Genomic DNA, 72,089 nt, shown 5'->3' with positions numbered 1-72,089 from the left:
TTCAACCTGTATAGCATAACCAAACACTTTTCTATCTTTGATTTGTGAATCTTGAAGATTCATAGCTTCATCTGCAGAACCCCAATCCTCATGTAGAGAATCTGCATCTGTCATTCCTTCCTCTACCATGGAATTGTGAAAGCTTGCTGCATCTAGCTCTAAATAAGGCACAATTTCATGAGTCATCTGCATCACATCTGCTACTTTATATATACAAGACATACATATTACTCTGTCAATGCACTCCTCTTCTTCCACCTCGTCTAGCTGAGTTACTTCACAATCCACAATGCTACTAGCAGAGCTATACCCACAAAGGAAGAGATTTTCAGTCACCCCCTCTAAATTAGCACTTTTGCAGCTAGGCATATCCATTTGGGTAGTACCACATGCATCAAACTCGCATAGGAAAGCATTGATAATGGCTTCTTCATCCTGGTATATGTCTTCAATATAGGCATCCAGCTCTTCTAAACTTGGTAAAAGTTCCTGGATCTTCTAAAAAGTAGATTGTATCACATCACTAATATAGCCGTCTTCCACCTGTTTTCCCTTCACATCCTCTGTCAAAACCATATCATCCTCATCCTTGTATATACACTCATGTGAATCTTCAAACGAATCAAAAGGAGCGTCCAAATCATCTATCATAGCCGACGAGTTTGCATCATCCTCTAAGTCGCTTTGAGCTGTTTCAGGCGCTTGGATAGCATCATGAGATTCATTATCTTGAGATATGAAGGTTACAAGACCCAAACGTGCATAAATAGCTTCCACTATGTTTACTTCATCTGCATACAATAAATTTGCATCTTGCAAAGGATATGCATCTATTACTGCTTCTAAATTGGCCTGTATGGATGTGTTGACACTTGCATGGCTTACAGGAGACACCAACTCTAGCTTGTCACATCCACTTCCACTCTGCTCTATCTCTTGGTCTTGATGTTCCAAGCATGCCTGTGTTATAGCTGTAGAAAACTCAACCCAGTTGCTTGCATATACACTTGCATAGTCTTGAACTTGGTGCATGAAATCATCCAAGCTTCTGGAATTGCTTGAAGCCTCATCTCTATCACATAGCACTCAAGATATCCTTCTGGATCATAGCCTTCGAATATATTAAGCTCATTATATACGGATTGCATAGCGCTTTCAATTGCTTTTTGAATCCGGTCTTCTTCTTCAAGCCATTTGCATCTGTCTTCAAGCTCTTTCATTTCAGCATATAGCTGCTCCACTTTGCTACCATCTTTATGTACTCTCACCCCGGCTTGTTCGCGTCGGCTTCACCAAAAATATGTCGAGAAATTAGTTGTCTTTCCGGGAAAGCACCAGGCTTATGGCTGTGAGAGTTTGTGAGAGAACTCAACAAAAACTATATGAAGGAATAAAACCATAGATGCCATGAAGACTAGGGTTTGGAAAGAAGTGCAATCAAAGAAGACCCACTCTTTCTCTCTTGCACTCACACACACAAAGAAAGAACACAAAAGAGAGTGTCAAAACAACACAAAGATGAAAACATCAAGGGTATGGTCATATCGTATCATGGGTAATATGAAAGGGTTAATAGATGAGTTAATGGCATTCAATCTTGGCTGACCAAATAGGCTACGAATTGTTCTTTGGAATTGTAGTTTTGTGCTTACCATAATATATATATTTTGTCTAGTGATTGGGATTAATTGTGTGTACAAATCCTCTTGGTTCGTAGCAAGATAACTACGCTTACATCAAAAGAAAAGTTATAGGCTATGAGAGGTAGTATGATGGGATCTAGTGATAGAAGTATTTCATTGAGCCTTTCTGTGCCAAAGCGAAGCACTATATGTTGTTGGAAGTGTATTTTACGGCTTATCCATACGTTAAAGTTCTAATAGATCGTACAGAGTGAAAGCGATATAAATGATCATCATGTGGGTTATTCATCTAGGATAGTATGTGAGAAATGTAGATATGAGAGAAGTGAAGAGATGAGAAGTTTCCCTCTCAAGCCCTATTCTTGCCCGTAGGCAATAAGGATACTGCGGGGAGAGATGTACCTGTAGCAAATAGAACCTAGAGAGGATGAATGAATGAGAGAGATAGGTTTGGTTAAGGAGATGAGATTAGATACATATATATATGTTGGATTAGAGATGAAATTGAAAACAACAAGAAATCAAGAAAACATCAATGTAGAACACATCTTACTTGAAACCCTTCGTCACCATTATTGATGGGAGAGAGACGAAGAGGGGAGAATTCAACGTTGATTGATACGCCTAGTACAAAACCTTCTTTGATTAGAGTTGATCTTCCAAGGATAGCGTATAAGAATCGCTAGTCTTCCTCTAGGAGAAAGTGTAGGCTTGGGCTTATGTTAATGGGGCTAAGTACAATTAGGCATTACTACTCACTCCCTCAAGAATTCCTCTCATCAATGGCTTGAATGCTTGAGTTTTTTTTTTTCAAGGAAGAAGAGGTCCCCTTTTAAAGGTGAAGGGAACCCCCAAGGGTTTACACAAGAAGAGAGGAGCCAGTGTGAATAGGAATTGGAAAAGTTGAAAATGAGGGTCCCTGCATGATGTGGGCAGACTGGGGTCTAGTATTTTGATCATATCTCGTCAACCGTGGCTCCAAATAAAAAAGTAAAAGTATGGGCAAAAAATTCAGCTCATTAGCTACGATTTTCATTTTAAAATTGTTTTCCAATTCGGATTGGAACCTTGTGTAAAAAATTCATCAAAATAGGGTCCATTTCTAGCAGCAAAAGTCTTCATGTGGTCCCATTAGCCTAGACTTTCATTTGATTCCAAAGGACACCTCATGCCACATGAAAGCATGACATTGCTCCTTGACAAAGTTTTGTAATCATGCTTGCAATAATGCATTAAAATAAGTGTATCTTTGAAATCATGCCACCTAGTGTCCCACTGGGATATGATTCCCTCCTAGTAGCTATTTAAAAAGAAATATAAGAAAAATATGAAAAATACATAGAATATATATATATTGGAGTTTACCCTAGGTATAGGATCTAGCTAGGGTGTGAGATGATAATGAGATAGTAGAAATAAAGAATCAATGCTTTTTGCCGAAGTTAAAGAGGCGGAGCTATTGACGCTTTTTCCATAGTATTTTCTGATGGTAAAGTAAGAATAGGTTACCCTTTAGAAAAATAATAGGATGAGATAGAGGGCTTATTATTATACTGAAATGTGCATATGTACATTATAGGAAATATAACTATGTATCTAAAAAGTTATAAGATAACTCTTGTAGCATGCGTTCCCACTATGTACGTGTCACAGCACGACAACGTAGTACCTCTCCCTGGTTAGTCTGTCGATCAATCACCTCCGGAACATTAGTTTGATGGAACACCCAATATAGAATCTCATGATCTTCTTTCTTTACCTGCAACACAAAATAAATGAGACTTAAGTAGATGTGAACATTTGAGCTTAGCTGAGAATCTCGTTTACCTCAAACGCACCAAGCCACCATACGTTAGATTCTGATTGAACACTAAAATACAAAGGATCATCATTGGGACACTTTGAGAGGTCTCTATTCATTAAAGTAATAGTAACATGCTCTAGCTTTTTCTCTTTAACAAGCTCACACTCATCCAGTTTTAACACAAAATGTATTACCCCTCGTGACTGTTCAAATGTGATGTTGTAAAACTCCACCATTCTCTTTTGCAACATCTGCAGGTCCATAAAAATATTATTGAACTCATCATATGTCATGTTTTCTCCATGGCCACTGTACGTTTCTTTAATATGAAAGGGTTGTCCAAGATATTCTCCTTGTGCGTCGTTAAGCTGAAGCCTCTCTTTCCAAACACTTTAGGTTGATGGTAAAAGTTTGGATTTTATACCCTTCTTAACAAAGATGGATGAGACAGATTTTTGTATAGCCGAATATCCTCTTTTGCTTACACCAAGTGAATCAACAGTGCCTTGTATCTCTTTTGCTGGCACTGAGCTCTCTGAAATAAAGAGGTCCACTACATTTTGTTGTACGACCTTAAACTTCTTGTCATGTACTATATCTGCTGCAAGGATTCTACTTATAAGTGGCTTAAATCTCTTTCCTATATTGGCTTTGGGGTCAATGTTTTCCTTGTCAGGATAGATTGAATCTCTACATGAAGACAATGCATAAGCAAATAACAAAAAATTTACTTCACTAACACTATTTAGGCACATGAAACAATGCATAACAAGAAAAAACAAAAAATTACTTAACTAAGACAATTTATGCTCGGATTCTTTTCTTGAGACCTTCGGATGCAACCTGCAATGTTTCAAGATTGCTCAATTTCTTCTTTCGGATACGACCACCCAAGATGGTGTCCTTCATTTGACAACTTCGTACCTTTCCTTTCAGTTCCTGTACCTCTGTTTTGTGTTGCAAAATGGTAACCTGATCTCTATAATGTAAATGTGACATTGTTGAGCTTGGAGAATGCCCTTATAAGTTTCAACTTCCCTTGTAAGAGATTTACAATAACCCAGCAAGCCCTTTTCTCCATCACTAGCAAACGTCAATAAGCTTGTAGGATTAACAAACGATGGAGATGCATTAGTCATTGGATTGTTAGGATAGAGAGAGCCTCTCATCCAGATATCTATGTGTTTAGTTTCATGAGCTCTGAGCGTGTCTATGGATACGGGAGGTATATGTGTGTTTTCTTTACTATGCTTAATCAATGGTTGGTACTCATTGTCCAAATCAATGTGAAGGTGATATTTGTCTTGTTTCTGTATAACATTTGTGCCATTTGAGGAGTGCGCCATTTGCCAAATGTGCAGGTTTAATGGAAAGTGAATAGGCGAAGGCGCAGCTGCCTTCGTCCCTCCATGTTAGCCTCATTTCCTATATGTTGACGAGGTTCATTCAATGCAAATGAAAAGAAGATTATTCCGTAATCATTACGAACGAATGTTCAGAAGAGTAAAGAATCTACATAAAGTACACTTTTTGAACTTTTACAATGAAAGACCCACCTCTATTATTCGCCATATTTTCTAGAGAGAGAGTGCGAAAAATACATTTTCTTCGAAGGCCCTCCAAATGACCTCCGAAATTTCCTAATGCATCACATTAAGTTGAAGGAAGGGGTAAAGCTAGTTGTGCAAAAACTATGACGGCTGGGGGTCATACAAAAAAAGGTGCTCCTTGATGAGGTAAGGAAGCTAGTGGAAGCAGGGTTCATTTACCCGGTGGAAAACTCAGAGTGGGTGTCACTCGTAGTGGTGATGCCTTATAAGAATGGTAAGTGGAGGACCTGTGCTGACTACAAACCACTAAATGTAGCCATAGAGAGGGACCATTTCCCTCTCCCTTTCTTGGATGAAATCCTAAATGAAGTTGCTGGTTTTGAATGTTACACAATGTGTGACTGGTATTCCGGCTATTTTCAAATACGCATAGCCTTTGAAGATCAACTAAAAACCACTTTCATTACACCATGGGCTGTTTTACCTATAGAGTTATGCCATTTGGTCTCACAAATGCACCTGCCACATTCTAGAGATATGTCACACATGTCTTTCAACAATTCTTTGGAACATACAGAAGAGTGTTCATTGATGATTTTTGTATGTATAGCCTTTGCATCTCACACTTAGAAAAAGTGACTGCGGGTCTAGCAAGGCTGCAAAGCCTAGGAGGGCACAAAGTGCCACATTGGGGAAAGTAGAGTCATTGTCTAAGGCCATGAAATTTCAGCTAAAGGTATCAATGCCGATCCAAGTAAGGTGTCTGCACTCATCGCACTACCTTCACCAACAACCACACTTCACCTAGTCTCTTTTTTAAAGAAGGTGAGATACTTGAGTAGATTCATACATCTACTATCACAACCTGTTCTACCACTACAAAAACTCACACAATGATCAACTTTCACATGGGATGAGAAGAGCGAGCATCACTATAACAAGGTAAAGGAGGAATTAGTCACCCTACCTACTATCTCACCGCCTACGTTGGACAAAAATTTATATGTCACCTCAAGTGTGGATGATGACTCCTTGGGGTAGTGCTACTCAAAAGGATGCAACGACATCTTTCATGATGCCAATCTACTTCTCTAGTCTCATGATGACAGTAACAGAGAAAGGTTTCACCCATGTGGAGCACCTAGTCCTAGCTATTAGACTTGCAATTACAAAGTTTCAATCATATTTTTTGCCTAGGAAATTTGTAATCTTAACCATGGATGAAATGTTTCCCTGTGTTGTACAACACATGGATGTTTCTGCTAGACTCTACTTAATGGCTAGTTCATCTACAAGAGTTTGACTACACAATACAAGTGAAGAGCATGACAAGGGAAAGCTTGGGGGGACTCATGACCTACCAACACTTTAAGGAAAAGGTAAAGCAATCTATAGGGGAGGGAATTCAACCACTTCAAGAGACACCGGTGGTAGAAAGAGTACACTCTCTCTACTTTGATGGAGCCTACAAGTGAGCATCCAACAAAGGACTTGCAAGTATAGTGGTCTTTGATGAGAAAGGTATCAAGGTATTTTCGCTTGGCCATTTGTAGAATCACATTCTAACAATGAAGCTGAGTACGCAACACTGACAAAGGGGATGCTCTAATTTTGGTAAGGCAAGTAAACGGAGCATGGACATGTAAGAACCCTAGCTTGAGGACTCACTTAAGCCATGTAAAAACTTTGTTGGGTAAGTTTGAAGCAATTCAATAACATACCATTCCAAGGGCTCAAAGCCATGAAGCCGACACCTTAGCAAGTGAAAGACTGCAGGAAATGGTAGTTGGGGCTATAAAGCTAAAGCTCCCTCTATTGCAAGGAAGTGATGCCTTACACGACGTAATGCATTTCTTAGAAACAAGGGAATGTCCACCAGATCTGACAAAAGGGAAAAAGTAATGGCTCACCAGAAAGGCAATAAGGTATTGACTTATCAATGACATTTTGTACTATAAGGGTAAGGACCAAGTACTCAAGAAGGTCTCTCTCTCCCTAATGAAATTACTGGGATAATTACTAATTGTCATGATGGTGTTTGTGGTGGTCACTTTGTCCTTGATATAGCAAACAGGAAAATCTTGCAAGCTGGTTTTGTATGTCCTAGCCTCAATTATGATGTAGACCATTGGTGTAAGACATGTAAGTTATGTAAAAAGGCCGGCACCAGGTCACTCATGTCCGAACAACAAACACCTATTCTGTCATATGGGCCATTTGGGAAATGGGGTATAGATGCCATAGGACCATTGCCTGGGGTCAACTCTACAAAGTTCTATATCATCATGGGAGTCGACTAGATGGTCAGAAGCTACAGCCTCACAACTAGGATCACAGCTATGGAGGTAGCCAAGTTTGTCTATGAGCACATATGTTGTAGGTTTGTCACACCATTAAAAATCATCTCTAATAGAGGGCCAGGTTTTCGAGCAGACTTGGTAGGGGAGTTAATGCAGAAATTAGACATTACAAGGAGGCAGTCCACACCATATTACCCTCAATGTAATGGCCTAGTTGAAAAAGTGAATGGAATGATTTATAAACTTATCACAAAGTAGGTTAACAATCATCCTGGGGATTGGGATAAGTATCTACTTTCCGCTTTATGGGCCTACAGAACCTCATTCCGAACATCTTTGGGGCTCACCCCATATCATTTGGTATTTGGTAAGGAGGCTATCTTACATGTTGAATTACAACTAGCAAGTCATAGAATAATGGCAAGCCAGTTTCAACAACCCAACATGCATTTGAAAGATCACATCCTTGACTTGGAACAACTAGAGTTGGACAAAGAGGAGGAAATCCCTCCCTTGGCACCACCCTCCCCCCTCTCCTCCATTATTGCCACCCCTCCCTCTCTCTCTCTCTTTTGTTTGTAAGCCGCCAAATATTCTCTCTCTTACCCAAGGGGCCACCATAATTTAGCTATCTCTCTCTCCCTCATCCATTATTCAGCTCTCTCTCTCTTCCTCACACTCTCTCTTCCCCAAGGGACCGCCATTATTTAGCTATCTCTCTCTCATCCATTAATCAGCTCTCTCCCTTTCTCACCCTCTCTCTTCCCCAACTCTCACCTCCTCACTCACGCTCTCCCTCCCTCTTGTTTCCTGTGTCACCAAGCTGCCAGTATAGGGGGCATAAATATATATATATATATATATATATATATATATATATATATATATATATATATATATATAGATATATATATCTGTCTCCCTCGTCTTCAATTTGGATGGGGGGCCACTAGTAAAGGGTATTCTCTCGGTCTCTCTCTCCCCACCCTCTCCATCTCTCTCCCTCACCCACTTCCTCTCTCCTCTCTCGCTCCCGTTAACTGTCTTGCTCTCTCTCTCCAGCTCTTGTCGACAGCCCGCAGGCCAACAATAATATCTCTCTCTCTCTCTCTTAACACCTGCCACACACACACAATTACACAAACTCTCTCACATCCACTCTCCCCTTCCCCTCTCCCCACAGCTCACTCACGCTCTCTCTCCCACTCTCATTCTCTATAGAGAAGGCATACCCCGAGCCAACCATGTAGAGTATAAATACATACATATATATATATATATATATATATATATATATATATATATATATATATATATATATATATATCTCCCTTATACTCCCGTTCCCACACACACTTGCTGACACAATTTTTCCATATACATACACACACTATCTTGTTCTCTCTCTCTCTCTCACCCACATACTATACACACACACATTCCACATGATTTTCACAAACACAACATCACTTACACGCATAAAAATGCACCTACTTACACACTCACACACACAACACATACATACATGCATGCATAAGCACATATGCATAAACAAGTAAAGCAAACAATAAAAAAATGCCACACCATTGGAAAAAGGAGACAGACAACCAAAAGCACGCAAAAGAAACAACTGGACGGAGATTCACACGGAAGGCATGCCCCGACCAGCCCCGAAAGTGATGAACGCATGGCATCGTGGCATCAGCAAAACACCAGCGACGGCCAAAGTATACTCCATCCCTCTTCTACGACTCTCCTCCATTGGAAACACCCTTGTAAAGTCCCTAAGATAAGTTACCCTAAGTCTAGCTATGGCTAGCACTTGTAAATTCACCTACCCCTATCCCACTCCCTATCTCTACTCTCTTCACCTTCTCTTTCCTACTCAATAGAATAAGAAGAGGCTCCATTGTAGCACATCCCGCAATCACATGGCACACTCACTCTCTCTATCTCCCCACTTGTAAGAGACATCATCACTCCCAAAATCCTATATAAGGAGGGTGAGTTCTCCACTCAGACAACCGGGGAAGAACACCAATATTGCAGAGAAGCACAACATCATCATAGCCATGACATTACGCACGCACTACACAAGCATGATAGACAAGTGGTAGTTTTCGGAAGGTTTCCACTCTAAGCACTTGATGATAGCACCATGGAATATGGGTTTAGGCACACATCTTATTCATGAGAAATCTCTTGATAGTCGAAGCGGCATCTTGAAGCTCAAGTAGCTTGTAATCTTGCTGTGTAACTACATCAATAGTTAAAGGACCTCTTTGCCATCAAGACCTATGTATTTGTATTGCATCGTATGGTAGAAGTTGGGTGTAAGCATCCACCCCCTTTGGTAATAGCTTCTTCTTTATGGAAGCTCTTGGGTCTGGTTTCCTATCTAACCTTTCATGACAACGGTCCAGAAAATCCAACGATCATGACTCAATGCTACTCCCAGGTGTGGGTTGTATGTTTGTGTATCCATTTGGGACTTCTCATAGTAGGGAATGATAAGAAAAGGGTACTCTCTCTCTCTCTCTCTCTCTCTCTCTCTCTCTTCCCCCCCCCCCCCCCCCACACACTCTCTCTCTCATAGTCCGGATCTAGAAGAATGTGGTTTGGGTGTGTTGTGCTAGAGTGACAAGTCTGAATCTATGATGCGCGCCTAGCTGCACTTATGCTAGGTGGTGCCCCCTTAGAGTTATGGGATAGCACACCTTAGGTGCCAGCTCCCTGAAGATGATTCTTGGGGATTTCAGGCTATATGTGGTGTAGAGGCCACCCCACCTAGCATGTCATTTTCGACTATCATTTGGAGCTTGATTCCATTGAGGCAACACAACCTTGAGCTTTGATTTTACTTTTTTCTCTCCTATGAAAGAAGGTAGGGCGTTTAACGTTTTTTATTTACTCTCTATAGATATGTCTATCCCTACATCACCATACAATGACTATATATCCTTAGGATAAAACTCATGATTCAGGGTGATTTTAGGAAAAGGTGGTGATTTAAAAGTTGCACTACCATCTTCTTTTGTTTCCCAGAAGGCTTCAGGATATGGCTCTTCCACTTCTAGAATTGGCATCATTCCTTGTGACTTGAAATCATCAATCGTGTTTGCTACTACCCTTGTATCCAATTGTGTTTCATTTTCAGGTCTCATTAGACCCAGTATTTTATCTTCCTTGTGCTCGCTTTCCCTTTGAGGAACCGTCACTTCCTTGTTAGGAATGTTCTCCATTTCTGGCTGCATTATAGCTTGAGCAGTCTCTACAAGACATTTACACATTTTAAATCTTCTCAATTCAATTTCTAGATTCAAATACATCAATCATCTTTGATCTAAGTTTGGTTCTTCTTCAGTCTTGTGTCATAGGCTTGCAACAGAGCATCTAAAGGCTCCATTACTATTTCTACCAAAATTGACCACTCGATAGAGTTTTGGATGTCTCCATTCCTAGAACATTTCCTTTGTTTTCTTTCTCACATGTGTTAATCTCTCTTGTTCATTACAATCCATGTTTCTTGACCAAATAGGATGAAATTTCCTAGATTGTTTCTTGTGATTTTAGTGATCCCCTTTTGCACCAAAACTTTGGGCTTTGATCAGCTTTTAAGCTTTCACCATCAAATTTTTCTATGGTCTCTTTTGAAAAAATATGGTTTATGATAGGTTTTTCCTTGAAATTCTAGGCCAAATTTGATGGTAGTAGTTTTGTCACGTGACACATCCAACTCTATGTGTCCGTGGACAAGCTACAGCATTTCAGTTCAGTCAATTCAGTCTAGAATAGGAAGTGATCTGGCACTTTTGTGAGTCTGTTCGTAGAACGTGGATGACCAATCACTTAGATTAGTTGCATATCCTCTAGTTGCACACAACATGACCGTAAAATTCCAGTCAGATCCCATCAGTAGCATTTTTACAGTGCATAGATCCTTTTTTCCTATTTTTGACATTTTTCACTTATTATTTTTAAGTGACCTTTGTTGAGAATTAGGTAGGACAATTTTGCTAATGAAATATATAAGGAAACCAGAGCTAGCACTTTCTGGCAGAAGAGGCAGTAGGAGCACCTTGCTCAACAGGCAACTTCTCAGCAAGACTGACCCCCGTGACAACTCTAATGTTTTCAGCATTGCAGAAGGCCTAGAGTTGTTGCATCAAATCAGCCAGTGTTTTTGCACTTGTAGATTCACAGTGACCATAGATAGTAGATCAGCCCTAGCGTTAGCAGATTCCCCCACAAGAGCAGATCAACCCTAGCATTAGCAGATTTCCACCGCAGAACCCCAAATCAGCCTAGCGTTTTTGGATCACTTAGAGACCTAGCGTTTTTGTAGATCTTCACGATAGAAGTAGCAGCAGCACCAGCTTTTTCAGTTTTAAGCAATGAGAATCAACATTAGAACCCCCAAACCTCACAGATATCACCTTCTCCGAGCAGATCCTTCCCGCATGGTCAGATCCAGCAAAGTTTACTGTTTCAACCCAAAAAATGGAGATTTCAGTATAGCTACATTTTCAGGGCATCGTCATCGTACCGTCGTCATTGACATCGTCACAGACTTAGAGTCACAATTCAGCAGCTAAAGATTTACAGATTTCAGCCCATCTCATTGTTGTCCTCATCGTCCTCGACATCGTCGGCAAGTCCAATCATTGTAGAGATTTGTGCAATCATAAGTAGACCACTCTCTCCATAGAGAGTGGGGCCTTAGGAGGAGGGTTTAACAACATTCTGGTGTTGTATTCTTCTCTCTCTATCTCTGAGTCTCATACACCTTCACGCATAGTGTCCTTCACTTTGTTTGTCCATTTCACTCTCTCATTAAAGAACGGAAGGTTCTATCTTCCCTAAGTAAAAGGAACCTTTAGCACAGTTTGGATTGAGAGCGGACCGTGCTCTTAACGGCCGGCCAATCGACGTGAGGTGGGAAAAAGCAACCTTGGTGTGAGCGCAAGGCCGCCAAGAGGTGCTGGTTCTCAATGAGTGATGAACTTTTCTCAAGATGAGTTCTTTGAACTGTGCTCAAGGTTCCTTTTACATATGGAAGGGAGAGCCTTCCGTTCTTAATGAGAGAGTGCAATGAACACAAGAAAAGTGAATGGACACTATGCGTGAAGGTGCATGAGACTGAGAGATAGAGAGAGAAGAGAATTCGACACCAGAGATGTTTGTAAACCCTCCTCCGAAGGCCCCACTCTCCTTGGCGAGAGTGGTCTACTATTGATTGCACAATCTGGTACAAAAATAGATGGATGATAACTGATGCAAATTTAGGGCTATGTTAATGTCGACGACATGGATGACGAGACCGACTTGATGGCCGAAAGTTTGCGTGCTTGCTCTGCTGTGCACAAATGCGAATGAGGCTGAAAATTGATGATGCAAAGTGCTCGTTTTAGGCTATCCAAAAATGGTGGTTTTAGGCTGAGATCTGCTTGCTGAAATTGCGAGTTATAAGCGTTGCACTAGGGCTAAAAAATGTTGCAAGCTGAGGCTTAAAATGCTAATTTTCTTGTGGTGTAAAATGCTGATTTGATGTGGGGTATGGTGATGCCATTGAGTACTGAAAACACCAGGGCTCTGGCGATGATGTTGATGCTGAAAGCGCTAGGGTGTTGGCTATGAGGCTGATGCTAAATCTGATGAAAACCTTAGGCAAATTGAAAACAATGATTGGTACGGGTGTTTTTGCTTGAAGGAAAATGATGGTGTTTTTGAGGGCCTACTGCAAGGTTTCCTTGTGCTCTCTTGGTTTCTTCTACCAATTAGTGCTAGCCTAGGTTTTATTATATATTATCTTACCCAAATTGCCCTACTCAGTTCCCAATAGAAGTCACTTAAAATAATAAGTGAAAAAATGGCAAAAATAGGGAAAATAGGTTTAATGCACTGGAAAATGATCCTCATGGATTCTGTTGGATTTTGATGGTAATTTGATGATCATGAGGTGTGCAACAAAGGATATGCATTTACTCTAAGTGCCTGGGCATGCAAGGTCTGTGAATAGACTCACAAAAGTGCTAGAAACACTTCCTAAGCTAGACTGCCTTGACTAACTAAACCCTACTCATGTTGTAGCTTGTCCATGGATACAAAGGGTTGGATGTGTCACGTGACATCCCCTTCTTTTCAATGTGAGTTAATGATACCAAATTGTATGGCGTCGAGAGAGATCTCCAATAGAATTCAGAATCCTGGAAGGGACTCTTCGCTGGCCTACTCTGATGTGTGGGTCGTGCAGTACTTGAACTTCATAAAGGTCTCCAAAGCTTGCTTCTTTTTACCATGTCACAACCGATGCAACAACACTTGCTCCGGCTCCATGACTTCAGCTTCATCAATGATCTCCGGTTCTTCTTCTTCCAAAATGTCCTTTGGAGGTGTTCCCTGAAACACTTTCAACCAAGAAACATGAAAAACGTTGTGCATTGACCATGAGTTAGGCATTTGCAATTTCATTGAAACCTCATTTATCTTTTTAATGACTGGAAATGGACCATACATACAAAAACACAACTTCAGACACTTCTTTCCAACTTGCTTAAGACGTTGCTTCATGATTCTTAAATACACACAATCCCCTTCCTTGATCGAAACATCCTGACGATGCTTATTAGCCTGGCGTGAATAAGATTCTTGAGCCTTGCTTAGCCGAAGCTTCACACTCTCAAAGATCTCATCCAATGACTGACTTTTAGCATTGGCATCAGGCATTTGACTGATCGAGTGAGTCAAAAGTGACTGGGACGGACGGAAAAAAACTGCCTCATATGGAGTTCGACCAATGGAAGAAGAAAAAGAGTCCTTCAAAATAGCCTGAACCAATGTGAGATAAAGCTCCCACTAAGACTGCTGATGATGCACATATGACTTTAAAACATCAAAAGCCAATTGATTGTAAATTTTTGTATAACCATCTAACTGTGGATGAAAAGCCGATGAAAAATTTAACTTAGTGTCAAAATTTTCAAAGAGTATGCGCCAAAGATTGGACGTGAACTTAACATCCCTATCTGAAACAATTGATTTTGGCAAACCAAAGAGGGGGTACCAATGCTTAATGAACAGCCGTGCTACATCTTATGCAGTGACTGTGGCTTTACAAGGAATCAATATGCAAAATTTGCCAAAACGATGGATAATCATCAAACATAAAGTGTTCCTTGAATGCAAACTTGGTGGAAGGTTAGTCACTAAATCCATGGAAATATCTTGTAAAGGTCCATCGAGAATAGGCGGCGGAAGCAAGAGGCCTTGCTGCTTACCCTGACGAGCTTTAGTGCATTGTGTGACATAACAAAACACATCCTTTCGCATTTTAGGCCAATAACTGAATCTTTCTATGTTTTCCAAAGTGATGTTCATTCCCCTGTGCCCACCCGTGAGAGAATCATGTGCATCATGCAATATGGTTGGCCCGAGAGAGGGCCATAGACATAAACGTTGACAAAAATTCAACAAACCATCATAAATGAGATAGATGCTTGGCCCTTGGGAAGCAAGAGCCTGCAATGAATGCTTACAAAAATCGAAATCTGCATACTGATTCTTCATGCTGTCGAAAGACACATCCTGAATAGAAAATGTGGATCTTGACTCAAGAGCCTAAATCTGTCCTTTGCTACTCAACACATCTGCAGCAGGGTTAGCTTTTCCAGGCACATATTCAATAAAACCTCCAAATTTCTCAAAAAATTGTGACCACTGTGCTTGGCGATCACTCCAATGTGCACTAGGCATAGACTGGAGCCACTTGAGGGTTTGATGATCTGTACAAATTGTAAACTATCTACCATAAAGAAAATGCTTCTAATGCTTAAGAGAGTGAATGACAAACAAAAGTTCTTTATCATAAATTGAATAATTATTTTCTGCACTCTTGAGCTTCCGACTAAGGAAAGCTACAGGACGACCATGCTGCTGAAGCACAACACCTATGGCGGCATTGCTCGCATCCGTCCATACCCCAAAGGGATAATCCCAAGAGGCAATAGATAAGACACGGTGCTTCTGTCATCGCAACCTTGACAGTTGCGAAAGCCTCAATGGATGCTTCGGGTAAGTCTACCTACTGAGGGTAAGTCTTAACCCATTTCAAAACACCAGTCATAGGTGCAACAATGCGTGCAAAATTCTCTATGTGCGAACTATATGCTTGACATAAACCAAGAAAAGAATGCACATCATATGCAGTTCTAGGCAAATTGCAATTATGAACCTGTTCCACCTTCATGGGATCTAGCTTGACGCCTTCTGCAGAAATAATATAGCCTAGATAAGTGACTTCAGTAAGAAAAAAATCAGACTTCTTAGAGCTGCAATGTATAGCTGACACTCATCCAAACGGGTTAGTACCCTTTCGACATCCCTTTCATGTTGTTCCCCATGATGCATAAAAAATGAGAATATCATCAAGGAAGATGAACATGCATACACCAACCATAGCACCGAAATAGCCTACCATGAGACGATTAAATGTACCGACGGCACCTGTCAATCACGCATAACAATATACTCCCATTTCCCTTGCTCGATGCAAAAATCGGTCTTGAAGATGTCGCCTTTGAATACCCTAATGGTATCCACTCTTGAAATCGACCTTGCTGAAAACCTTTGCTCCATTGAGCCTATCTAGGATATACTCAATGCAAGGTATCAAAAACTTGTTCTTGACGGTTATCTTGTTCAATGTCCTCTAATCAACACACAAATGAGACGAACCATCCTTCTTGCGAACAAACAAAATAGGAGTAGCAAAAGGATATACACTAGGATGTATGAATCCTCTAGCCACCAACTCCCTAAGTTGTCGCTCTAACTCTTGTTCTTGTGTCTTGTTCAAATGGTAGGGAGCTTTACTGACAGGCTGTGCCCCTCCCGTAAGCTCGATGCGATGGTCCACTGGCCGCTCGGGTGGGAGACGGTGTGGAAGATCGTCCTGCAAAAAGAGATTTTTAAACTTGGTAAACAAATATGAACTAATTGAGAGTGAATCATGCACTTAGCTGCCGGCTAATCAACATGAGGTGGGAAAAAGCAACCTTGGTGTGAGCGCAAGGCCTCCATGGGGTGCGCCCTTGGAAAAGAGCAAAACTCGGGTGAAGAGAAGATCCTTCTTTAACACAGATTGCAAGCAAAACAAGAACCTCAAGAACCTCAAGAACTCAAGACCCCCAAGAGCCAAGAACCCAAGAACCACAAGAACCCAAGTTCCTCGTGAACTTCAGAACGCAAGACTTCAGATGGTCAGCACTCAAAGCGGAATGGATACTTTTCTTGGAGATGATGAGCATGGGAGTGAAGAAGAAGAGTTTTCCTCACCAGGAGGTTTTCTTGACCCTTCGCCATCTATACCAAGGATTGCACCAGATCCTATGGAGGCTTGGTGCAAGATGATGATGGACATGATGACAACGTGGCAGAAGCAAGAATGGCAGCCATGGAGCGTGAGTGCGAGCAATTACGCTTGGAAGCCAAATAATTTGATCGCAAGTACGCAAAAATAAAAATAGAATTGGATCGCAAGCAAGTTGTTCATTCTCCATCTCCCATTTCTAATGTGCAAGCGAAGATTGAAAAGATTCAAGAAAAGGAGACTCTCTCAGTCTCTTCTTCTCCAAAGCATGACACAAAAGATTTGCATGATTATGATAAGCATGATGATTTGGATAATAATGACAAGCATGATGAATTGCATGACAATGACGAGCATGATGATTTGTATGACCGCGATGTGATTGTTCACAAGAATGATGGGTTTGTTGATACTTTTTCTAGAGAAGCTAACCTCATTGCAGATTCGATCAATCATGAAGAACCGATCTTGGCTCTCGAGTCGAGGTCTACGGACCCCCCTCTGGAAGAAATGATCTTGGCACTCAAGCCTAGGTCCAACGAACCCTCACACGAAGTATTATGTGCTCGCATGATTAGTCAGCATGCATTGATAGAGTGTTTCATTCGTGATCGTTTCCTGTATTTTAGTCACCGTCCTTAAGTGATCCCTTTCCATAGGCATGACACATTGTATGCTGAACACGTTTTACTCATGAATGAGCACGGATGTATGCAGATTTTTCATGGAAAACTAAAAAGTATGCATTCAAGGAAGTCACATTCCATGTCTCTTCCTTGGCATGACACATTCGTAGAAAGAGCACAAGAAAGTGTGAGCACCAAGCATGGGCATTTCTGTTGTGAATTGCCATAGTTGATTGATTTAGATCAGAAAGAAAATATTTGATCTCATTGTTTGCAAGTCTTGGATGAATGGGTTGGTACTCCGTCTATTTGTTCAAAGCAAGCGTTGCAGACCATTATGAAGTTCAAGTATCGCACAACCCACACCTTAGAGTGGGCAGGCAAAGAGTTCTTTCGAGGATTTCGGATGTTGTTGGCAATCTCCCTCGATGGCATACAGTTTGGTACGAGTACCTCACTTTGGAAAGTAGGGGATGTCACATGACACATCCAACCCTATGTGTCCATGGACAAGCTACAACGTGACCAGGGTTTTGTTCAATCAATTTAGTCTAGAATAGGAAGTGATCTAGCACTTTTGTGAGTCTGTTCGTAGATAGTGCATGAACAATCACTTAGATTATATGCATATCCGTTGGTTGCACGCAGCATGACCGTCAAATTCTAGTTAGATCCCATCAGTAGAATTTTTATAGTGTATAGACCTATTTTCCCTATTTTTGGCATTTTTCACTTATTATTTTTAAGTGACTTTTGTTGGAAACTAGGTAGGGCAATTTCTCTAATGAAATATATAAGGAAACCAGAGCTAGCACTTTCTGACAAGAGAGGTAGCAGGAGCACCTTGCTCAACAAGCAACTTCTCAGCAAGACCGACCCCTACAAAAACTCTCGCGTTGTCGAGAAATTTGCGGTCTTGCCAGGAAAGCACCGGGCTTATGGCTGTGAGAGTTTGTGAGAGAACTCAACAAAAACTATATGAAGGAGTTAAACCATAGATGCCATGAAGACTAGGGTTTGGAAAGAAATTCAACCAAAAAAGACTCACTCTTTCTCTCTTGCATTCACACACACAAAGGAAGAACGCAAAAGAGAATGTCAAAACAATACGAAGATGAAAACATCCAGGCTATGGTCATAGCGTATCATGGGTAATATGAAAGGGTTAATGGATGAGTTAATGGCATTCAATCTTGGCTGACCAAATAGGCTACGAATTGTTCTTTGGAATTGTAGTTTTGTGCTTACCATAATATATATATTTTGTCTAGTGATTGGGATTAATTGTGTGTACAAATCCTCTTGGTTCATAGCAAGATAACTACTCTTACATCAAAAGAAAAGTTATAGTCTATGAGAGGTAGTATGATGGGATTCGGTGATAGAAGTATTTCATTGAGCCTTTCAGGGCCGAAGAGAAACACTATACGTTGTTGAAAGTGTATTTTACGGCTAATCCATACGTTAATTCTAATAGATCGTACAGAGTGAAAGCGATAGAAATGATCATCATGTGGGTTATTCATCTAGGATAGTATGTGAGAAATGTAGATATGAGAGAAGTGAAGAGATGAGAAGTTTCCCTCCCAAGCCCTATTCTTGCCCGTAGGCAATAAGGATACTGCGGGGAGAGATGTACCTGTAGCAAAGAGAACCTAGAGAGGATGAATGAATGAGAGAGATAGGTTTGGTTAAGGAGATGAGATTAGATACATATATATATGTTGGATTAGAGATGAAAATGAAAACAACAAGAAATCAAGAAAACATCAATGTAGAACACATCTTACTTGAAACCCTTCGGCACCATTATTGATGGAGAGAGAAGAAGAGTGGATAATTCCACTTTGATTGATACGCCAAGTACAACAACTTCTTTGATTAGAGGTGATCCTCCAAGGATGGCGTACAAGAATGGCTAGTTTTCCTCTAGGAGAAAGTGTAGGCTTGGGCTTATGTTAATGGGGCTAAGTACAATTAGGCATTACTACTCACTCCCTCAAGAATTCCTCTCATCAATGGCTTGAATGCTTCAGTTCCTTCCAAGGAAGAAGAGGTCCCCTTTTATAGGTGAAGGGAACCCACAAGGGTTTACACAAGAAGAGAGGAGCCAGTGTGAACAGGAATTGGAAAAGTTGGAAATGAGCTGTCCTTGCATGATGTGGGCAGACTGGGGTCCAGTATTTTGATCATATCTCCTCAACCGTAGCTTCAAATAAAAAAGTAAAAATATGGGCAGAAACTTCAGCTCATTAGCTACGATTTTTATTTTTAAATCATTTTCCAATTCGGATTGGAACCTTGTGTAAAAAATTCATCAAAATAGGATCCATTTATGGCAGCAAAAGTCTTCATGTGGTCTCCTTAGCGTTGACTTTCATTTAATTCCAAAGGACACCTCATGCCATATGAAAGCATGACATTGCTCCTTCACAAAGTTTTGTATTCATGCTTGCAATAATGCATTAAAATAAGTGTATCTTTGAAATCATGCCACCTAGTGTCCCACTAGGATATGATTCCCTCCTAGTAGCTATTTAAAAAGAAATATAAGAAAAATATGAAAAATACATAGAATATATATATATTGGAGTTTACCCTAGATATAGGATCTAGCTAGGGTGTGAGATGATAATGAGATAGTAGAAATAAAGAATCAATGCTTTTTGCCCCAAGTTAAAGAGGCGGAGCTATTGATGCTTTTCCCATAGTATTTTTTGATGGTAAAGTAAGAATAGGTTACCCTTGAGAAAAATAATAGGATGAGATAGAAAGCTTATTATTATACTTAAATATGCATATGTACATTATAGGAAAGATAATTATGTATCTAAAAAATTACAAGATAACTCTTGTAGCATGCGTTCCCACTATGTACATGTCACAGCACGACAGCGTTTTCAACATTGAAGAAGGCCTAGCGTTTTTGCATCAGATCAGTCAGCATTTTTGCACTTGCAGATTCACAGCGATATTAGACAACAAATTATCCCTAGCCTTAGCAAATTCCCCCACAACAGCAGATCATCCCTAGCGTTAGCAGATTTCCACCACAAAACCCCAAATCAGCCTAGCATTTTTGGCTTAGCCAGAGACCTAGCAATTTTGCGGATCTTCATGACAGAAGCAGCAGTAGCACTAGTGTTATCAGCAGATTTCAGCTATCAAAATTACCCTAATAGCAAATTCCCCAAACCATCCCTAGCGATTAGCAGATTTCCACCACCCCCATCAGCCTAGCATTTTTGGCTTAGCCAGAGACCTAGATTTGCGGATCCGACAGAAGCAGAAGAAGTGTTAGTTTTTTTTTCAGCCAGTCAGACTCCGTAATAGAATCCCCAAACCTCGCAGATCTCACCTTCCTGCAGCAGATCCTTGCCACATGATTAGATCCGGCAGAGTTTATAGTTTCAGCCCGAAACACGCAGATTTTAGCATCTACGATTTCAGCGCGTTGTTGTTGTACCGTCATCATCGACATCGTCAGCGGCATAGAGTCAAAATTCAGCAGATAAAGATTTGCAAATTTCAACCCCTTAGCATTTTCAGATTTCATCCCGTCTCGTCGTCGTCGACATTGTAAAATGGATTGTAAAAAACCCGACAAAACAATGCAATTTAAAGGTGAAATGGATTGTAAAATTGTACATTCAAAGCATCAAGAAAAATAAAAAATGGAATGCCTTTCACATCTCACTCACAACTCTCTTTTCCTATCGAGAGTAGATCGTCTAGTCTCTTGAAGCACTAAACCCTATGTCTAGCTGCTTCATTGCTAAGGTGTAAACAAAATAAGTAACAAAATCTAAAAAAAGAAGGCTACGAATACAACTAGGTCACTCACCACCTAAAGATCGTCTCCCTGACAACGATGCCGATGTTAGCAGGTTAGCGTAATCAGATATTTGGAGTATAGATGTCTCTTTGTACTAACATAATACTTACTAAAGTGACTCAGATGGGACACGAAGACTCTTTGAGGGTGTGAACCTCAAGAAATGAACCTATGGAGCTAAGATATCATTAGAAATAGCAGATTTAGCACTCTCTAATCTGGAAAATTTACCTATTTCTTGTCTCATCTCTCTAGGTCATCATGCCATTTTGTTGACCAAACAAACTCTAAATGAAACAAGACTTTAGGAGGAGCTATAATAGACCTACTAGAGACACTATCCTACAAAGTTGGAGTCATCCAACAAGGTACAAAAATCTCGATCCATCATGGTCCATGTCAAAAAAATTGCAAGAGAACTATAGAGAAGGTCACACTTTGGTCTAGGAACACTCTCCTATGGTGAGAATGTCAAAAAACTATAGATTTAGCTCATACACAGGTAGTCGCAAACCATAGTCAAACTAAAAACTGTCATACTTAAACAAAAGAGCAAGAGAGAAGAATTTGAAACTTAATTTTGATTACTAGTAGAGAAAAAGAAAATTTGATTACAATGTGTTGTTGAGCTACCGCTCATAGGTGTTCATACAAAGCTCTTTCCAAAACTTTAGACAATGTTACATTGGTTGTTCAAAATAAAGGTTTTGAACTTTATACCTAAGGGTTCTCATTTGGCCAATGGACAACTTACAAGGATTTTGGGTTCGTGATATAAGAATTACAACTTGGAGCGTATAGAAATGCATCTCAACAATCATGACTTCTCCTTTATACACAGTTTTCTGGAAGAGTAATATAAGTACATCAAAATTGTTGGTATACATTTGAAAGAGAGTGGAATCTAGAAGGGCCTCTTTATTTGGAAATTTAAGGGAGTCAAACTTCTAGTATGAAGAAAGCAATTAAAGGATGGTTTTTGAATTCAAACAAGCAAAACGGCTAGTTTATTTGAATTCAAATTTTCCTCCAAAATTAAATTGAAAATCTAGTTGACCAAACGATATAATGTAACATATCTACAAAAAGAGATTGGCATGTAAATTCTAAATATGGTTTAATTTTTTTTTTAAGGTTATGGTTTTGGAAACCGCTTACAATAATGGGTATGGCTATGGTTTGAGAATGTGGTTATGTTAATGATTTTAAAATCTGCTTCAAATTATAGTTTGGGTTTGCAAATTTGATTATGTTCATGATGTAAGAGCTAGGAGAGCTCATGACAACGTTACCGAATGCATGCAAAAGCAAATATCAACAAGTGATGGAAGTAGCCAATGAACTTTTAACCGCTACTTTGTCAGTACAAAAGATTCAAGTGCATCTAGATGTAGCTAATCCCTATTTGCAGTACTCCAAGCAATGGATCAATGATCAAGCGGCATCACTAAGACAAATAAGAGAAAACCCCGTTGTACCCTCAATCAAGGGAGAAAATGAAGTCTACAAGACTTTATAAAAGAGGAACAAGGACCTTGAATTTGAACTGAAGCTGGAACAAACGCAAAGATGAGACCTTGCATTGATGCGGGTTCAAAGAGAAGAGCAATTGCTCAAGGAAATAGAAGAACTAAAGAGAGTCAATGAGCTACTAAGAGAAGGACAAATAGACACTCAGGATGAGGCAGTCCAACCTTTGAACAACCAACCATCGCTTTCTTTTGCTGATATGGAAACATAGCCATCAGAAGGGCCAGCAAAAGAGTCAAATTTTCAAGTACCAATCACTGAAGCTGAGCAAGTGCCAATGATCCAGCTTTCTAAAGCTTAGGAAGATGCACTAAAAGAGCAGATTGTACAAAAAGCAGATGCTGAGTGGAAAGCAACAATGGATTGGGAGTTGAGAGTTCTCCACTCAGTAAATGTATCTCAACTCACTCCCAAACAAATCAATGCTCAGTGGCATCAACAATCACTACCCCACCCATTGATAACGGTGTAGATATTGCAGGTTAAGGAAAGACTTTACAAGGATATGCAGGGAGAAGGCTCAGATCATATCCACCCAAAATGGAGAAGGAACTAGTTGAACAAAAACTCTAGATACTTAATTCTATTCACAAGAGCACCTACAACCCTACAAAAGGATCCTACATTTTTTCATGTACCAAGGGTAAGGACATGACAGGCATATGATGCATTGAAGAAGAAGAGGGAAACATGGCTAAATTACCCACAACTACCAGCTTCAGAGAAGGGACCAACAACGAAAGAATACATGGTAAAAACCCTAACGGGTGCCATGACCTTCTTCAAGAGCCTCCCTGACCTCTCATGTGCAATGCTTTGTAAGATCTACACAATGCTCCTCACCTGCATTTAAACTTTTCATAATCCTGAGCAAGCAGGAGCACCATGCATGTCTTTCCTCAAAGGCAACAAAGGTCTATGCTATGATTTAAGTGGACAAGCTTCAGAAGAAGTCCTCTACGGCTTCTATGCCAGATGTATGTTTCTACCATGTAGCAATATGTTGGCATTTGAAGAGGCATTCTATATAACTTTCTTCACATGGTGAACAAAGATATTTGGGCCAGTGATAACAACCTTACATCAAGGTTTGTTGACTATTTAACAATTGAGCCGAAAAACAGAGTCATCATGCAGTTTTTGCAGGTCCCAGACAAACAAAGACAAATTAGATACAAAAAAGCCATACATGCACTTAAAGACCTCCTTGCCAAGCTATCAACCCGAAGACTACTTCAGTCCATGAAGTTGTGTCAAGGGAGGACACGATCGAGGAGGGGGGGAATGTTAGCAGCAATCTAACTCGGATAACATTTTTTCAATCTTTAATTGTAAAAACATTGAATATTTTGATGAATGGAGAATGTTGTAACTCCTACTTTCCAGATAAATAGTGTAATTGACAAGTTGGGGCTACAAGCATCCCGACTGTATCAACCTATCTTTAGTTAGAGCTCCCAGATTATTAGTTTTGACCAGAGAAACCTTGGCTAAGGTATAAAAGAAATTTTTTGTAATTATTTTGTAAGTTTTTGTATAATGGAACACGGCATGATCTAACGGCGCTCATTTCTATCCTTCTTGTGCTTTCTACTCTCTTCGCGATTGTTACATTGCAGTGCCATTCGTTGCATTGTAACCGCAGGTAAGAGCTCTATGGGTTGACGTAAGCATTTCATGGTAATCAGTAGCTTTTGGTTTCGCTCACCCACGGCGTAATTTCAGCATAAGTAGGAATACAAGCTTAAAAGTTATAAAATAATTATAGATGGGGTATTGGGGCATCATTGCTAAGCATTTAGATGCATTCTAGGAAAATGACTAGGTCAAAAACTCACTGTTGTTAATAATCACATTTTCTCACTTGACCTAAAGTGAGATTTGAGACCATAATCATGTTTGCTTAGGTCTCATAAACATGTCCTAGAGGTCTCATAACGTTTGGATGTCGTTTGATTCTATAATGATTATGATTTGTTTGTCGATTAGCAACTAGCTTTTGGTGATTTTTGTGGTTTGAGTGTAGCTTGAGTTAGATGCGAGTTGTCTGTTGTTTTCCAATAAGTTGACAACCTCTTGGAGCCTCTATTCACTAGTTGAGTCAGCTTCATCCCATGGATTGACATTTATATTTGTGGCCTACAATAAGATAGGAGTGAGGTTACACACCCGTCCCACATAGGGTAAAGTGCTATGCCCGCATGGCAAAAGAGAAGAGAGGAGAGGAGAGAAGAAAAGACACAAACATTGGGTGTAATCTCCCCCTGTACAAGAGTCAACATTTATCTCTTGCACGTATTTTTTTATAGATTCTTCAATGCTAAAAAATGAATACACATTGGCCAGCCAAGCATAACTGGCCATAGCTCATAATGAGCAGTTGAATAATAAATATACAATGATAAAAAGTGATATCCTTGCCTAGCCTTAGCTTTTTCCACTTGTCAACTGCAATAAATAAACAATTATCAATTTCCATTACAAAACATATCATTGATGGTTGTGCACAATAGTTGCTCGTTTTGGATAACTTTTGTATGTATTAACACTAGGTTGGTAATGGGACACTTGTATGTCTTGGGACACTTTTATGTCCTGTTAAGTGACCATTTTCCTTGAATTATGTCAAGAGTTTCAAAATGGATTTTGAGGTGCTATCTGTCTAGAAAGTTGTCTCATGAGCTGAAAAAAACTCGACATTTTTTTGGAATATCAATTCCATCTTTAACCTTGTCCTTGCACAACATTTCACAACCTAAACTGTGTGAAAAAACGGATCCTGTTTTTGGCTTTTTTCAACTTTTTGCAACTATACCACTCTAGAATTCATGTCTGTGAGGTCTATAATTCTAGAGAACTATCTTTAGTAGTCCTCAACATGTCCTGATGCTTCTAGGGAGAAATAAATGTTAAAGTTGTAAGTTATGACCAAATTATAAAAATTGTCAAATCTTGTTTTTTAGCCAATTTTAGCTCTTCTATGATTTTTTTGGTGTCTTTCATGATATCCAAATGCAGTTTTGATTTTCTATGTCGCATATTGTAACATAAAGCTAATATTCCTTGAGTTTTGGGGCACCTAATATCCTATTTTGCATAGTAGACAATGATGGTTGATTTTTTCAATCATAGAAGAAAATGAAACATTCTAGTATATCAAGTATAGCTTTTTCAATATTGTTAGTTTCTTGTGACAACTACATGAATTTTGTAGGTAGTAACCATATCTAGTCATAAGGATCAAATTTGGCTAGATATTGAATAGTTTCTATGGGATTCTACAACTCATAATGTTGAACCCAGTTTTTTCATGTTTGCTGTATTTAGCACTTCATCTTTGTCCCCAAGATTCCCCTTGGTAAGAGATGTATTATTGTTTTGACATGCTCCATGGCTCCTTATGAACCTAAAGGACAATAGGGAACTAATAAAACATGCATATATTATTTTTATTGAGCGTGGCTATAGAAACTTTGATGATAGGTTTGTAGAATGGTAAAAATTCAACTTTTTTGTACCTATTTCTTTTGGCAAAACAAAAAAAAGTGAGTGAGAAGCAATCATATGTTTTGATCACCAACCCATTGAAGTTAACTAGGGAATTTATCTCCAACCCTACAAAAATCACTAATCTTATTTTTATGCAACAAAACGTAAGAAATGACTGTTTTGATGAAAATGTACTGGTCCATCAACTTTGGAGGCTTGGTGTGACCAAAAGATGAGAAATTTTACAAGTTTCTTATTTTTCCCATGTGTAGTAGGCCTTGAACTATAACCTCATGAAAGGATTTTACAGAATGAGTGGATCTACTATGGTTTTGGAGGTTTTTTTCAAAACCCTAAAAGGACACTTTTATGTCCTGCTAGGTTACCAACCTAATGTTAAGCTTCTTAGGAAAATTGAGTGTTTCACCCTGATGCACTTGATATATGTACATTATAAAAACAAATGAAGAATTTTGTTAAGTGATAAAACATGCAATGACTTTGTTATATGTTGGTGCAGCCAAAATGGGTTGACCATTGAAGATGGCACAAGCAGAAGTGTATGAGCTAGCAAGTGCAGATTGAAGACATAAAGCAGATGTGAAGGACCTAGGCAAACAAGAAGAAGTTGTTGTGTATGTGTGATGGGGTGTTTTAGGCTAGGAGGGCTCCAAAATCAGCTAGATGGGGTGGTAGGTGAAATATGTCTAAAGGGATGATTTTTTTCGTGGGGATGAAGAGCTTGAAGTGGTTCAGATGGTTCATCAAACGGAGCTATGGATTGCAAGCTATGATGGTCTAAAGATGGAGTGCATTGCAGATCCTAAACGTATAGGGTAGATGATGACATGTGATCAAAGCTAGTTTTTGCGATAGAGGTGTAGATCTTGTTCTATGGAGCTTGTTAATCTTTTCAGATTTTCAATCGGAGCTATCATGGGAGAGATATTGCTAAATGAAGTTTTGCTAGGGACCAATTTTGAGCCGGTTTGACCACATTTGAAGACATTCCATATGATGTGTTTTCGGATTTAAGGGGGTTTCGAGTCTCGAACGCCATGTAATGGCCTCTAAAACTCTGTGAAAATAATCCCAGGGATGGTTGCAGATGATTCTCTCGTGTTTTGGCAGCCTCAGTAGTTGGAAAACCTGTGAAGTTGGAATGTGGCCAAGATGGTGGGGCTCCAAGTAGGAGAGGTGGGTTCTCAAGAGATTTTTATGGCTCGGGTACTCGATCACTAAGCGGATAATAAAGCTAATGTGAAGGTGGCAAAAAAAAGGGATTTTTTTCAAGACAATGGGGGGTGCTCAAGGACTCAAGTAGCTAGGATGGAGTGGATGCCACGTAGCAGGCTCATTTAACCCATATGCGGATGCGTGAAAACAAGAAGTGGAGTATATAGCCTACAATGTAGCCATAGTGTGAATGTAATGATGGGAGAGAGGGGAGCTCTCTCCCATGGATATGGAGGCCCTTGAAGAATATGTGGAGATGATGCTTGTGCTATGCATATAGCCACATTGAGCACTCATGATAGCTTTGTGGTGGTGTAGTCAAGTACCATTGGCGTTCAACGGCCGCTAGCAATTTTGAGGAGTGATGACGTTGGTGCAGCCACAATTGGTCCGAGCTACAGAGTGGTATATGCTAGGCAAAGACTGCAGTTCTGGGCCAAGCCAACCGCATGGGAGATCGTGTCATCAAGCAATTTTCAGGCCTTGTTAGAGTTCAAGTAGATAGAGAAAATCATGTGGAGTCAACAGGAATTGATGGCTTGTGATTCTGAGCCTCGGGCATCGAGTTATGGCCCAATAGAGATGGGAGCATTTACCTGTGGAGTGCACGTAGATAAATTTCTCAAATTTTGTGGCCTCGGATAGCAAGCTAAGAGGGATTAGAAGGCCATGAGATTGGCATGGTCCCAAGACCGATGTAATGAGGATCTGGCACGGCTTTGTGGCTCGGTCATTGGGAATGGGAGCAACAAATGGTAGGGCATCCATTGCAAGCGAAAAGAAAAGATTTTCTTTTGTTAAGTGAGGGAATTTTGGGGAAGTTTAGAAGGCTCCAAAGGGTGAGTCCCCCCACAGGCTGCCATGTGCCTCAGATTCCTCCCACATGTGTTCAATGAGGCCGGGCGCCTGAGGTATATGAGCTAGGCCATGTGCGGGACCCGCTTATGGGAGTTCGATGGCTATAGATGATGTGGTAGGCCGATGGGGGCCCATTCACATGCGGCTCTTCAAGGCTATTTTTGAGAGAAATGGAGGAGGGCACTACCGATATCGCTAATGCCTCCTTGGCATTAAATAGAGGGCGGGTCCCATAGAAAGTGAGAGGGAGAGAGCCTAAGGGACAGTCACACAGTGGTGGAGAAAGTCGTTGAGTGAGAGAGAAAGGGCATTCAAAGCCTGCCCCAAAGGGGCGCCATGTACAAAAGGTCAACCAAGGGGGCAGTCCAAGGTGAAGGAAAAGAGAAGATGGCCGAGTAGAGGAAGGGCTACCTAAAGGCCTGAGACCAAAAGGACCACGAGGAGAGGGAAAGAAAGAGAGAAGAAGGCTGGTGGGGAATGGATCAAGCAAGTAGCCGGACAAACATGGTGAAAGGGGAAGTCAAAAAAGTGAGTGCAAGGTTGAGCCTCCCAAAGGGTGAAGATAAAGGAAAAAAATATAAAAAATGCGAAGGGACACTAGTGATGTCGCTAGTGCAACCCCTCTTAAGCACAAGACAAAGAGAACCAGAGGGAGCAGATGAAAAATGAAGGGACTCCCCCTTTCCTCAAGTTTCTAAATTGGGAGGCCAAATAGGCCAATTAATGAGCAGATTCTAAAGCTGAAGACCCCCCACTATGAAAACCATTTTTTTAATGAAATGGGGGAATTTTTTTGTGCCATTTGAAGCCTGCAGAGTGGAGTCTTTTGGTAGAGGAGTGTGCCTATTAATCCCCTTTGTAATCTTTCTTGAAAATGGCGATTGTGATGGTAGTTCAAGACTTTGTACATGCATTTTGAAGTGTAATCAAGCCACTATTGCCCAATTCTGTTGTTGTTTCCCCTTCCCTCCCTTCTCTTTCTCCTACTCTTGTGTTCCGCCTCGGTGCCGACAGTGTGGATGTATGTTCCCCTTGGACCGACGGTGCTTTGTGTGAGAGAGTGAGATTGAGCGACTGTGTGCTTGTGCAAGGGTGGAGACTGATCGTGGCAATAAGTGTGCACTGTGTGGTGGACTTGTGGAGTGTGTGAGCAGTGGAGCAAGAGCAGGTGGTGGTCTGCTAGTCTAAAGAGTTTTTTTTGAAGGTGTTTTCTGAGAGGATAGGGGTGTTGTGGATACCTTGAGATATAGAGAGAGGCCTTTGTTGTTGTGCCGAGTGTGTTCCCCCATTCCCCCTGTCCATCTTCTGGTCCCCCCACAGAGGAGCACACTGATTTCTCCCAATCGATAAAAAAGAAGCAAATTTCTGCGTTGGAAGTCATGATGGCTAGACGCTATGGATCGATTTTCATAGGCGAGGAGGGCCTTGATGAGTGGATGTCAAATTTTGAGCTCTATATGCTATCATTGCGTATGCCAAACAAGGATAGCAAGATGCAAACATTTCCTTTGGTGATGTGTGGAAAAGATAAAGTTTGGTATGAAGATTTCGAAGGCGAGATGAGGAATGCATGGCCGGCTCTACGGGCGAGGTTTCTTCACAACTTTTGCAAGGAGGCATCCCAAGTCGAGATGGATGAAAAGTTTAAGGCACTTAAACAAGATGTAAGTGAAGAGTTGAACAGTGTTGGGCAGAATTAGCGGCAACCATGCAATTGGCTACTAGAGACCACTTTAACCTGAACAAATTCATGGCGCGTCTGCACCCTAAGGTGAGAGAGAAATTCCATTTCAAAATCCCAAAAAAATACAATGGTGCGGTAGCATTGCACGATCAAGGAGCAGAAAGATAGAGCAAGTCGTGTCGGGCTACGAGACGATGGCCCCCCTTCAACCACAGAGTCCGAGGGAGGCTATGCATGAAGAAAATCATGGAAATCGAGGTGTAGCTATTGTGTCGCAAAACAAGGTACATGCGGTGCAAGACTTGTCCGAGCAAATGCAGGAGTTGCGGCTAAGCATGATGGATAGAGGACAATCAAGAGGAGCAAGGGGCAGGACAAGGCTACTGCCAGGTAGGTACTAGAATTGTGGAGAAGAGGGACACTATGCACCCGATTGTCCTCAGCAATAGAGAGAGAGAGAGAGAGAGAGAGGAGGCATTTACCCACTATTTGGTAGAGGTCGAGGTCAAGGACATTCCAATGTTCCAAGAGAATAAGCAGTGGAGAATAATGTGCAGTCAGCTCCACCAAATGAAGGTGAAGTCCCAAGGGTGAATATCATCGGGGTGGATAAGAAGGATATCAAAGTTTTGTCAAACAAAAGGGCAAGAGCTGAGAGAGACATAGAGACAAGACATGAAACCAGGTCTTGCAAGGGAAAAGAGAAGGTGTACAAAGGCAGAGAGCAGCCCGCGCCTAGCAAAAGAAGGAGACACCACAAAATCAAGCAACCGGATTTCCAATTAGGACGTGGCTATCCTGAGTACAACCTGGTAAGTGATGTTCAAAATCAGAAAGCGAACATTACTTTTGGTCAGTTGTTAGCTTTAAATCCAAAATTGAGGAGGCAGGTCTAGAAGTGTTAGCACTAGGCTGCCAAGAGCAAAGGGGGATGTGCATACAGTGCAAAACATGGCCTTGAGGATAGGTAGCCCCATTGATGTCCTTCCACTGGTGGATGCTGTTATAGAGAAGAGGATGTAGGTACAAGCCTACATAGACGGTGGAGTGCAGGTTTGTGTCATGAAGGAAGCAGCCACGAAAGAGACGTCCGTTAAGGTGGTAGTAAAATTGAATGTGCACATGAGGATGGCCAACCATACTAAAGCTAGGTGTCTGGGTGTGGCTCAAGACGTGAAGGTCAAGGTGATTGTCATAGAGTGCCTGATAGAATTTTTTGTGATGAAAGGCAGGAGATAATGCTTATCCAATCATTTTGGGTAGGCCACAGCTTTTGGCAATATGTGTTAAGCAAGATTGGGAGAGCAAAGTGTTCCCCTTGCCTGACAAAGAGAAGGGAAGACAGATTGTGCTATATTTGAAGACCAAGGAGAGTAGTTCTTGTCCTATGGCAGTTAAAGATGAGGGCAACACAAGGAGCTACGAGTACGAGACATAGATGGCCTATGATGAAGGCTACACTAGCAGAGAGGAAGAGGAGAGTGAGAATTCACATGCTGAAGATAGATGAAGATTTATTTGGAGTCACCATAGATAACTCCCTTCCTAGAGAAAAAGGTTATGCAGCCTCAAACTCTTGGCTTAAGCATATAGGAGGTTTCAAGCATGTTAAGGGAAGATTTGACCAAGGGTGAGAAGGAGAGTTATGTTCAACTATGTGAGTTCTATCCAAACTTGTTTGCAACGGAATATAAGCATTTGCATGGTGCAAGAGGGGTAGAGCACAAGATTGTTCTCAAAGAGCGACATAATCCTTAAGCACAAAAGTTGAGAAGACTAGGGGAAATCCAAAAGGAGGCCCTTTGATAGGAGATCAATAAATTGTTGGATGCAGGCATCATATACCCGATAAAAGAGTCAGAGTGGGTCTCGTGAGTGGTTATAACCCCTAAGAAGAATGGGAATGGAGGGGGTGTGTCAACTACAAGCCACTAAATGCGGCGGCCAAGATAAATCACTATCCGTTGCTGTTTCAAGACGAGATCCTAAACCAAGTGGCTGGGCATGAGAGATACTCGATTATGGATGGTTTCACGGGGTATTTTTAGATAGGGATTTTTCTTGAACACCAGCTGAAGACCACATTCATATCCATGGGGTTGTTTTGCTTACCGAAGGATGCGGTTCAGGTTGGTGAACGCATATGCCACCTTCCATGATTGGATAAACAAGGTATGCGGTCCCATACCCAGGTCGCTTTATCAGGGTCCTCATGGATTATATAGCTTGTTATTGTTCAAGAATAGAACACATGTCAAAGCTGCAGCTATGCTTTCAAAGGCTTGATGAAGAAGGAGGTAAGCTATACCCCAAGAAGAGCAAGCTATCATAGCCTTGAGCGTAGCTGTCGGGTCATGTGGTGGCGCAAAATGGTATAGAGACTGATCCCGAGAAGGTGAAGGCACTGGTGTTAATGAAGCCACCATCAGATGCTCAAGGTTTGTCTTTTTTTTTTCATAAGCTAAAGTATCTTTCATGATTCTTTTGGATGTTTTTGCAATATGTGCATCCTCTTCAAAAGAGGGCTTAGCAAGTGCACGGTTACAAGTGGGATGAGTAAGCTCAGGAGGCTTTTGACAGGGTCAAGGGAATTTTGTATCAGCTGCCAACGGTGTGTCCTCCCAATCAAGAGGACAACTTCTATGTGTCTATGACAGTGGGCACCTTTGCTATTGGAGCGATTTTACTGCTGCAGAAGGTAGGAAGAAGCTACAAGCCAATATACTTTGAGAGCACAATGATTAGCCCATAAGAGGCTACCTACACTGAAGCAGAGCAGTGGGTGATGGCTTTAGTCTTCCCTTGTAGGACTTTTAAGGTGCATTTAATTGTGTGCAAATTTTTTGTGTTGACAACAAACAATCTGTTATCAAAGGTAGTACTACATTTGAAGCTAGGAAGAAGGATTATGAAGTGGTTGTTGGAACTGCAAGAGCTCGCGTTCACGTTCAAAGTAGATCACAGGAGTTCAAAGTAGATCAAAGTCTTTTGACGAGGATTATTTCAAGAATGTAAGGAGAAAGCAGAACCAAGAGGCGCATCTGTTAGCAAGTAGCAAAGTGCAGATCCATGTTGCAGGCCTATATGTGGCCCCTACCACTTATGCAGGCAGGGAGACTCTGAAGGAGATTGAAGAGTTTTTGAGTGCAAGGCAATGTCCAAAGGGTTTATCCAAGTTGCAAAGAAGAAGAGTGGTGCAGAAGGCCCGCAAATTCACACTAGTAGGTGAAGATCTAATGAAATATGGGCGTGACAGAGTGCTAAGGAGGGTGCTCTACAAAGAAGAGATAGGTATGGTGCTGGAGCAATGCCACAAATAGATCGGACATCAGGTCAAAGACCAAGTTCTATTTTGAGTGCTTAGAGCAGGCTTTTGGTGGCCTTACATAGTGAAGGACGTACATTATGGTGCAAAATGTGCCACGATTATCAGACCATAGGTGAAAGACTACTGGTAGCAGAGTCACAAGCTGCCATCATCGCATAAAGATCTTTCAGAAAGTGGGGTCTGGATGCCATAGGTCCTCTCCCAAAGTGTACAAGTGGTAAGAAGTACGTGGTAGTAGCCATTGACTACCTTACAAGGTGGGTAGAGGCCAAGGCTGCGAAAGAAGTAAATGCTAATGTGGTAGCTCAGTTTGTGTCCATTACCACTTGTTGCCATATTTTTGGTGTTCTATGGTTTCTAGTTTTTGATAGGGGTTTAGAAGAAAGCTCTTGTGTGCATTAGTGGAAAAGCTAAAGATACAACATCGGTTTTCCTCACCCTATCACTCCCAATGCAATGGTCTAGTCGAGAGTGCTAATGGAAAAGTTGTTAAAATCTTAACAAAGTACCTGTATAGGTAGGAAACTGAGTGGGAAACAAATCCAGAGAAGTGTATGTGGGCGTATAGGTCGTCCTATAAAGTAGCTACAAATTTCACTCTGTTCTAGCTAGTCTATGGTAAGAAGCCTATACTGTCGGTGCATGCACAATTAGGTGCTTTGAAGGGTATGTGGTGTGTCAATGCCACTCAATAAGGAATTTAACAGGATTGAATAGCCGTTTGGAGGCTTTGCAGATGGACAGAGAGGCAGCAGCAGACTACTATGTGAAGCAGAGAGAGAAGCATGTTGCCAGGTTCAATCAGAACTTGTCAGACAAGAGGATAGAGGAAGGAGATACGGTCATGAGGTATTAAAGTTTCCTAGATTTCACATTCTAGAAGAAGTTCAAGAGGAAGTGGACAGGTCCGTATAAAGTGCAAAAGACCTTTCTAAATGGGACCTATCAATTGGTAAGGGCAGCTGGAAAGCTTCTTAGGAATAGGGTAAACGGTGTGCGGCTCAAGTTGTATTTTGAGATGGATCTAGTGCCTGAGGTGCATCATATTGTAGTCAAGGGGGTAGGAAACACACCTAGAGTATGCAGTATGCCAAGGGAGATGAAGCTTTTGTACATAGCCTATACATAGAGTTGTGGTTTTGCGAGTACTTTCAGTTGTCAGTTTGGTGTGCCAGTTTTAGAGATCTGTAAATATGCTTTTGGTCGAACATAAATGTTTAACAAGGGGGCTGGGCAATGATGGTGCAACCAAAGGTTGTTCGAGCTCGAGAGTGGTATATGCTAGGCAAAGGCTACAGGCAGGTGTAGTGCAGAAGGTTAGGGCAAGTACCAAGGTCCTGGGTAGCCAAAGGGTAGTGGGAAAGGCTAAAAATGCTCAAGAATAGCTCACTTGGGATAGCAGGTGAAGATGCCCGAAGTGCCAAGTCAGTGCTCTAGAACGTAGTGTTCAATGTTCTCTAGAACCCGGTTCAGACGGCTCGCCAAGGGAGCCCCGATGCTCAAGGTGCTAAAGTTCAAAGTTAGAAGATTTAGCAGATCCTTGACGGAGATGGAAGTGGGTGACACGTGGCCCAGATAGATGGCAGTGGATACATGTGTACTGCTCGAGTTATGGAGCATGGTTGTCTTCTTGGATTGCAGATCGGAGCTCTGGATAGCAAGTTATGGTGAGTTGAAGATTTTTTGGGGGCCAGTATGGGCCAAGCCGACCGCATGGGAAACCATGCCATCTAGCATTTTTTTAGGTCTTGAGAGAGTTCAAGAAGATAGAGCAAATCATGTGGAGTCAATAGGAATTCACAGCTTGTGATTATGAGCCTCGGGTGTCGAGTTACTGCCTGGTAAAGATGGGAGCATTTAGTTGTGGAGTGCACGTAGATAATTTTCTTGATTTTTGCGGCTCGGATAGTGAGCTCAAAGGGATTAGAAGGCAACCAGATTGGGACGGCTCGGGAGGGCTCGGGACGGATGCGATGAGGATCCGGCATGGCTATGTAGCTCAGCCATTGGGAATGGGAGCAGCAAATGGCAGGGCATCTAGTGCAAGCAAAAAAACAAAGCTTTTCTTTTGTTAAGTGAGGGAATTCTGAGGAAGTTTAGGCTCCAAAGGGTGAGCCCCCCACAAGCTGCCATGTGGTGGAGAGTCCTCCCACATGCATTAAAGGAGGCCAGGCACTTGAGGTATATGAGCTAGGCCATGTGGCTCCTTTGAAGTGTGAGTTGGAGAGAGGGGATCTTGGAGCTCGACTGCCTATGGAGGTTATACAGGGCTTCTCTGCGCTATGGCACTTTGTGGGAGTTCCGTGGCTATAGATGATGTGGATGCCTGACGAGGGGTCCATTCACACACAACCCTTCAAGGCCCTTTTTGAGAGCAATGGAGGAGGGCACTACAGATATGGATAGTGCCTCCTCGGCATGAAATAGAGGGCGGTTCCCATAGAAAGTGAGAGGGAGAGAGCCTAAGGGGTAGTCACAAGATGGTGGAGACAGTGAGTGAGTGAGAGAGAAAGGGCATTCAAAGCCCGCCCAAAAGGGGCTCCATGTACAAAAAGGCAACCAAGGGGGTATTCTAAGATGAAGGAAAAGAGAAGATGGCCGAGCAGAGCAGGGGCCACCTAAAGGCCGGGACCAAAAGGACCATGAGTAGAGATAAAGAGAGAGAGAGAGAGAGAGAAGAAGGCTAGTGGGGAATGGATCAAGCAAGGGGCCAGACAAAGATGGTCAAATGGGAAGTCAAAGAGTGAGTGCAAGGCTGAGCCTCTTGAAGGGTATGATAAAGGATAAATAAATTAAAAATTAAAAATGTCAAGGGGCACTAGCGATGTCCCTAGTGCACCCCCTCTAACACAAGCCAAAGAGAACCAAAGGGAGCATATGAAAAATGAAGCGACTCCCCCTTTCCTCAAGTTTATAAATTGGGAGGCCAAATGGGCCAATTAAGGTACAGATTGTAAAGTTAAAGGCCCCCCACAATAAAAGCCATTTTTTAAATAAAATGGGGGCTTTTTTTGTGCCGTTTGAAACCTGGAGAGTCGATTCTTTTGGCAGAGGAGTGTGCTTGTCAATCCCCTTTGTAATCTTTCTTGAAAATGGCCATTGTGATGGAAGTGCAAGCCTTTGTACATGCCTTTTGAAGTGTAATCAAGCCACTATTGCGCAATTCTGCTGTTTTTTCCCCTTCCATCCCTTCTCTTTCTCCTGCTTTGTTCCCCCTCACTGCCGGCAGTGTGGATGTGTGTGCCCCTTCGGACCAGTGGTGCTTTGTGTGAGAGAGTGATATTGAGAGGCTTTGGGCGTGTGCAAGGGTGAGGACCGACCGTGGCAAGAAGTGTGCATTGTGTGGTGGGTTTTTGTAGTGTATGAGCACTAGAAAAAGAGCAGGTGGTGGTCTCCTAGTGTAAAGAGTGTTTTTTGAAGGTGTTTTCTGAGAGGATAGGGGTGTTGTGGTACCCTGAGCTATAAAGAGGCCGTTGTTTTTGTCCTTGGTGTGCTCCCCCTCCTGAACATGGTTGTTTCTTGTGGGGTAAGATTCACACAACTGTAAGGGCCCCATATTTTTTGAAGAGGAAAAGGACCCCCCCTATGGCACTAGCACTAGTGCACGGGGCCATCCCATGGTGATGAGAGAGAGAGAGAGAGAGAGAGAGAGAGAGAGAGAGAGAGGAAAGTCAACAAGCCATCTAAGTGGCATTTCACATGAAAACCTATTGAACAAACTCGACCAAGTATCTGATGGTCCTTGACTTGCTAAAAAATAGCCAATGGAGCTCTATAAAAGAGCGATTTTCCATCTTCCATAGAAGAGAATGAGATGCAGTGGTAGAAGAGTTACTTGAAGGGCATGTAATTGAAGTTGTCAAGAATGAGGCTTTGATGGACCTTGAAAGGGACAATTGATGATGAACGACTAGATAATGCTAGAATTGAGTGCATTACAGATGTAGAGGAGAGTGTATAGACAAAGGAAGAGGAGATTCCTATGTAACAAGTGCGGTTTATGAAATATATTGAATATTCCCAGGATATATCCAAGATTTCTAAAGAGGTTGAGAAGCATGGTTGTGAGTGCAACTCTGCAGTGTGCTATTTGTCAGCACATATAGAGCTCCCTTGAGAGGAGATCTACTTTACATGGTTGGGAGGGAGGGTCATATGAGTGTGAAGGTTCAATGATGTGATGGTAGAAACAGGTATGTTGATGAGGACGGTTGATGTTTGAAGAGATGCAAAAGGTTTATGGGCTTATTGTCTGCATGTATGGGTACATGCTTGGGTCAAGAGCTATTGGAGGTTGGTACAGGTGGATGGAAAAAACCAGTGCCGAGTATTTCATCCATGTGGAGGCTATGTGTGATACAAGGGGTGGGGCAGTCCACTTGAGGTCTAGCAGTAGGCTAGAATAAAGCCTTGTACATACGGTTTCTATTTGCCAATAGTGTTTGCGAGGTTTTGCAGTTGGTAGAGGAATAAAGGAGCTTTGTAGTTGAAGATGAATGTTCAACAAGGGGGTTGGGCAATAATGCTGCAACCAAAGTTGGTCGTAGAAGATGTAACAAGCAGAACTGTACGAGCTAGAAGGTGTAGAATAAGGGGCCAAAATTAGATGTGAAGGTGTTGGGTAGGTAACAGTTGTTGTGTATGTATGATGGGGTTTCTTAGGCCAAGAGGGCTCTAGAATGGGCTATATGGGGTGGCAGATGAAAGATGTCTAAAGGACTGTTTTTTTACTTTGAGATGAAGATCTTGAGGTGTTCTACAAGCTAGTCTAGAGGATTCATCAAACGGAGATATGAATTGCAAGCTATTATTGTTTGAATATTTAGTGCATTGGAGATCCTAGACGGACAGGGAAGTTGATGGCAGGTGATCGAAGTTGGTTGCAGTGGATAGAGGTGTACAAGTTGGTTTTTGGAGCTTGTTGGTCTTTTCAGATTGTCAATTGAATCCAGAATGGAGAAAGATATTGCCAAATGGAGTTTTTCCAGGGCCGATTCTAAGCCGGATGGACTACATTAGAATACGTGCCATATGATGTTTTTTGTGATTTGACAGGGTATGAAGTGGTAGTGCATAACATATAGAGCTAGAAGGAAGTGACGGCTCTGCGTTTTGAGTCTCAAGCACCAAGCTATGGCTTGTGGAACTTTGGGACAATAACCCAAAGGATGGTTGCATCTGATTTTCTTGTGTTTTGGTGGTCTTAGTTCGAGGACCTGGTGAAGTTAGAATGTGGGCGAGTTGTTGGGGCTCGAAGCCGGAGATGCGTGTTGCTCAAGAAACGTTTTACGACCTGGGTACTCAATCACCAAGTAGATAATAAAGCTAGGATTAAGGTATCCCAATCAAAAGGGATTTTATTCAAGACAAGAGGGATGCTCCAAGGCACCGAAGAGCTGGGATGGAGTGGTGATGCCATGTGGCAGGTCCGTTTAAACCATATGCAGGAAGCAGAGTATATAGCCTCCATAATGTGGATGTAGTGAGGGGAGAGAGGAGAGCTCCCTCCTTGGTTATTGCAAGCCTCTATGGGCATTTTGTGTAGATGGTGCTAGCACTACGTGTTGCCACAATGAGCGCTCATGCTAGTTTTGTGGTGGTGTTGTAGGGCGGCATTGAGCGACCAATGGCCGTTGGCGGCTTTGAGGAGTAAGGATGTGGTAGTTCCTTGTGGGGATTCATTCAAGCATCTATATGGGTGCCCAAGTTTTTTGAAGAGGAAAGGAAGGCCTCACTAGCCCTAGCAATAGTTGAGGGGGCCGCTCCATGGTGTTGAGGCAGAGAGAGAGAGAGAGAGAGAGAAAGAGAGAGGAAACGCGCCAAGCCATATAGGTTATAGTTCAAATGCAAACCTATTGAATGAACTCGAATAAGTGTCCGATGGTCCTTGATGCTAAAAATAACCGATAAAGCTCTATAAAATAGCCTTTTTGCCCATTTCCTGGGGTAATTTGGCAGCAAAGGCGGCTTTTTTGCATTCGAGTTTTTGCAAGAGCTCAAGGGGCTGTGCTTTGTGGTGGTATCTCGCCGTTTTTGCAATGATTGTAAGAAAGTTGTGCGTAGCAAGACAGTGTCAATTCCCCTTTCTTGTGTCAATTTTCCCCTACCCCTCTCTTTTCTCTCTGGCTCCGAGTGTGTGTCGGTGCCAGCGGAGGTGTGTACTCATAAAAAATTGTGTGGCATAAAGAGCATGAAATTGAGGTGTTGTGTGTGATGGGAGCGGTGAAATAGTTGCTGGAGTGGACTGTATGATGTATTGCATCGTGTGTGTGCATATGGTGGTGTGAAAATGGTGTTTTTCTTCGGGCTACTGTATTGTTTTGAAGGCAAACTCTAGTGTATTGGGGTGTTGTGTATACCATGGGCTATATAAAGGCATTTTGTTGTGTATTGGGTGTATTCCCCTTTCCCCCTCTCCATCGTGATTGTAGCCATGACAACCGCCTTCACAAATAAGACACTATGTGAATTGTAGCATTCACTTACACATTTAAAAAGGCATAAAATAAAAAATGAGGTAAAATTTTTCCTTTGACATTGTGTGTGTGTGTGTGCGAGACATGACACGTCATTTACTCCTCTAAGCATGAACATCCTACAAACTCTACCACAAAGGGTTTTGGAAAGAATCACTACTCAGTGTGAGACGTTATATCTTCACTTTGGAAACATTAGTTTATTCCCTTATCTACTTACTCTTCTTTTGAACAATGCTATTCTTTCCTTGCAATGACAATCCTCATTCTATCCCAAATACCGCATGCAAAGTGTAAGTTGCATTCCCATCCACATGCTTAACAACCTAAGGACCTCAAGGAGGTCAATTACAAGAAATGACCTATATTATGTACATGCAATGGGTATAAACAAAAATCCCTATACTTACATGCTTTGAGATAATTATATTTTTTTAAAAAAAATCCCCATAAATAAATCCTTATTTTGAGCTCACGTCATATACTTGCATTTTTTGAGGTAGCGCCTTGAGGTAAGGACAAAGCCATCTCTTTGCAAGATCCCTTCTTTGCAAGATCCCTTATTGCACAATGTAGATTTTCAAAACTAGTGTCATACATCAACACCCAATCACCTTCCTCATGATTAGTTTTGGGTATAGTATGTGCATCTTATCAAAATTGTTTATATTCTTCAACCCCCGCTTCTTTCAATCATGACATTGTAAGCTCAATATCCTCAAAACACCTTTGTAACTATGTACTTGCAAAGCAAGTAGGCCTTCCTTGCTCATTCCATCCTCCCAATGCAAGACATTCCATGTAATAATCACACCCTTAGTTGGTATTAAGGGTACATATTTTACCATGAATTAACTCAATAGACATGTAGCCAATGATTGAGCTATGTGTTGTACAATGGGGAATTTCAAACTCCAAGCAAACCTTTCCGAGCAATCATAAAAATGAGAAAAACCCAACAAGATACATACGAACTTAAATCATAATAGGAAACATTTAGCATCAAACTACATATTATCTATCTATCATTGTCCCTAAACACCTCCTCCAAAGCATGGTTCCGGGTCATAGATAATCAAGCCATGGTAGATGCTTGGGAAAGTGTGTGTGTGTGTGTGTGAGTGTGTGTGAAGGTGAGTGCCGCATCAGTCCATCTACCAATTCACTTAGCTATCAGTGGCCCAGCTTGAAGAAATGGAAGAGTGCCACATTTGTTGTGAATGTTGCAGGAAGGTTTTGATCTACTACAAAAGTGAACGAAGAGGCCCTTCAACAGTAGCGACACAAGCGCACATACAATACGTGTGATCAAAAGGTTCAATGAACTGGATGCAGTAGAATCCACGATAATTCGATCGACACATTCACCATCGTCAATATCTCTACCTTGTGGACCGTAACATAATCTGCCATGCCCACAAGGCTTCAACATCTCCCCCCCCCCCTTCACGTGCGACTCTTACAATATTTTAATCCCCTTAAATGCAACAAGTAGGATCCACTCCTCAGCTTCCTTTATGTTGTCCTCATGCTGGAGCCTCTCCACTACCTTGTAGAGTTGTCCCACCCCTATTAGGTTTTACTCTATTTTGTAAAATTTGAACAAAGTGAAATCCTACTGCACACCTGTCTGAGCACCCCACAGGGTACCCCCCTCCAAGGGGTGACTGGGTTGTTGACTGCTACAACGTACAGCTTTGACACAACGTTGTTGGCTAGGAAAGGCAAATATGAGTGTCTCCATTCATTGGATTTGGTTTGTCAAGCCACGTCTATAACTGATATGGGGGCGGAGTAAAGGGATCAACAAATGCGCCTCAATATGCAAGACAAGCGGGATCCAGGATGTTGGATCGCCACAATAGGGGGGCAAGACTTTTATACATATGACCTCGCATCATACTCAGGGACACATGCTAGCCTAGGTGGTTAAGAAAGAGTGCCTTGAGGTAGGACTTCTAGGGGTCGAATGGCATCCGTGACGTAGGGGGAGCGCTAATATTTTTTCAAGACCAAGTTTGATCAACGACAAATTAAACCTCCACCATTAATGCCTTCACGTGTCATATAGCGACAAGGTTGGGCAAGAAAAGTCTACAAGCCTATTGGAGTTACACTAGCTAAGGCAAGAAGGTCAATCGTACTCATTTTCATCAACGACCAGATAAAGGAGTTCGTGTCAGAGTGGAATCTTTCTGAGAATTTTTTGAGTCCTCTTTTTGAGTTTTCAAGGTGAGCTGCGGAGAGGAGACCCTTATCAACGAGGGCTTCGTGGGCACGAACCGGGGAGGTGATGAAGATCATGCTGATAATGATGACATGAAGGGTAAAGATAGGGCCTACATGATTATGAAGGCACATGGAAGGAGGGATTTGGAAAGAATGAAGATGAGGTCCTCTCTCTCTCTCTCTCTCTCTCTCTCTCTCTCTCTCTCTCTCTCTCTCTCTCTCTCTCTCTCTCTCTCTCTCACACACACACACACACACACACACACACACACACACACACACACACACATATAAGCATAGAGCTTAAAAACGAAAACTGAGATAGGCGAGTTCTACCAAGAGGGTTTTGTGATCGACCTCGTCTAATCTGGAACAGTGGGGTCCAAAGAGAAAACACTTATCAGGTGCCTCTCTCTCTCTCTCTCTCTCTCTCTCTCTCTCTCTCTCTCTCTCTCTCTCTCTCTCTCTCTCTCTCTCTCTCACACACACACACACACACACACACACACACACACACAACAGAAACTCTCTAAAGGAGTCCACGCCAGCGTGGACTCCTTCAGAGAGATTTTTTTGAGAGAGAGAGAGAGAGAGAGAGAGAGAGAGAGAGAGAGAGAGAGAGAGAGAGAGATCCCGGGTTTGTCTTCCACGACTACTTTCAAGCTTAAACTAAACGAGACATTGCAGCTGCATGATGGTTGAGCTTGACGAGTGCACGACTACAAGAACTTGTTCTGCAATACATGAGGGGGATGAGCTTCATCGCCAGCCATGGCAGTAGCTACGTGACGGTTGAGCTTGACGAACGCGCGCCTACATATCACTCTCCGATCTCTCTCTCTAAAGAAAACTCTCTGAATGAGTCCGCACCGGCGCGGACTCCTTCAGAGATTTTTTTCTTTTGAGAGAGAGAGAGAGAGAGAGAGAGAGAGAGAGAGAGAGAGAGAGAGGGAGAGAGAGAGAGAGAGAGAGAGCGAGAGAGAGAGAGAGAGAGAGAGAGAGAGAGAGAGATCACGGGTTCGTCTTCCATACTACTTTCAAGCTTAAACTAAACCAGACATTGGCATTCTGGCAAAGAAGCATTTTGCTTCAACATCATATAAAATGCCTTTTCTCTCACAGCATGTGCAGTATGGGCTCAAATCATTTCTTTCTACCGACAACAAACTTGTCGGGATTATGTCCCACGTCCAGTGTCACTAGAATGCCCTTGTGCACCCAAACGGCTCGCTTGCCTGGAATGTCGTCAACCCTCCTCAACGGAGAGTTCCACAACGTCAGTGGTCCTGACTTCGTCATTGGGCATTGAGTTGCACGGAAGGGTGTGCATGCAAACTTGACCCTCAATAGCCTAGCTAATTAGCTTCTGTGGTGGCCTGGCGTTATCTGAATTATGAGCTCTCTCTCTCTCACACACACACACAAAAACACACACACACCCACACACTTAGTCAGTGCCTGTCTCTTTCACCTCTCACATCCTTAGCCTCTTTCATAGAATTAACTCTCTCAAGAAGTCCGCGCCAGCACGGACTACTTCAGAGAGTTTTTTTTTTGAAAGAGAGAGTCAACTCACATGCTTATAATCATCGGCACCCTCTTCGTGCCTACGTCGTTGCTGACTTCTTTGCTCGCATTAGGCACAATATTGCAAAAGAGTGCAATTACTATGAAGTTGGTAACGAGCAATAAACTCAAGACCTATTATTCAAGAGGGAATGGGAATAACCAATCCACCACACTTGGGTGATATAGAGGTTATACCATTTTCCACTTTTTATGAACCCCCCCCCCCCCTAGAAGAAGAGAATTTTAACGCCAGAGCAAACTATCCCAAGAGACCTTAAAGATCTATCCGACAAGGAGAGTTGAAGTCAAGATTTAAGTGGGAGAATGTGCAAGTTGAAGAGAAAGTGAAAAAAGATAAGGCGGAGAACAAAGTAGATCTAGTCAGTTATGATCTCTCGGAGTGCAAAGATTTTTTCATGAAGATTCTCCAAGCTCGACATTTTGTTGTAAAGATGTTTTGTATTACATATATATGTATATATATAAATATATATATATATATAGAGAGAGAGAGACACACTGTGATTATCATTGAAACAATAAGCAATCTGTTTTGAGCTGATATATATATATATATATATATATAATATAATATATATAGAGAGAGAAAAATTGGTTGTGTTCTTCCTGGTGGTTGGACATGGCAGCTCTTGGTTTGGCAAGTCCCTATGGTGTGCAAAATAGTGTGTTGTTGATACAATGCAATTCTTTCCCTTGTTCAGCTAGCAAGATCTCCATACTACCTTATCTTGAATAGACACAAGCTCAAAAGATATTGAATTTTGCCACAAAAAAATGACCTTCCTAACATCTACTAGATTTTTTCAAAGAATGATCCGAAATGGAAAGGAGCCACATCTTCAATCTTTGTTGTTCAATTGATGCATGAAGCGGGATGTGATGTGCAATTTGGATGCCAACCTCATGTTATGAAGGCCAAAGTGGAGTCTCCATAAGGAGGCCATAAAGTTGAACCTCTATGAGCTGCTTGGCATAGATTTTTCAGTAGTTAATATCAAGGCCAATACCCATGACAAGGTGGATAGCTTAGGAGAGAATACTAGCATTGCTGCCCACAATGTTGTGTTATTGATGAAGGAATAAGCAAAAAAATGTGTAGTAAAGGTTTGTAGGCTTTAATGACCATTCATGTTTACCAATTAATTATTGATTAAAGAATTATTGAGAGAGAGAGACAGGGAGGGATGCTTACACCATACGGGCACCATAAGAGACTAGCATGGTGCTGATGTTTATTGTTTGGGTTTAGAGAAAGCTCTTTCTAGAGAAGAAGTATACATATACTTGAGCAAGTCGCTTAATAACTTTGCTCGATTTTTAGCTTGCTCGGTTAAGTTCACTCGATGTTTGGTAGAACTCTTGTACAATTAGCCCAAAGATTTGAAGGCAATAATTCTGACCATTCTCCAATTTTACCTTTACAAGCCTTGGCCAAACTTTGATAAAAGGAGAATTTCCACACTCAAATTTTCATTCCCTTTAGGATTTTAATAACCAACCTAGAAAAGAACTCCCTAGCAGCATCTAACTCATTGTTGTCTAAGGCTTCCTATTTTCCCAGCACAACCAAAAGTAAATTCCAAGAGAGAGTTTCATATTTTCTCTATAGTCTGTGTCCTTAATGCACATTTTTTCCCCTTGGTTTTCCAAATCTTCTCTTGTAAGAACTATGTACCTCATCTACCATAGGACCCAAAGGAATAGTAACCATACCTACCACCCATTTGCAATGCATGGCTAATGGGTAGGTAGGGTGCATCCCATCATAATGCCTTACGTTTTAATACATTTGACACATTATGCAGGACTCCACTTATTGAGATACATATTTTTACATTCCTTTACACCAATATCTTTTTTCAATTTGACAACTGTGGCACATACACCATGGTACCATACCATACATTCTTTGTGTCATAAAACTCCTTGTATAGATTCATTTGAGTGTCCTTATAAAATACTATCCTTTGTGAAAATCCAATTATTTGTTTTTGGATGCTTCTGTAGAAAGAATTATTTCAATCACATGTACCTATTTCTAGTGACATGTGGAGTATACTAGTGAAATCAATTGTGGAGAAGTAGTTTTCAGTTTGTATGCTAGAATGGGTGCGTCTATTTTCTAATTTTTTATTTTGATTTACTTCTAACTTTATTAGCACAAATACAATCCCAGCTGGTTCTCTACTTACCCTACTTCTACTAAAAATTGAGAAGAGAAAAGAATGTAAAAAATAATAGAACCATCAAGAAATAAAGTTTCAACTCAATGTAAACCTCTTCGACCTATCTACAAGCCTCAACCATTCAGCACTCACTCCAATGTGATCTATCTACTCTAACACAACTGGTAGAAACCACCCCCCAACCATGTGCTAAAAGGAAGTAAAGGTCAACTACTCTAGAGTAATCTAGAGGAAGCTTTGGATAAACAGATAAAATATTCAGTTTTCTATAGTTTAGGTTGCCTCGTCCTTGGCACTGCCAAATTTTTATTGGGATGTCAAGTCTCACCATATCAATATGTCAATCCATGGGATGGATCTGACACAACTAGTGCTTGGAGGCGATGAGATATTTTCAATCCCTTGCAAAATACAATCACAAATTATTACTCTAAAATGTCAATCTTTAGCGAGTGAGAGCCACCAAAAATTGGTCTTCCAAACACAACCATACATGCTTGTTTCACTAAGCTAACATGTTTCAAATGGAGAAAACTTTGTAGGCTAGTAGATGAGAACAATAGAACCTCTTTATGGTCTCAAATATTCCATTTGACACTTGAAAAAAATCATAACTATTATCACTTGTATATTACAACAAGTTGGTTTTGACATCTAATACACTCGGTAGCATTGTCCAAGGGAGATCTATTCTCTCCTATGCTTTAACTTCCATACAAAGTCTGTAATAGTCAGTGTTAATGAGCCAAAAAAGAAAGAAGACGGCCACACCCAAAACACAAAAACTTCACTATAGAGTTACGCATACATGCCATAATTCCGATCATTGATTTGTAATAACACTTCACACAAGGGAGATATGAGAAGGATAAATATAGAGTACTCAAAACAACAGAGCACTCTCTTTCATTATTCAAAAACTTAAGTTCAATTTATAAAATTTGGCCTTTATACTTTCCCAATGGCCAAAATTTGGTCATGTGGTTGATATGGCTCATAGAAGTGGTAAACTAAATGCCTGGGTAATTAAGGTACAAGTTGAAATCCAATGGCCCCAATCTACTCCATAAAGTATCACATGTAAAATCATAAAAATAATAATTATAGTTGTGAATTATGCTTTGGTCATATGTGGTCTCACTTTAGTTGCATGTGTTAGCTTGTCTTTCAACACTCCTTGCTCCTTGGAAAGAGATCTTAGTGACTCTTGAGAGGTGCACCTAGTCATATGTTTCTCTACTTAAGTGACCACACATTGTACAGGTTCTACTCTATGATTGTCTAGGTGTTCTCTCTTATTATACATTGTGAATGATAAATGAATCATACGACCCTTAATCCGACCCCTTCAACTAGTATTAGAGTGACATAGTGGTTTGTATTTTCTAGTCATACCTAGATCTATTAGTTCTATCACTCTCTAGTCAATATCCTAGCCTTCAACACGTGGGAATGTTCTTGTTGAGTTCCAATTGATCCACTACCCTCCATAACCGTTGATTAAAGTTGATTCAAGAGATTTTTAATAGAATTTAATTTTTGAATTAAATTGTTTAATCAAGATAAATTGATTGAATGTATCCTCTTTTTCATCTCCAACCAATTGAATCGAGTTTACTCTTATTTAGAGTGAATTTCATGCCAATTTTTAATGTTTTTTCTCCTTTAGTTACTCCATCCCCTTGCTCATTATCAAAATCTTTCCTTTGTGTAAAGAAATTACTCTATTTAAGATTCCCATCTAGCCTTCAAGCTTTGCATTCAAAGGCTGGGAGCCCCTTCACCAACAATCAATCATTGTAGCCAATAGCACCAATGAATCATAATCACATACAGTGGTGAGGTATATCCTCATAGCGTTGTACTGAAAAACATTGACATAGCTTAAAAAAGTAGAAGGCGTGACATAAAGCTTGTAGATACCTTGTATTTTATTTCCATAAAGCTGCTAAATACATTACATTCTCCAATAAAAAAGAAAAATAACATATGGATGTATAAACAAATGTTGAATTACAAAAATACAAAGGCAAAGTATATTTATCTATATGATAAAAAACTATATGAAAGCTGCACATTAGGATGCTACTCTAATAAAGATATCTCCCCTTGCTCTAAGAACATTTGACATGGATTTTGAAAATAAAAAAGGAAGAATAAAAAAACTGTCAAAACCAAAACTAGGTGAAGCATGTGTTGGAGGTAGCTAGCACTATTTCACTTTTCCACGATTGGCTTAGCAAAAATTAGGACACAATAATTTTTTTGCAAATCTTATCAAAATTTTGTGGCCATTTCAATTTTGGATTCTCCTTCTCAAAAGATTTCCAATGATATACAATATGATTGGTATACTCATACGAAACACATGAAATTGGGATCCGTAAGTTCCTATCAAAGTAGTGTCCAAGACGCCACTTTTTTGGACCACCAATTAATGCTTTGGCCCAACTAGATACAAGCACACAAAGTAACAAATATGTAAATAGTTTTCAAAGCTTTTATGACCTACCTCACCAAGTCAATCTCTCAGAGTTTCCATGAGAGGATTGAGACCCTTTCTTATACCATAACTACTCTCAAGCAATATGGGATTCCTTTCAGTCATCCTTGTCCATTGCTAGAAGCAATAAATGAAATAAAAGATCAAGAAACTAGAAATTGACAAATTTTAAACAGAAAAAAAATTGCAAAAACACTTAAAAATTCACCCATCCGATGTGCAAGTGATGTGAACTCCCCACTCCACTTCCACCCAAGCGACCTCTTTCTATTAGCTCCACTGATTAGGGTTTTTGTGCCATTCCTTCGTGCATTTTGTCCAATATTCTTTGTCAAGACAAGACGACTTGGATTATCCCTTTCTTGAGTGATTTGAAAAATTTGTGAATCCTCGTGACCACCCAGCTTGGTGGAGAAATGGGACCTTACATTTGACACTGAGAAGGCATTGTGAAGCAGCCTTAGTGACCTTCTCCTTCAAATAAAGTGGCATCTGTTTTCAATTTTCCATAAGATGATGGAAAACTACATATTTGCAAAAGCCTACATGGCATAAGTTACTTTTTTACCTTGCTCATCAATGTGTTTGTGACCAAAGGTTTAGTCTATGGTGTAAAGAAGGTCAGTTTGTGTATTGCGACAACATCAAGGGGTCACAATAGGGATTAAAAGGTTAGGGCTAAGTTGGCATAATTAGTGTAGCATTCATAACAAGTAATTAGATAGAGCAATTGGACAATGCATAAAGTAGAAAATTAATACAAAAGACTTGATAATCAAAATGATCAAACCTACTACAAAGTGTGTGCAATGTGTGACCACTTAGGTATTAGCAACGTTTGGCTAGGTGCACCTCTCAAGAGTCACTAGGATTTTCCCCCAAGGGGCAGGGGGTATCTCCCAAAGGTGAAGAGAGGATTCACATATCATGGGTGGATTTACGCAAGTGGAAAGTCACAAGGAAGTTCCTTGAACTTTTGTGGAACTGACCATGCCATGTGTGCTACACCATGTGTTCTCACATGCTCACAAGAGTACTAGACTGTTGATTGTAAAAGAGGTTGTATCTATAGAGTTTTGGTGAGGTCTAGGCCAAAGCCCATAATCCAAAAATCCTCCCCTTTGACCTCAAACAATACTAAAGCAAGCTGGATTGAGACTCAATGTGACACATGCTAGTAGTCGCATAGACTAAAGCAGTCACACAGAGACTGGGGTAGTTACATAGACTATAGTCACACACACTTGAAGGTGGTCCCAATTGATATGGTGTCACATAGACTACAAAATTATCACCTCAAATAAAGAAAGAAGAGGTCCATTCATATCTTCTACCAAATATTCGTAAACTTGATGTAATGATCAAGGGTGGTATAGATATGGGGAAAATTCTACTACTCCTGCAATTGTTCCATTTTGTTGGCATATATGTTCTATGATGTTGCATTTGCTACCAAACTTGTTCTTGTAGCAATCACAACAAACATCCTTGATCCACCACACTTAAAAAACTTCTTGTTATTTGTCCTAGTTAATGAAGATTTCGTCCTAGCTAATTTATGTAAACTCCTCCATTGGTTGAAGTCTTCTTTGTTTATTTTTTCTCTTCTTGAAATAAAGAATAGATAACATGTTGCAAAGAAGGTGTTGGGTCCTTCGTTCTAGTGTTGTGACAATGCTATCATTTGTTTTTGGAAAGAGCACATAACAACACAATAACCTTAGGCTCCTTAGGGATCCAGTAGTTGAAGTAATTTAATTGAGTTATGACACTCATTAAGTTGTTCATGAGGCTTGAAATATTCTCTTCCTAAATCATTGTGAGTTTATGAAGGTTCTATCTAAGACTCACTTGTAGGGATTGTGGGTTTAGCAACAATCCCCATGTGTAACCGCTCTTCATGTGTTAAACTATATTTGTGTGTTTTGTTGCCTACCGGCCTGAGCATGGATAACCCTACAGTTACCAAGAAAAATGGGACAGGCAAGAGAGACGGAATCGGATTACTTACTACCATAATACCATTCTCCCCTCCATGGCCTTGTTAGTGCTCATGCATTAATTTTTGTACTTGCATAGATGTGTGGGTGTGTGGGTGTGTGTGTGCGCACACACAGATTTGTGCGCTTCTGTGTGTGTGTGTGTGTTTGTGAAAGAGAGAGAGAGAGAGAGAGAGAGAGAGAGAGAGGGAGAGAGAGAAGGTTATGTGCCAAAAATTTCCATAGCCCTTCGTGTCGCTACCCTCTGAAATGTTGTTCATGAGTATTCATAGTGGTCGCGTGAAGGTAGAAGAGCTGCTACAAACCATGCATGCAGTTGTGCTCCATAGTAGAGGAACCTACGCGATGAAGGTTGTTGACGATTTGCAGTTGCTTTTGTTGCATCTTGAAGCGATTAACAGTTGACATGGTCCACGGTCGCAGGTTGAGACCGAGCGTCTGGGTGGAGGTGATCAAGGCAACAAGAACTGGCATGGTCTGTGGCCGCAGCTTGAAACCAAGCTTCTAGGTGGAGGTGATCAAGGTGTGGGCAATGACCATGGCTTGGGTCGACCAAGGCCCAAGGGAAGTTCATGTTGCTACCACATATCTCTCTCTTGCCATACTCCATACCAAGCGCCAAGCAACACGTAAGGCTACGCTCCCTATCCAAGGTCACCTCCTACTCCTCCCGTATATCTCTCCTTGGGGAATGGTGAGTTTATTCACTTCTTAACCAAGGACCTCATTAACTCGCACCCACCTCGCACTTGTCAAGATGGTGTTGTGATCGACGTCGTCTAGTCTTGAATAGTGGGGTCAAAATAAAAAACACTTGTCGTATGCCTCTCTCTCTCTCTCTCTCTCTATATATATATATATATGTATATATATATATATATATATATATATATATATATATGTATATATACATATATATATGTATATATATGTATATGTATATATTTATTATTTTTTATTTTATTTTTGCACATGCAGTCTCCTCTCTCGCAATAGATATGTAGATTCACAATTTTCCATAAGAAAAAGAAAATTTATTATGTTTTTTAAATTGGAAATTCCAACTTCAATTTTCATTAGAATATTCCAATAATTGAGGGATTTTCTAAAACTGAGCTCACACTTTATGAGGTTTTTTGAAAAAAGGTGTATTTATGGGATTTTCTGAGAGAATGAGGGTTATTTAGTATCGTCACTAATGATTGAGAGCAGGGGGTACAAACATGTCGCTCAGGTTCACACTTCACCCCAATGCCCATAAGAAAAATAGCAGCCCCCAGGTGCATCAGGCATCGTGTAGCTTGCAGCACGTAGCCTTTGCCTTCTACCGTCTTAGAGGAACCTAAGCTACAATAAACAAAATAAGTGGCACACTGGCAGTTGAAAGAGGAATTCTCTGAGCTTGACCATCCACTCCCGTTGTTGTTACTCTCTCTCTCTCTCTCTCTCTCTCTCTCTCTCTCTCTCTCTCTCTCACAACGCAACCCTTGACTGCAGTCGTCGACTCTCTAAATAACAACCTCATCGTAGATTCTACCTTCATGAGAGGGGTATAGAGGGAGTTCTGCACCCACTTTCTCTCTCTCTCTCTCTCTCCTCCCCCATTTGCTGTATCGGCATGCCCTCTTGCTCGGTGCTTCATAGTTGTGAAAGCATGGTTTCACACAATGAGCAGCAAGGGGCACCTACCCTGTGGTGACATTTGGTAGCCCGGAAATTTCTTACATGGCAAACATAGCTTAGGGAAATAAGGGAGGAGCCACGCGATGAAGGTTGTTGATGATTTGCAGTTGCTTTTGTCGCATCTTGAAGCGATTAACAGTTGGCATCATCCACGGCCGCAGCTTGAGACCGAGCTTCTGGGTGGAGGTGATTAAGGCAACAACAACTGGCATGTTTCGTGGCCACAGCTTGAAACCAAGCTTCTGAGTGGAGTTGATCAAGGCGTCCACGATGACCATGGCTTGGGTCAACCAAGGCGCAAGGGAAGTTCATGTTGCTGCCACATATCTCTCTCTCTCCATAGTCCATACCAAGCACCAAGCAACACGCAAGGCTACGCTCCAGAAGGTCACCTCCGGCTTCTCGCATAATATATCCCCTTGGGGAATGGTGAATTTATTCACTTTGAACAAAGGACCTCATTAACTCGCACCCACCTCGCACTTGCCAACATGGTGTTGTCATCAACCTCGTCTAATCTCAAACAGTGGGGTCCAAATAGAAAACACTAGTCGGACGTCTCTCTCTCTCTCTCTCTCTCTCTCTCTCTCTCTATATATATATATATATATATATATATCTGCGCGTGCAGTCTCCTCTATCGCAATAGATATGTAGATTCACAATTTTCCATAAGAAAAATAAAATTTATAATATTTTTTTAATTGAAAATTTTGACTTCAACTTTCATTAGAATTTTCCAATAATTGAGGTGCTTTCTAAAACTGAGGTTACACTTTATGAGGTTTTTTTGAAAAAAAGGTGTTTTTATGGGATTTTTTAATAGAATGAGGGTTATTTATTATCATCACTAATGATTAAGAGCAGGGGTATAAACACGTCGCTCAGGTCCATCCTTCACCCCAATTCCCATACGCGAAATAGTAGGCCCCAGGTGCATTAGGCATCGTGTAGCTTGCAGCAAGCAGCTTCCGTCTTCTACCATCTTAGAGTAACCTAAGCTGCAATGGAATGAATTAAGCGGCACACTGGCGAGGGATCCCACCAAGCTCGTGTTGAAAGAGGAATTCTCTGAGCTCGACCATCCACTCCCAATGTTGTCTCTCTCTCTCTATCTCTCTCTTAACGGAACCCTTGACTGCAGTCGCTCGTCGACTCTCTCAATAACAACCTCATTGTAGATTCCTCCCTAATGAGAGGGGGATAGAGGGATTTCTGCACCCGCCCCCACTCTCTCTCTCTCTCTCACACACACACACAATGTCTCCTCCCCCATCCGTTGTACTGGCATGCACTCTTGCTCAGAGCTTCGTACCTATGAAATCATGATTTCACACAATGAGCAGCAAGGGGCACCTGCTGTTTTGACAGTTGGTAGTCGCAAAATTTCTCTGTCCTTACATGGCGAAGATAGCTTAGGGCAATAAAGGAGCAGCCACGTGATGAAGGTTGTGGACGATTTCCAGTTTCTTCTGTCGCATCTTGAAGCGATTAACCAGTGGCATGGTTCGTGGCCGCAGCTTGAGACCGAGCTCCTGGGTGGAGGTGATCAAAGCGGGGGTGATGACCACGGCTTGGGTCGACCAAGGCGCAAGGCAAGGTCATGTTGTTGCCACATATCTGTCTCTCTGCATAGTCCATACCAAGCGCCAAACAACACGCAAGGCTACTTTCCCGGTCCAAGGTCACCGCCTGCCCCTCCCGTAATATCTCCCCTTGGGAAATGGCGCCTTTATTCACTTCTTAACCAAGGATCTCATTAACTCGCACCTGCCTCGCACTTGCCAAGATGGTGTTGTGATCGACCTCGTCTAATCTCGAACAGTGGGGTCAGAATAGAAAACACTTGTGGGACGTCTCTCTCTCTCTCTCTCTCTCTCTCTCTCTCTCTAGTTGATTGTTGCACGTGCAGTCTCCTGTGTCGCGATAGATAGGTAGATTCAGAATTTTCCATAAAAAAAGAGAAAATTTATAATATGAGGGATTTTCCAATATTGAGCGATTTTTAAAGGACTGAGGTCACACTTTATGAGGTTTTTTGAAAAATGGGTGCATTTATTGGATTTTCTGAGAGAATGATAGCTATTTATTATCATCACTAATGATTAAGGGCAGGGGGTACACCCAATGCCGATACGCAAGATAGCAGGCCGTAGGCACAAGGGAAGTTCATGTTGTTGCCACATATCTCTCTCTCTCTCTCTCCATAGTCCATACCAAGTGCCAAGCAACACACAAGTCTACGCTCCGGGTCCAAGGTCACCTCCTGCTCCTCTCGTAATATCTCCCCTTGGGGAATGTCGCCTTTATTCACTTCTTAACCAAGGACCTCATTAACTCGCACTTGTCTCGCACTTGTCAAGATGGTGTTGTGATAGACCTCGTCTAATCTTGAACAATGGGGTTTGAATAGAAAGCACTCGCCGGATTCCTCTCTCTCTCTCTCTCTCTCTCTCTCTCTCTCTCTCTCTCTCTCTCTCTCTTTGCGCGTGGAGTCTCCTCTGTTGCGATAGATAAGTAGATTCACAATTTTCCATAAGAAAATAAAAAAATTATAATATTTTTTTAAATTGGAAATTCCAACTTCAATTTTCATTAAAATTTTCCAATAATTGAGGGATTTTCTAAAACTGAGGTCACACTTTATGAGATTTTTAAACAAAGGTGTATTTATGGGAATTTTTAAGAGAATGAGGGCTATATATCACTAATGATTAAGAGCGGGGGGTACAAACACGTCGCTCTAGTTCATACTTCACCCGAATGCCCATAAACAAAAAAGCAGGGCCCCGATGCATCAGGCATCATGCAGCAAGCAGCTTTGGCCTTCTACTGTCTCAGAGGAACCTAAGCTGCAATGGAATGAAATGAGTGGCACACTAGCGAGGGAGCCCACCAAGCTCGTATTGAAAGAGGAGTGCTCTGAGCTCAACCATCCACTCCTGATGTTGTTACTCTCTCTCTCTCTCTCTCTCTCTCTCTCTCTCTCTCTCTCTCTCTCTCTCTCTCAACGCAACCCTTGGGTGCAGTCGTCGACTCTCTCAATAACAACCTTATCATAGATTCTTCCCTCATAAGAGGGGGATAGATGCACCCTCTCTCTCTCTCTCTCTCTCTCACACACACACACACACACACACAATGTCTCCTCCCCCATCGTAGATTCTTCCCTCATAAGAGGGGGATGGAGGGAGTTCTGCACCCACTCTCTCTCTCTCTCTCTCTCACACACACACACACCCAATGTCTCCTCCCCCATCCGCTATACTGGCATGCCCTCTTGCTCCGTGCTTCATACTTGTGAAAGCATGGTTTTACACAATGAGTAGCAAGGGTCACCTGCTGTAGTGAGAGTTGGTAGCCACAAAATTTATATGTCCTTACATGGCGAAGATAGATTAGGGAAATAAGGGAGCAGCCACGTGATGAAGGTTTTTGACGATTTCCAGTTGCGTTTGTCGCATCTTGAAGCGATTAACAACTGGCATGGTCCATGGCCGCAGCTTGAGACCGAGATCCTGGGTGGAAGTTATCAAGGCATGGGCGATGACCACGACTTGGGTCGACAAAGGCGCAAGGGAAGGTCATGTTGCTGCCACATATCTCTCTCTCTCCATAGTCCATAAAGAACGCCAAGGAACATGCGAGGCTACATTCCCGGTCCAAGGTCACCTCCTGCTCCTCCCGTAATATCTCCCCTTGGGGAATGGCGCCTTTATTTACTTCTTAACCAAGGGCCTCATTAACTCGCACCTGCCTCGCACTTGCCAAGATGGTGTTGTGATCGACCTCCTCTAATCTCGAGCAGAAACACTTGCCGGACGTCTCTCTCTCTCTCTCTCTCTCTCTCTCTCTCTCTCTCTCTCTCTCTCTCTCTCTCTCTCTCTCTCTCTCTCTCTCTCTCTCTCTCTCTCTCTCTCTCTCTCTCTAGTTGCGCGAGTGTGTGGGAAAAATCATTTTTCCAAGCATACAAAATTCCTTTCCTTAGATTTTCCAAGAGGAAATTTTAGAAAACTAGGTTTATTTTTCCGATTTCCACACTATTTTTATCTATTTTGGGGTGGAATTTCTCCCTTTCCCCTTTCCCTCAATCGGTATTTTTGAAACTAAAAATGGCATGATATTAAGTTGAGACACATTTTTCCCGAACACTAAGTTGTGCGTGTTGTCTCGTGTGTCGTGATAGATAGGTAGATTCATAATTTCCCCTAAGAAAAGAGAAAAATTATAATATTCCTTTAATTTGAAATTACGACTTCAATTTTCATCAGAATTCTCCAATAATTGAGGGATTTTTAAAAATTGAGGTCACACTTTATGAGGTTTTTTGAAAAAAGGTGTATTTTTATTTATTTTTACCATATGGGGGGCGCTTTTGAATTAAATTAGAAGGGAAAAATTACATGGTAGGCAAAATTACAAGATAGACTCGATATACAAAAAAATGCATTGTCCATATACATCAACCTTGGTTGCCATGCTACCTTGAAATATAGACCGCCTAGTTAGCAGGATAACTACATATACATATTGTTCAGTGTTTGGGGAGCTAATTCAGAACTTTTTGTATATGTTGTAGCAACCTGATCCCATTGTTGTACTACCTTGGAGATTTTCACCTTCATTCCTGCATTTGTCAATCATCCTTTGGAGGTGAGTATAAGACCCGTCAAGCAGCACCTCTTGTTGTTTGTTTATATTTGAGTTGTTGTAGAATCCCATGCAGCCGGTTAGCACCTTGTAATGTAACTTGGTAGAGGCTGCACTAGTCCGGCTTCAGTTGGTTAATCTGCAAGTTGACATTAGCAAACACAGTTCTCAAACATTTAGTCTGGTAAGAGTCATCAAATAACCTATTATTCCTCTCCTTCCAAATGACCTATAAAAATTCACCCCTAATTCTGTTCCATATAACTAAGAAGATGGAGACCGAGTCTCCCACTAGTAGCATCTGCTTCCAATTTGAGCAAAAACCCAGTGCAGAATAGAGCGGGACCAAGTATTTTTTGAATTTTAACACAATTCATAAATAGGTGGGGAATATCTTCCACTTCCCTTTGGCAGTTGACACACACGCCCATCCCTAACCCTGTTTTCTGAATGCGACTGCCTATCCACACAGCTTTATGCAGTATTAGCCAAAGCAGAACTGAATGTTTAGCAGGTATTCCTCTATTCCACACAGTTTTGAACTTGAAGTGCCATTGCTTCCTGTCTAGAGAAACATTCTAGAGAGCATTAAGAAGAACATGCACACGAGTAGGAAAAATAGGGGGCAGGGAAGGTGGGTGGGAGAACATACTCCCCTGCTTCTAGTAGATGGACTTAGTTGAGGATGTGGAACTGAGGGCCAACATCTGTTCAGATGTTTTACGGAATCCATACCTTCTTGTTTTGACTAGATTTAGTTCCCACGGTTGGAGGCGAGCCTTGTGGATAAGCTATGTATCATTGAGCCACCTGTATTCAGTCTAATTCAAGAGTTCTTGCCGTTTAACAAGGCCTTTGTGGTGAAATCTCCTTACAGTTCTGAGTTGCTGTGGGTTGAGAGGGGGCAGAGGGGGAAGAGACCTCCATAGCAAATCATGTCCTCTGATTGGGAAATTGTGCTTGGAGTCCTAGTTGATTCTGATGTAGCTTCTGTACCGGTTGCATGCGTTCCACAGTGACTTGAGGAGATCCGATCCACTAGCACTAACTTCATTTTCCCCGAAGAAGATGGTGACCAAGGGAGGCTATCCCAGTCGTTCGGTTTACTGATATTAAAGTGATGGAGGTTTCTGAACAGAAGCACCGCCCACTCTTCTTCCCTTTTCTCAAGAGTTATGATGACTATTTTGAAAGCAAGTTTGTCAGCCTAGGCCGCGATGTTCGTAAGGCCTAGACCCTGTTCCTTCTTTGGGAGGCAACATATGTTCCACTCAACCTTGGCCGTTACTTTCTTTAGGGGATCTCCTGACCATAGAAAGTTTTGGCAGACTTTGATTATGCTCTTCAAGTGGGAGTCAAGGGGATGCCAACAAGAAAGGAACAAGACCATATAACTACACAGAAAGTTCTTAATAACTAAAGAATGACTTGTCTATGTTTGATTGAAACCCCAACCATCTATTTAGCTTGGTTGAGAATCTCTCAAGGACCCAATGCCATCTCTATCCAAGGGTAACTCAAAATCCAAACGGGATGCCTAGCAGTCTGAATATCTTGCACCCATGGTCGACAATCCATTTTGGGAGAGGTGAGAGATATAATCGAATACACGTCTTCCTATGATTTATATGGGAACTTGAGGCCTCGCAGAATATCTCCAAGCATTCCCAAAATGAAGCTAGGGAATGGTCATCGTTCTCGAGAATACCATTGGTGTCATCAGTGAATTGTGAGAGACACTATTGCTGGCGAGTGGGTAGTAAAACACCTTTGAGAATGCCATTGGCCATTTTGGCTTTAAGTAACCAGTTAAGGGCATCTGCAAAAATAGCAAAAAGGAGAGGGAGAAGGGGGCACCCTTGTCTTACTGAGCGATGTAGAGGGAAGGGATGAAAAAGTGAGTTGTTGAGGGCGACTCTAGCAAATGCATTCCCAAGGAGGGTGAGGACAAACCTTACCAACATAGGGCCAAACTCCATAATAACCAGACTCTGGATGATAAACAGGACCATTCTAGTCTGTCATAGGCTTTGTCAAAGTCGACTTTGATGAATATGAAATCCTATCTAGAAGCTTTAGCGTGCTCAATCCCCTCCCACATGGGGATAACTGCTTCCATGATCCTTCTTTCTTTGATAAACCCTTTCTAGGCAGCACACAGCCATTATGTCAAAGCCGGTGTAATTCTGCAAGCAGTGGCTTTCGCAAAAACTTTATACGCGGACGTTAACATGGTGAGGGGCCTCCAATTGGCCAGTTGTTCCTTGGGGCCTCTTTTATGAAGAAGCTTAATAATACCAGAGTTAATGGTGACTGTACATTAGGAGATTTCAGACATTTTTGGAGGGCCTTTTAGAAGAGAGAGGAAAACGCACTCCTCCAATGAAAGAAGAGCTTACGTTACGTAGAAAAAAAGATTGACATTGAGAAGATTATAAAAAAGCTGTCAGTGGTCTTTGAAAACGCGTGCCTTTTCATTCAATGCGAATGTCTTTTTCATGAGGTAGGCGGCACTCATTTAATATGGCTTTCGTCATCATTGAAATTTTAAAAAATCACAAAACTATCAATTGGTGTTGAAATTTGAAGCTTTTGACACTACCAATGCATCCAGAACGTCCAAAAATCTAAAAAACGCCTATCTACTTGCCTCAGTCTGACACACAGATAGGGAGAAATTGCCAAAAAAACCCTAAAAAGGGGATTTGAATCATGGCGCGCGAGGGACCATCTACAGAATTACAGATGACCCTTTGAGCATTGTGATCCAACTTTTTTATGTTTTGCCGCATCGCGTGCAGAGGGCCATTTGGAAATTTTCAGATGGCCCCCGCGCACAGTGAGGCAAAATCTCCTTTATAGGGGTATTTTGACAATTTCTCCCTCTGTGGCTGTCATATTGAGCAAGTAGATAGAAAATTTAAAGTTTTTGGTCATTTTGGACGCACTGACAGTATCAAAAACTTTAAATTTTAACATGATTTTTTTTAATTTTAATGATAACGAAAGCTATATTAAATGAGCATTGTGTACTTCATGAAAACGACACATGCATTGAATGAAAAAGTGACCGTTTTCAACGATTTTTAAAAAGCTGGGTTCACTTTTCAGAGTGTTCAGTTTCCCTTTTAGACGTACACAACAAGTGCAAGTATATTTTAAGAAGATTTTCTGGAGAGAGAAATAGAATTTTCTTAGAAGGCCCTCCAAAACCTCCGAAATCTCCTAATGTACCTAGTCTTTCCTACGTTGTCTTATTTCAGTGACCCTCTTTTGGAATGAGATTAGTATTTTTTGAGTGTTGGCGACAGCCTTGGAAAAAGACTTAGCAGGCGAGTCTCCCTTTGAGAAAGCTTGAACCCATATGGCCATGGTATTGTCTTGAACTTCTTCTAGCTGAAAGAGGGAGGAATCTGTGTGAAACCAATGATTTTTTATTTTGGAATGCTTGTCATCTAGGGTTATGACTAAAGAGTAGTTGTCAGAGGCACAAGAGGTGAGCCCGGGCTTTTCCTTGACTCTATTGTAAACTTTGGCTACTCCCATACTCATATAATACTATCCAGCCTACCTTTCCTTGCATTGTCCCCTTTGGAGTAATTCTGCCAGGAGAACTCACATGTGATACCTATGTCCACCAGGTCTAGATGCCTTTTGAGGCCCTCCCATTTCTTATGCCCAGCCCCTGAGATAGTGTTGCCCTTTTGAAGATATCGGCCTTCTTTGCTTTCCAAGATGTTGAAGTCGTCTCCAAAGAGGATGATCGGTCATGTGAGGGATAGAAGTTCATGCCAAAGGTCGTTCTTTTTTTTACAAAGCCTCTAGCATATACCAAGACCAGAGTGCAGCTAATGGGGGCATCAACCTTGACAGCCACCCAATATTCTCCATCCCCTCTCCTAGAGGTGTTCCAGTGATTGGGTGTTCCAAGAGCTGTTTCTCCAACTCCTCGAGCATGACCAGAAATGTGCTACTAGTGGTCCTTGGACACTGCTAAGAGTCTTTGAGAGAGTTCAGCTCTGTTAGTCTCGATTTCTTGCAGAGAAATGACGTCAACTAGGTAGTTGAGAACCCAGGCTTGGATTTTACTAGCTTTGATGGGGTCCAACAGCCCCTTTATGTTCCAAGAAAGTATCTTCATCTATTACTACATCGGTCTTTGCCTTTCTTAATATGAGTCCCTAGATAGGTCTGCGCCCTAGAGTCATGGGAACGTTTATTGTCCTTGTGAACCTCCATAGGGCTGGTGCCAGCGTCCGTGCTTTTTGTCTTCACCGGAGCGACATTTTCCTTATTGCCTTCAGCTAATGACGAAGCCTTGTTGAGGTCGATGAGCTTTTCTTGGTCGTCTTCTTGATCTGCGTCTCTAGACGGGACATAGTGACGTCTTCCTCCTCTGACTCGATTCTTCCACCTCGGAGTCCTCCCATTCAGGCAGTGAGGCTAACAGAGCAAAGTGGTTGAGAGTACTAGCCTTGTTCTTATCCATCTGTTTCTTTTGTGTGTAGTCGTATCCTGCATAGAGAGATGGGGAGCATAGCTAGTGGGAGGGGCCTTGAGTTTAGGAGTCTGGGGGACCTTTTGTTCTCACTCTGGTTCAGTCTTAGGGTTTTTGATAGGCCAGTCTCTAACGAAATGCTCTTTAGCCCCACAAAGGAAACAGGCATTAGGGATATATTTGTAGACAAGGGGTTGCTCAAAAGTTTCCCCATCATCTAGGGTGATGATCATGGCTTGGGGCAGGTCTATAGAGATATCCATTTCCATCATGGCATGAGGGTGCCATGCGAAGATGTAATCTCCCCTAGGTCTTCCTCTTGACACCTTGCCTAGTTGGGACCCAATAATTCTCAGATGGTTATGGAAATGAAGAGGTAGATTCGCGAACTCTACCGATACAAGAAAGTGTGTCAGAGCATCCCTCTCAGCATTGTAGTACTTGTTCCACTTAAACAGGCACATAGGTGTAGTTATCAAAATCCATTTCCTTGAACTTAAAATTCAAAACGCCATTTCTACAGTGCGAAAGACAAAGACAATTGGTTCTTAGAAAGAGCCTGAATGGTCTCAACCTCTACCCCTAGGGTTCCCCACTAGTTTTTGATTGAACCTTGTAGTATATCAGCTGGAGGTCGCGGACCAGCCAGAAGCCCTATCAAAGCCCTATTCTCCAGATCATTTTGTGTTATACGGATTTGAACAGCACGTAAGATGATGACATGCTTACCTCCTGTAGTCTGTTGATGGCTAGTTGGAGCAGGGCTTCTGCCTCAAGAATGTTGATCGTCTCTGGTACGTTGAGGGGTGGTTGGAGCAGTTGAGCCTTTAACACCCCCAGCAAATAACCTTGTTGGTTCAAAGGAAGGGGAGGGCTACATGAAGCCAACTGCATACAGAAAGGGGGGGGGGGGGTCATTGTTAACGAGGGAATGGTGTGGTAATGCTATCAAGGCCAAGATGTTTGGTGCCCTATTGTCCTGGCCTAGAGTAGGTGAGGTGACCTCGGAGGTCATATCATCTATTTGGGAGTGGAAAGTTAATGAGGCGTGATTATCCTTGGGTGGACGCTTCTAGAGCCTACGCCATCGTGATGGTTTAAAGAGCTCTCAGATGGTGTATATATTGGATTCTCTGAGAGAATGAGGGCTATTTATTATCATTATCATCACTAATGATTAAGAGCAGGGGGTACAAACATGTTGCTCAGGTTCAGACTTTACCCCAATGCCCATAGCAAAATAGCAGGCCGCAACTGCATCAGGCATCGTGTAGCTTTGCACAAGCAGTTTCGCCTTTCTACTGTCTTTAGCTCTCTCTAGTGTTGGAGTGGAATTTCGCCTTTTCCCCTTGACTTCAAACGACATTTTTGAAATTGAAAATGACACAATATTAAGCTGCCTTTCTCTCTCTCGCACCCAAAAACCGGATGGCCTGCAGGACGCTCTCTCTAGTTAGAAGGGCGTTTTGGTAATTTTCCCTTGGTAAAATGCTTTTTCCCAAACACCTGCTTGACGCCCGGAACTACCAATTGTTCATTAATGCCTTGACGATAACGCTCGTGTTGGATTATACACTAGGTGGTTCCTTTGGCAATGGCCAAGGAATCAAGTGTTGCGGCATCACCTTGGAGGCGTGTGAGCCGACTCCCTGCGTCTGACGGTGGTTGGATGCAAGAGAGCATGGCAGTGTGATCCTCTAAGGAAAAGCTCAGTTCGTGCACAATATTGAGTCCAAGGCTGCGCCATGTGGACATGTTTTTGGGGGTTTGGGATGCTTGAGAAGTTGGGTGGTGTCAGTGGGCACTATGAATGGTGATTTCAGTCCGGCCCCAGAGCACCACCAGCAGGAGGTACGCATAGGCAAAGGAGGGACGGGAGGCCATCAAGAGGTGGGCACTGGGAGGTGGCTCGCAGGCCCGCAGTGATGAAGATGGCGACTTGGTGAGTATAAGGTGCTTGGCGAGCATATTGAGGAGAAGAAGAAGAGAGTTTTAACATCGTAGCCTATAGGACTATGCAAAGGTGGTAAGCTAGGAGTCTCTCTCTCTCTCTCTCTCTCTCTCTCTCTCTCTCTCTCTCTCTCTCTCTCTCTCTCTCTCTCTCTCTCTCTCTCTCTCTCTCTCTCTCTCTCTCTCTCTCTCGTCGGGCTTCTACAGAACGCACTAATCGAATCAAGGACATTCCGCCACGTGTCAGGGGCGTTTTGGAATCCTTCCCCCTTTTATTATAGTATAGATTATTATTATTGTTTACCACTACCAAAACATCGCTGCCTTCGGCGGTGGCATGGCCCCCCTTGTACCCTCAAGCCTCTTGCTCGTTACAAATTTCATAAAAGCAATTCAAGAAAAGCCCCCCCCCCCCAAAAAAAAATAAAAAATAATAAAAATTTGTTTTGAGTAGTGCTAAAAAATTACCTAAGTTTAGTGTAATTCCACACAATTCTACCTTAAAAGAGTTAAGCAATCCTGTGTATTTGAGACTTAAACCAAGTTTTTTGAAAAAAAAAATTGAGCCTTGGTTCTAATCTCTCTCTCTCTCTCTCTCTCTCTCTCTCTCTCTCTCTCTCTCTCTCTCTCTCTCTCTCTCTCTCTCTCTCGTTGCACTACATCTTGGTGGCCTAGACGTGTAATCCCACCTCCAAAGTTTAAAATTTACTTCATAAAATACATGTTTGATGGTGGAAGAGCGTTCATCCATGTTAGTGCACAACCACTGACAATAGAACAAATCCTTTGATGTGAGGCTCGCCAAAGCACCCCCCTCAAAAATGAGGGTCTTCCACTCACTTTGCTGCATGAATTGCGGAGAGTGAAGCTTCAACTGACCATTACCTGCAGTAGAAAATGCCAAAATGATTTTTTCCAAACTACAATAGTGAGTGATTTGTCTAGTTGCCAAAATGATTTGTCTTGAAAACTACAATGTTCTCTCTCTCTCTCTCTCTCTCTCTCTCTCTCTCTCTCTCTCTCTCTCTCTCTCTCTCTCTCTCTCTCTCTCTCTCTCTCTCTCTCTTGGAACGGATGATGTGATATTCATCAAGTCCAAAAGGATGTGTGTGTGTGTGTGTGTGTGTGTGTGTGTGAGAGAGAGAGAGAGAGAGAGAGAGTAGAGAAAGAATAAAAAGAGAATTTTAACGTAGCAGTAAAGTATCCCAAGAGACCTTAAAGATATATTCGACTTGGTGCACAACACGTAGAGAGAGACTCAATTCAATCAGCTCTTTCTCTCTCTCCCCCCTCCCTCCTCCAAGCCAGTGACACTCTCCCTCTCTCTCTCTCTCTCTCTCTCTCTCTCTCTCTCTCTCTCTCTCTCTCTCTCTCTCTCTCTCTCTCTCTCTCTCTCTCTCTCTCTCTTTCTGTGTTGCAAGAGCGCCATAGAGAGACTCAAGTGAGATCTGTGCGAGTGTGTGGGGGGGGACAATGAATATTGGAGGGAAAATGATTTGGAGAGCATGCACTCATTCCCAAAGCCCATCAATTCAATAAAACACATGGAAACGTTGTAAAACTTCACCTTATGGAGACGTGCATGGTCGTAGAAGCAGGCGTTTGCAAGAGCCTCACACATATGGCCTTAGCTAGTAGGCTATAAGATAGATTCATGTGTCCTCCATGATACTGCACCCACAGCTAGGTCGTTCCTTCAGAAATGTACTATCTACTGCTTCAACATGAGAAAATAGACTCATGTCACATAGAGAGAGAGGATGGAACAAAAGACGTCGTGCACACAATTACACACCCAAACAACTCAACACCACACAAGGAATTTTCTAAATTTCAATCCACACACACCACCACTCAAGAGCTCAATAAAAATACTACCGACAAGCTAAATTCAAACTCCAAACATCTCGGCCTACGTATGAGCCCTTGCCTGCCCATAGACAGTACTAGGTGAATCGAGTTGATCAACACTTGAAATCACACTTGATGGTGACCAAATTATACAAGAAAAGCCATCAAAAACTCAAAAGATCCATCCACAGAAGGTCTCTCTCAAACCATTGCAAAGCCTTCACCTAACTCCACTTTGGTGGACTCTTTGGAGTAGCGCCAACCCTAATGGCACCGATAGAGAGTCACATACTCTTGCAAAAAGATGCACCTTCTTCCCTCAATACCTCACACACACACATCCATGGAAACCTCACAACTTCCATATACTCTCCCAAGTGAAAAATTGAAGAGAGAAATCTCTCATTTACTCCTCGAAACACTTGAAAACAGGACGCGATCACGACAGGACTACACTAGACCACATATAGGAACCCTGCTTCCTACCACACACAGATCCATGGAGACCTCAAAACTTCCATAGACTCTTCCAAGTGCAAAATTGAAGGGATAAATCTCTCATTCACTTCTCCACACACTCGAAAACAGGACGCGAACGCGACAGGACTACACTAGACCACCTGTAGGAACCCTGCTTCCTCCCACAGAGAGAGAGGTGAAAGTGCTGATATTGGCTTCAAAAGTTTTCCTTCAGCTTGAACACTCACAGAACCGTGGCATATGTAGAAATTTGAAGTATTTCATACCTTTTGACCAATTTTTGGCCTATTTTGACCCTCGACGGGCATTTTTTGTGAGAAAAACCCCAAATGGACTCCAAAATTCACCAAGTTTTACACACTTGATACTTGATACCCAAAGTTATTTTCCAGATCCCCAGATTCCATTTTTGACCACTTCTAGAGCGGTGCACGCATCACAGCAGATCAGGCGTCGCAAATAGACAATTACCGTATGTGTCAAACTTCTCGGGCGGGTCGCGGGTGCCCACACCTCCCACTTGCAATATTTACATTCTATAAGTCTCAAACACATTCCTTAGAACCAAAATAAACCACCTGGAAACATATCTAAGGTGCCGACACCCTATCTAGGCATGTACGTGTGCCCGACTGCTGGCATGCAACCTTGACTATTCACAATGTGTACACGTTGCATCATTTTTAGAACTTGAATGAATTTTCAAAGCTCCCAAATGCATGTATTTACATCTTTTTTGTAAATATTCCCATGCATATACACTCTACTTTGTATATGCCAAAAGCGGTCTATCATCATTGCCCACCCTCTAGGTAGAACATCTATGCTCATCCAAGAGACTATTCGCATCTCGAACCACATCCCTTGCAAAATATTTCTTCAATTCATAACCATTTATTCTATAGCGCAAACATTTACTAGAAAATTTTTCCAACTCATATGTGCCATTAGAAGATACATGCTTGAGTCTGTATGGTCCAAACCATGCTTTAGTCTATATGGTCCCAACCATTTGTCCCTCAACTTCTTTTGAAAAGTGAAATCCAAGCGAGAGTCATACTTCATCACCAGATCTCCCTCTTTGATCTCTTTATCTGGCAGCCTCATATTCATTTTTTCCATCCTTGTCTCTGCTTGTTGAAGATAATAATCATTGGATTTCTCTCTACTCATTCGCAAAAACTCTAGAGAAAGAATTCTTTCATGCAGATTATCATTGTGAAAACCTTGCATTTTTCAGAATAACTTATAGGCATCCAATTACACTTTCCATAAACAAGCTCATATGGCGTAAACTGTGTCGACACTCTATACACGGTTCTATAAGGCCACAAACACTTTTTCAAGTCCAAGTCTCACTCTTTAGGATGCTCTCTAGCATACTTTGATAGCATCTTCATAATTTGACCATTGCAATTTTCAACCAACCCATTGCATTGTGGGTAGTAAGGACGAGAATGCCTATACTAAATTTTCAATTTCTCCATGAGAGTAGCAACAAGTTTTCCCCTAAACCCCGGTCCACAATCAGAAATGATAACCATAGGATCTCCAAACCTGCAACACACATGTTCATACAAAAAGAGGCCACTCTTTTTACTGTTACATCTTTTACTGCTCTTGCCTCCACCCTTTTTGTGAGAAAGTCCACAACCACAAGGATATACCTTTTGCCATTGTTGATCCTTGGCATTGGACCTATAGCATCCACTCCGCATATTGCAAATGCATCAAAAGACATTATAGCTTTTTGAGGCTCAGCCAAAAGCTTTTGATTTGCAAACACTTGACATTCATGGTATGACTTGCACCAAAAATAAGCATCTCTCATCATAGAGGGCCAACAATAACCTGCTCTCAAAATACAAAAGACAACCTGATCTTTGCCTTGATGGCATGTTTCTTCATGGTAGTGCTTTAAAATCAAGCCTATTTCTTCCTTGTACGACACTTTTCTCAAAATGATATCCTTGCCATAAAGCACGAGGATCCTTACCTACCAATGTGTAGCTTCTTTCTTTTGCAACTATTCTCTTATGTCGAACTTTTCACATGCCCTCTGGACATTCCCTTTACCAAAAAATACTTCTACATATTGCAGCGATTCCCTTCTTGCATACAAGGCTTCCTTAACCTTTAAAGGAGCTACCACGGCATCTAACTTGTCCCTAGCCAACTCATCAAATTATTTATTCTGCTCACAAGAAACATGCTTAAACTATATTTTCTCAAACTCAAGAAAAAGATTCTTGATGCCATAGAACCACTTCTTCAAATGGTCTTTCTTAACATTCCACAAACCAAGCAACTGATTCATGACTAGCAACACATCCCCTTTTACAATGACCCTCTTCAATCCAAACTCAACACACTGCTTCAACCCAAGGAAAAGTGTGAGATACTCGGCCTCATTGTTGCATTCAGCTTCATCAAGATCATAAGCTCTAGAAAAGATTACATTGCCTTTTGGGCTCTTAATGACTACCCCACCACTTTCCTTTTGAAGAACTTTCCTGTATGCACCATCCAACATCATTGTATATACATCTGCAATATCTATTTCCTCTTCATGATCATCCTTGTCAGCCCTTGGGTAAGATTGAAGCTCGCCTCCCTTGTGTACCACTATGTCCGCTAGGTGAGATTTAATAAAATGATCCACTTTAAACTCAAACTCATACTCTTGAATCTCCAAAGTCCACTTTAAGATGCACGTGCTAGGCTTCAAATGTTGTACCACATCTTGAAAAAGGTTTGATGTGGTGAGCACATAGAACTTTTGTGGCAACATATAGGTTTTGAACCTGCGAGAAGCAAGAACCAAGGCAAAGACCCACTGTTCCATTTCTATGTAGGGGAACTTGCTTACATTCTTCATCCTACTCTCCAAATAGATTGCCTTGAAGTTCCTTCCCTGCTTTTGTAAGAGAACCGACCCAAAAGCTATTGACCCCACACTAATAGATACATAGAAAATTGATTGCAAGTCAAGAGGACTCAGTGTTGAATGAGAATGTAAATTGCTTGAAGACCATGAAAAGAGAAAAATAAATTTATATATAACTTCAAGAGAGAGTACAAATCAATCAAGGAGATGAACACAATGAGATAGTAAGGATTGTATTGTATTCATGAAATAGAAGAGCCCAATAGCTTAGCTTATGAGTTATCTATAGAAGCAATTCATGGAAGGGAAAATAAAGCTTGGCTAGTAGGTATCTCTTAATTTGTGGTAAAGGGTGTCTCTCTTGTTTTTTTCTTTTTCCTTCTTGGTCCCTTTGTCTTGCCTTTCATTTCATGGAACCCTCATTGTTGTAACTTTGACATGCATTATTAATTGATTACTCATTGTTTGGAATTGGTTCCACACTTGGACTTCCTTCTTTCCCTGGTTGGTTTAGGGTCTGCACAATCTTCGCAAGTTTCTTGTGAGCTCCCACCAAAGGGTATGAAGGTGCGACTAGGCCTTATCTTTCTGGTTATCTATTATGGGGGAGTAATACTTTTATTGGATGAGGGGCCTCCTAGAAGTAGGGCTAGGAGAAACCTAATGATTTGGTATATGGTTGTGCTCTATTGGATCCCTCCAATGCTAGTGGCTACATAGGATTTTCTACTTTGAGCCTTGGCCACTAGGAGAGTGATCCAATTGTGGGGTCACCTAGGAAGAATTCAATAATATCAATAGGTTCACCCAAGGTTTTCTTCCATGGAGAGAAACTCAAGGACCCTCTAGGTGATGGCCTTGGAGAGGCTCTTATGGGGGCACATGTGCATTGTGCAACTCTACAAAGGTAAAGTGTCTCCTATGAGATCATCATCAAGGATTGGGAGGATCACTAGTTCGTGTGGAATCTCACTATAGAGCATCATCAAGGATTGGGAAGATCATAAGGCCATGCAGTGTTTCACTCTAAACATGGCACAAACCTTGCACAAACCTGATGTCTATCCTTGGTGTCCCCACTAACAATACTACGGATCCTTCACACTTATAAAAAATATATTAATGCCACTGAAGTATTTATTTTACTACCACGGCATTGATAAAATTATGCAAAATAGCATCACAACAAAATCATTGATATCAACATCTGTAAAAGTGTTGATACATGCATTGATATCACAATTTATCTTTAAAGACATGTAGATCATTGATAGGTAACCATAACTTTTTATGCTTAACACTAGTTTGGTACCAAAACAGGACACTTAAGTGTCCTTTTCTCACAAATTTAGATTAAATGCTACTTGCATCAGATGGTGTATTTAAGAAAACCCTCTTGATATGCTTAAATATGTTAGCTAGAGGGTCTTTGAAAAATATAACCTTAAATATCGTGATTAAGAAATATACTCATCAAGTGGACCCCCATAAGACTACGATTGATGCTTTGGCAAAATCAACTTTATAAGCTCAAGAAAAAATGAAGCGACCTTATAGAAAATTGTACACAACTTTTCTACAATTGTGCTATAAATAATTTCAAGTTTCATGTGCAATAAAATTTATTTGAGAGTATTTAAAATAATGGGAAGTTGTACGTGTTTGATATGGCGATTTCAAGCATATTGTTGTATGCATAGAAAAAATATGTTTTTGATGTGTTTTTGAGTTTTAGAAAGTGATACATTGCTTACCCTCTCCAATGAGGACTCAAGGTGGCAAGTAGAAGTGATTTGGTAAGAAACAATTTTTGGATCATTTCAAATATTCAAAACTGCACATGCAAAAGTTTTGATATTTTAATTTTTGAGACATAAGTATTCAAAACCTCAAATAACTTCAAACTTTCCACACATATCAACTAAATGTATCAAAGTGCATGGTATGAATACAAAATACAAATGGCATACCTAAAACCTTGGTTTCAATGTTGTTGTGGAGGACTCAAGATTTTCAAGAGTTTTTGCACCATCAATTTCAAGATAGGGTGTAAGCGACAAGATTTAAGTAAGTTAGGAAGACAAAAGAATACGTAGTTTCTTGGTTTTACCATATAAAGTCATTTGATGTTGTCAAATTGCACTAGAATGGCCTCAATTCAATGAGAGGACCTTTGAAAGGCCAAGACTATGCTCTTAGTCAGCACGTGTTCAAGTATAAATTTATGATTATAACTTGCAATTAAATTTAAACTATTCCTTGAAGGTCATTCCATTGTTTTATAACACTAAGTACTAGCACTTGGCTTTTAAAAACATAAAAAAGCTCATCTCTACAAAAATATATAATAATTTTATGATTTTTTTGGCAAAACAACTTGAAACTTTACAGAAAATTTTACTTAGAAATTACCAATGTAAAAAACTTATTTCTAGCTTGACAAATAAATTGCCAAAACTTCGTAGGAAAACAAGACACTTTAGTGTCCAATTACAAAACTAGTGTTATTGAAACACTTCTATGTCAAAAAAGTCGGGTAGGGCTTCTAAAAATTGCACCATAGACATCAAAACATAGAAGACTTTAGAGAAAACATTTGGTGCCAATAATAAAATGAGCAAGGTGAGGTAGGGTTTTTGGGGTGGAAAATTAAAGGATATATCAGTTCATAATTAAAAGATGATAATTAACTAAAAATAACTTGAGAAGGATTACCAAAAATATATGCAAATAGACACTTGATTCGTTATTAAAGTTTGTACAAAAGAGGTCTTATATAGTGCTACAAAGGACGCACAATATTGACACATGTACTAACACATGGTTGACGCATGGTAGGCAACACAACAGACAAAATATAGTCTGACACATGGAGAGCGGTTACACATGGGGATTGTTGCAAAACCCACAATCCTGACAATCCCCCCCTTTGTGGGTTTTGGATACACAAAATAGCACTAACATATTTCACAATTGCCTCCCCTCAAACAACAAATGAAAAAACGTAAACTTGCCTCCCCTTGACACATAGGGTGTAGGCACACAAGTTTCTTCTCGCACATTAGCGTGTAGGTATACACAATCCTCTCATGGAACACATGTAGGGTATGGAACATTAGATCCCCCGAACACAAGGTGAGATCACAAAAATTCTTCACTTACAAAACACATAGAGGGTAGCATAGACACACATACAAGTGTTTTACAAAATAGGGATCAAAAGTTTAAAACTTTACTGACCAAGCTATGTGCATAAGCTTTATTTGGTTCGACGAGGTCATTTTTGACGACTTCTTCCACATGTGTAGGTATCCACATTGATAGAGCAATGGGAGGTAGAGGATTCCTCAATCGAATTTGATATTGAATTGATTGCTGCTGCGACATGAATTTACCTTTCAAATTCTTGCGCTTACATCTGGTTGATTTAAGAAAGGTTTTGGGCTCTGATTTTGAAGTATTGCTGATGGTAGCCATTCAAGCAATTCAATGGTTGATGTGAAGTACCTCTTCACCTATAGTGAAGCCACTCTTCACAAAAAGGGTGTTTTGAATTGTCTTCTACTTGTTTTGGCCCTTCGAGCAGTTGCCTGCTATGGGAAATTCCCCGTATAGGTGGTTTGGAGCGACCACTGCTAGAGCTCGGTGGGAACCAGGGCTTCAATGGATAAATTTTGGAAAATATGGTAAGAAGCTTTAACTATCCTTGGTGACGAGCTGCTGGTGGGAACTGACGTGGCGATGATGATGTGAACTACCATTTGAGGTCGCTTTTGTTGTGTGCATTTTCAACACGGGGTGACTACAGAGCGAGGGAGGAGGCAAACGGCACGTGCAAGGGACCGCGAGGGCGAGG

General features: G+C 41.4%; 1 protein-coding gene across 1 annotated transcript in view; it reads right to left on the bottom strand.

Annotated features, from left to right (window-relative positions):
• Positions 1–70,988: 70,988 nt before the first annotated feature.
• The window catches only part of LOC147421363 (uncharacterized), a 2,990-nt gene continuing 1,889 nt past the window's right edge, over positions 70,989–72,089 (bottom strand). Inside the window, exon 3 of the mRNA XM_086504413.1 lies at positions 70,989–72,089. This exon is cut by the window's right edge and continues 124 nt beyond it. Within this exon, the coding sequence (XP_086360539.1) occupies positions 72,036–72,089 (54 nt within the window). The 3' untranslated portion in view covers positions 70,989–72,035.

This window comes from Adiantum capillus-veneris, chromosome 28 (genome assembly GCF_014529385.1).
Source record: "Adiantum capillus-veneris isolate H3 chromosome 28, ASM1452938v2, whole genome shotgun sequence".
In the NCBI taxonomy this organism is placed as follows: domain Eukaryota; kingdom Viridiplantae; phylum Streptophyta; class Polypodiopsida; order Polypodiales; family Pteridaceae; genus Adiantum; species Adiantum capillus-veneris.
Note: the sequence above shows the minus strand (reverse complement) of the source record. Positions and strands in the feature narration are given on the sequence as shown.